Below are 72089 nucleotides of genomic sequence, written 5' to 3' on the forward strand. Positions count from 1 at the left end.
AAGGCTGAACCAAGATCAGACAAAAAGCGCCTATCTGGTATCAACCACTTATAATAAAAGTAAGGGATTTAAAAGAAAGAAGAAAAAAGGAGCTGCAGGTACAGCGCCACAAAAGAAACAACAAAAGAAATCAGATGATCAGGGAAAGAATAGTTGTTTCTTTTGTAGAGCTGAAGGGCATAAAAAGAAGCATGCACCAACTATCACGCTTGGCATGCTAAGAAAGGTATGCTTCTTAATTTGGTTTGTTCTGAGATTAATTTAACTTCGGTACCCAAATATACATGGTGGTTAGATTCTGGTGCAACAACTCACATCAGTGTGTCTATGCAAGGTTGTCTGAATTGCCGAAAGCCTAATGATAATGAAAGATATATCTGCGTGGGGGATGGCAAAACAGTTCAAGTTGAGGCAATTGGAAGTTTTTAGATTATTGTTAAAGACCGAATTTTATTTGGATATTAATGAAACATTTGTTGTACCGTTTTTTCAACGGAATTTAATTTCTATTTCTGCTTTGGACAAATTTGGTTATTTTTGTTCATTTGGAAATGAAAATTGTGAATTGTTTCATGATTCAAAATTGGTTGGTTCTGGTTCTTTAATGCACTACGATAATCTATATTTAATTGATACAATTGTCTCATTTAATGAATCTCTACATTTGAGTACTAGAGGAATAAAGAGAAAATTAACCAATGAGAATTCAGTTGCATTATGGCACAAGAGATTGGGATATATCTCCAAACGGAGAATGGAAAGACTTGTGTCAAATGAAATTCTCGACTCCTTGAATTTTACAGATTTTGATAATTGTATTAATTGTATAAATGGGAACAAACCAATAAAAGGAGATTTGAAACCAATAGACCCTTCGACGTCTTAGAACTCATATATACAGATATTTGTGGACCATTTTCAACATATGCTTGGAATGGTCAATAATATTTTATAATGTTCATAGACGATTTTTCAAAATATGTCTACATATATCTCATTTCAGAAAAGTCACAATCAATAGACATGTTCAAAAATTTTAAGGCTGAAGTTGATAATCAACTCAACAAAAGAATTAAAAGCGTTAGATCTGACCGTAGTGGTGAGTACTATGGTAGATATGATGATTCAGGTAAACAACATCCAGGACCATTTGCTAAATACTTAGAAGAATGCGGTATTGTCCCACAGTACACTATGTCGGGCTCACCCACTATGAATGGTATAGCTGAAAGAAGAAATAGAACGTTTAAAGACATGGTAAGGAGTATGATATGTCATTCTACCTTACCAAAATCACTCTGAGGAGAAGCACTTAAGACTGCAGCATATATCCTTAATAGAGTTTCAACTAAAACAACTATCGAAACCCCTTATGAGTTTTGGACAGGGAAAAAACCCAGTTTAAAGTATTTACATATTTGGGGATGTCCAATTGAGGCAAGGCCTTATAGGCCAAATGAAGAGAAACTGGACTCAAGAACTATTAGTTGTTATTTTATTGGATATTCTGAAAGATCCAGAGGTTACAAGTTTTATGATCCCACAACTAAATCAATTTTTGAGATAGAAAATGCCCGGTTCTTTGAGGATGTCGAGTTTGGAGGAGAAAATACAGTAAGGGACATTGTTTTTAAAGAGAAATATATTAATATTTCCACAGGTGTCATTGATTTTGTTCAGGATCCTATTTTCGAATTTGATCATGACATGACAAATCAAGACAATGTCGAAGAAGAAACTGTTATAGAAGAACAAACTCTTCCTCTTCAAGAACCAGTGCCATTAAGAAGATCCACTAGAAAAATGAGAAGTACAGTGTCAGATGATTATATTGTTTTTCTCCAAGAATATGAGGATAACTCTGGATTAATGGAAGATGATCCAATCAACTTCTGTCAAGCCATGGAAAGTTCAAATTCTTAAAAGTGGATCGATACCATTAATGAGGAGATTAAATCCATGAAAGACAATGATGTTTGGGATCTTGTCTCATTGCCAGAAGGAGCGAAACCCATTGATTGTAAATAAGTATTTAAAATCAAAAGGGATTCGAAAGACAATATGGAAAGATACAAAGCGTGCTTTGTCGCTAAGCGATTTACACAAAAAGAAGGTATTGACTATAAAGAAACCTTCTCTCCGGTCTTTTCAAAGGACTCTTTTAGAATTAACATGGCATTAGTGGCGCATTTCGATCTTGAATTATATCAGATAGATGTAAAGACAGTGTTTCTCAATGATAACATTGATAAGACAATTTATATGGTGCAATCAGAAAACTTTGTATCAAGAAATCCAAAAAATATGGTTTACAAATTTAAAAAATCCATCTATGGGTTCAAACAAGCATCTCGACAATGATATTTCAAAATTTCATCAAGTGATCATCTTATTTAGTTTTGAGATCAATTTAGTAGATGATTGCATATACCATAAGTTCTATGGGAGCAAGTATATTTTTCTGGTACTGTATGTTGATGACATTTTGCTTGCCAGCAACGATATTGGTCTATTGCATGAAATCAAAAAATTTCTAACTAAAAATTTTGAGATGAAAGATTTTGGTGATGCATCTTTTGTGTTATGCATACAAATACACCGGGATCAATTTCGGGGTATTTTAGAGTTATCACAAAAGGGTTATATCGAAAAAGTTCTTAAAAGGTATGACATACAAAATTGTAAACCAGGTGACACCCCCGTGCCTAAAGGAAACAAATTTAGTCTTGAACAGTGTCCTAAGAATGCTTTTGAAGAAAAAGAGACGCAAAAGATTCCTTATGCGTCAGCAGTAGGGAGTCTAATGTATGTTCAAGTATGTACGTGTCCAGATATTGCGTACATTACTAGAATGTTAGGTAGATATTTAAGCAATTTTGGATTAGATCATTGGAAAGCAACCAAAAGGGTCTTACGGAATTTACAGAAAATAAAATATTACATGTTCACGTATCGGAAGTCAGATGAGTTAGAGATCATTGGATATACTGATTTCGATTATGTTGGATGCCAAGATACTATGAAGTCAACGTCAGGCTATATCCACTTGTTGACTGGAGGTACCATATCCTAGAAGGGAGCTAAACAGTCCCTCATAACATCTTTTACTATGGCTGTAGAGTTTATACCTTGTTATAAGACATTCAATCAAGGAATTTGGCTGCGAAATTTTATCACATGATTACTTGTAGTGGATAGTATTGAAAGACCACTCAAATTATTTTGTGACAATAAATCAGTAGTTCCATATTCCAATAATAACAGGAGTTCGACGAAATCTAAACATATAGATATCAAGTTCCTGACTGTTAAAAAAAGAGTACAGAGTGGACAGTTATCGATAGAGCATATCGGAACAAATTCCATGATTGCGGATCCGCTTACTAAGGGATTGCCACCCAAAATGTTTCATGAGCATACTGCTCGTATGGGTGTCATGTTGATAAATGGTGTACAGTTTTAGTGGGAGTTTGATATTTTAAATGCTCTTATGATACTTTTCGATTATTAATGATTTAAAGATACTTTATGTATAAATAAAGTTTAGATTTATTTATACTCTGATTTTGGTGTGATTTGATCTCATAAAAATTTAAGGTGGACCAGTTGGAAATAGGCATGTTTTGATCACATTACATGAAATTTTCATGCTACACATCCACATCATGATTCATGTCATTCAATTGTATCGATATATGTGACCATTGATGGGTCGAGTTAGGAAATTGTAACAAAGGCCGCTTTGATCCTATATTGGTGTGATTGATGGATCGAATTGGCTACAGATACATTTTAGCAATGACAGTAAAGTTAAACTCATACGGTTAATTGTGAAACATAATTATAAGCTTACACATAGACTCCAAGTGAAAGATTGTTGGATCCTTAATCCAGCGTTTGACTTATATGTGAATAATTATGGGTTGCAAACTGTCAAAGAAGGTAAAGTCCAATTAAAGTGATCAAATATGGTTTGGACTTAATGTATCTAATAGTTATAGGTAACATTCCTATTACCCTTTGGAACCCTATTTTAGTCCATCATAGAAATAGGATCTCTTAAGTCTTTACACATTAAAGGCAGGATTATGGTCCCCAAGTCACACGTATTATTGTATTTATCGTATTTTCTAACACCACAAAGTAGTTCTTTCCTGATATTCCATCTTCAGGAAAGATACTAGAGAGATACTAAAGGGCTCTCTCAAGGATCGGCTAATACATGTTGACCTAGAAGGCCATCCCGATACTCTTGGAGATTCATATATCAGTTTGTCGATATGAATCCAGGTACGCTTCCGCAATTTTATCAGTAATTTATTTCTTAATAATCGCCATATAGATTTTGGGTTTAATAGGTGATGGTTTCCACCTAAGGTTAAATTTAGATAACCACCCTAACATTATTTCCTCCAATTCTGATCTTTCTTCATACGTACCCAGTGTGTGAAAAATTTTAAACTTTTCACCATTAATAAATTCTCTCTTCATGGTAACTCAAAACTATGTATGTATGTTCACAAATATATTTCTTTTGTGCTTGAATTTCTTGGCCTCCCTGGCTTCAGTCTCAATCAAACTCCATTATGGAATTAATTACAATCAATGTGGTCAAAATAGTAGGCAGAAGCAACTCTAATATCAAGCTTTTTAAATACCAAATCATATTTTAGCATCAATACCAAATAATATTTTAGCTGCTGCAACTTTGCCTAAAGAAGTATTGGAGTTCGTTCAGAAAATCTTTGCTCGCTTCTTATAGGGCTCTTCGGCTAAAGATTTTAAATATCATTGGATCAAATGGAAGGACCTGTGTGCGCCAGTAGAGGAAAGTGGGATTGGGATTCGTTCATTGCAATATGTGTTTGCAGCTTTTTCCATCAAACTATGGTGAAATTTTCGGTGTAAGAAGTCTCTCTGGGTTGATTTCCTTCATGGTAAGTATTGTAAGGGATTACATCCTTGCATTGTTATAGCCTCTTTAGTTTCTTCATTGACTTGGAAGCGCATATTACATGCTCGAGATGTAGCAAAGGAATACATTGCTTGGCAGCTTAGAAATGGAAGTGCAGATTTTTGGTATGATAACTGGCTGCTGGCCAAATCTCCATATAAGAAGGTCGAGGTGGTTGGTTCTCATAAAGTCATGGAGTTCATTACTGGCTACAGATGTATTGTGTTGTTTTGGAGTTCATGGTCCTTCGTGGTGTGGGTGCTGTAATTTTCTAGCAGTGGAGTCATTAGATCATTTATTCTCTACTGGTGAACTTGTAGCTCAAATTTGGAGTTTCTTTGGATCTCCTTTGGGTATTTTTTCAAATGAGAGTGCGTTGAGAGTTACATTGATGAGTTGGTGGCTATCTCCTGCAAAATCTGATTTAGCATTATGTTCTTTGAAAGTTACTCTAGTTTGTATATGCTGGAATTTATGGAAAGCTAGGAACTCCTTTAGTTATGAGGGTAAAAGGTTACCTTGGGAGGTTGTTGCAAGCCAAACCTAGGATGATGTGAAGGATATACTTAGTTGTAAGTTTGGTTCATTACTGCAGTCTTCTCATTCTTGGCAGGAGTTTTCTTCTTATATTCTGCGTTTTCAAAAGCCGATTAAATTAAGATGGTTCGTTGGATTCCACCTATACCTTCCTTTAAATTGAATACAAAAAGGTGCTCTAAGGGTAATCCTGGGGCCTCTGCTAGAGCAGGAGTGCTACAAAATCAATAAGGAAGATTTATTTTGACTTTTTCCTGTAACTTTAGGCTATGCATGGGTTTACAGTCAGAAGCTAAGGTGCTTTTTTTTGGCATCCATCTTTGCATTGCTAGAGAGTTCTCTAACTTTTATATAGAAGTAGATTCATAAGTGCTAGTGAACATGTTTCAAGGAAAATTTGCATGTCCATGGCGGGTTCAAAGGGAAATAGCTACATTAAAAATTTTGATTGCTTCTTGTTCATCAATTTACCATTGTTATAGAGAAGCGAATAGGACCGCTAATATTTTGTCTAACTTGGGGCTCACTGTTAACTCGGATCATATTTTTTTGGAGTTTGAGTCATTGCCTAAAGCAGCGTGGGGTGAACTTAAGTTTGAAAGGCTTGGTCTTCCAATCTTTAGATATTCATAATATTGTGTGACGAAGGTTGGAACAAGACCTATCTTCAGCTTTGATTCTTTCTCTCTTTGCTCAAATGATTTTTATATTAGACAAATTAGGCCTTATTCCAAATCACTGCACAATACAAACAATCTCGACAAAGTCCCAGTTTTAGACCTATATTCCATTAGGGTCAATTTTTTCTAATTTCAAGCAACAAACGAGTATCCCAAGACCAATCCTTGTAGTCCAATTTTTCAATATACGAATACTCTACCACAACTTTTGTATCCTTCTATGGCATAGATTCCTCTATCACAAACTCTACACAACTTCCAGGCACCGCAAACACCTTAGGATCAAACTCTTGAACCTAGATATTTGAAAACACCTGTTAGCACAAAACATTATTCTTCAAAATTGTTAATATCATATCAAAATTTGTCAAACAAAGATACAAGAAGACACTCAATATATATATATGTGTGTGTGTGTATGTATGTATATGTATATATATATATGATGAGATTTTACCATGCATCAAATTTTAATAAAATCTAAATACCCCATTTTCTACAAGCATACAAATCGTTTAACAAATACAAGGATATTAGGTATCGATTCCACAGGAAAGATTGTTAATTACCAATGATTTTTAACTCCTTTATTATTTAGACTACCACAAATGCAAATGTAAGGATCGAAGACAACCTAAGAGGGGGTGAATTAGGTTGATTATAAAACTAATCAAGTTATGTGCACTTTTTGTTCAATATGAAATTTACCCTCTTTTCTAAATAATCACATAATGATTCAATCAGTCAATGAACAAAATCACTTGAGAGAAGTATAAGAGATAAGCAATTTAAGGATCGCAACATAACAATAAATAAATGAGAAGAAAGGAATTGCAAACCAATTGACTACCAAGCTCCTCTTGAACTTAAAGATCAATTCAAACAAGCTTCTTCAAGTTGATGAAATACAACTAATCTTTGTGTACAAATGAAGGATCACTTCCTCCTTACCCTAAGCAACACTTGGTTAAGTTATGAAGTTTTACTATCATTCGGACAACCCTCACAGAGCTACACTATTGAACTATTCACTCACAAATGAAAAGCGTATAATGAATTTCACACCACCAAGGCTACAAATCTTCCTTGGAGAGTGTTTTCTCACTAAAACTACTCTATATCTTTTGTGTCTTCAGTGTGCAAAAATTATTTCAAGTTTCTGACCATGCACTATTTATATAAGACTAAGAAAGTGCTTCATTAATGATTCCAACGGATAGAAAGTAGCTGAACAGTTAACTAGCCGTTGGGAGTATCGGACGTCTGGTCCATCTGAATTTTGCGTCCGACAATAGGCAGTGAGCTTGAGAGGAATTCTTTAATTCTATCGGACGTCCGGTGAGTGACAGCCCCACCTCCCCCTAGGGAGAACCAAAGGGTTCGGCGGACAGCCAGCCCAGCTCTCGCCGGGACTCGGTCGTTCACCACAGTCCTCACTTAAAAACTGAATAAATCACAAGAATAAATAGGGCAACGATCCAAAACTTAAAGCGAAACTTATATACATTATCATCCCCAAACGGGAGTGTAAAGATCGAATATACAAAGGTTCTCAATCCTTCATACGTCCAGCCCGTGCCAAGCACTAGGCGAGAACCACTACAAAAGAAACAAAAGAACTAGATTGGCTAGTCTATGCTCTCATTCTGCTCGCCGTCCCCTGTTAAGGAAAACAAAACTAAATGGGTGAGCTAAAAGCTCAGTGAGGTTCCGAATAGATAATCAGACAATCAATTCAATACATTAAACATGGAGTATCAATAATTCAAGAAACATTTACAATGGAAAGCGATAGTAACATTCATTAAAAGGATACGGGCCCACATGGAGCTATTTGTTTGTTCGTTCGTTCCCCTGACATTTCCCCTTATTCCTCCAATCGTTTAAAAATACATTTTTGTAAGTAGAATCCCTCGTTCATCCTTTTGTTCGTTCATCCCTTTTTCGGACGTTGACCGGACTCCACTCATCCGGACGTTGGCCCGACTACAAGGTAATACTCGAGTATACCAATTCACCCAGGGTCACCATATCGCCCGACCGAGTCCGCTTCTGGCTCGAGTCGATCGGTAACGAAGGGCAGGGCCCAATTCAGCCAAACGGCTTACATTCATGCGCAACTAGCATTTAATCATTAATCATTGAAACTTTCACATTTATTTAGGTCGAGTGCGATAAAGTACACACTCGCCTAGAAAACTCGTTTTAACAATCATTGAAAGCACTTAACACATTATCAATCAATAATAACAAGCCAATAAGTCAAGGAATATAGCAAACAAGGAACACTCACCTAGTTATGCAAAATAACGTGCAAAATATCGTTCCGGATATTACCCTTAATCACCAGTGAAACCTAAGATTGAACAAGAGAACACATTACAGTTTATCGAGCAAAACATTTAAGGGGAAACGAAGGAACCTGACTAATTAGGAGTAAAGCGTGTAAAGATGATTTTCAAGTAAAAAGAGGGTTGTTTGGACCCAAGGATGAAAATAACTAGGGTTTCAAAATCAATCGCAAAACCAAGCTCAAAAGGCTTATAGAATTCCAACGGAAAACATTTGACTAACGACAAATCAAAAGACAAATAGATAGGCTAAGAAAATATTCTTTCGGAATCGTAAAGAATCGTTTGTATGACTAAAAGTCACTATATATTCAAGTAGAGGTTATATAACAAGGGTTGTGATGAAAATCATATGGAAAAGGAAGACTCTTAAAACCGTACTTGAAAGTAGTTCACTTGTGGCCGATAAAACTCTAACTCATACTTCTATATTTTGGGTACGGAGTAAGTAAACATTTGGCGTTTCAAATCGAAGAGGTATCATGTTTTGGAATGGTAAAACGGTCATAGTATTTGCCAAACGAAAATATACAAATTCAAATAGAAACTTAGTCCTTGAGTGAAAATTTGGGCAGCACGCCCTTTGTGTTTACCTAATTTTCCAGCCATTTTGGTTTCATTAATTCCTCAAATCAGTCCCAACATCTCGTACAAAAATAATCTCATTTCCAAAAGCCGTTCACTAGGCTTACAGTCATTCAAGTCATTTAGCTAGGAAAATGACCGGAAAGGAAAGTCAAGCCCTAAAATATTCTAATAAGCACAATAAGACTCGATTACAAGTCATAAACCAATGCCAAATACTACCGAAATAGGGTTCCATAAGCATATACAAGCATTAGGGGAAACCAGAAAATCCGGAAATGAATTTTAGCTTTGCCCTGAAAAAAAATAGTTTTTGACCTCATTTTGCGGTAATGGCACCAAAGGCACTACAATTATCGGATGAAGGTAAAAGACCCACAGTTTCGAAGCTAAGAGATAGGGCTACAATATTACAGAAGGTCACTCAACCCAGTTTCGAGTGTAACCAGGTCAAAAATGCAAGATACTACACCAGAATCACAAAAATAGATTCACAGAACGCATTCTAGCGGAAACATCATAAATCAGGCTATCCAAGTCCAAATCCAGAAATTCTAAAACCAGATGAAAGATAAGAAATAGGGCTACATTTCATCAGAAGGCCTCAACAACCAATTCGGAAGCATTCCTAACCAAAATAACCAATTACAGAAGCAATTCTTCAATTCGGGTGAAACCAGAACAGCAAGGGTAATTTCGACTTTTCTCAAGCTACACTACTCCGATTGACCTGAAATTTTGCAGGAACCTCTAAAATATTATTCCCTACAACTTTCATGTTTTAAACCAAGGCCAATTAGGCCTCTATCTATGAGCTACAAATTCGGGCAGAATGAAGAACATCAAACCCTAATTTTTTCAATTTTCTTCCAAAACAGCAATTGATTGCAATTAACCACTTTTTCCACCTCATAGAGTCCTTAAACATCATTTCCAATCATCATATATAACCACACAATCATGTTCATATTAAAACAGAAAAATCCCCAAAAATTATAAAACTTCATCAATTCAACCACAAATCAAGAAATAATCCATAAATTTGCATCTCCTACTACCACTAAGCATGATTTAAGCATCAATAAAGGGAGGAGAGTGGTTCTTCACAACTCACCTTAGAAACAAGAGAGAGAGAGCAATTAGTCCTCTTAGTTTTCCAAATAACTCCACACAACACTTCACTATCACTCCCTTAAGTGGTTTTATGGAGCAAAATCAAGGTTGGATGGTTGAGTAAGTTGATTGAAGCAAGATTGAAGCCAAAATCTTGAAGAGTTTTCTTTCTTTTGTTGCTCAAGGAGCTCGGCCAAGATGAAGAGAAAATGGTGAATTTTTGGTTATTTTTTTGATTTATTTGGTCAATGGTAAGAAAAGGAATAGTAGTCTTACTTAAGGACCAATCCCATGGTGACACTTGTCACCTCCATTAATGCAAGTCTATCACTTTGTTTCCTCTCACACCAATCCAAATTGCAACCTCTACTTATCTCTTAACACCCGGTAAATTAATTCCAGTATCAAAAACTTAACCTAGTTGGCCGAATTTTTTCGAACTTTTCGCACTAGTGGGTCCCACGTCCGGTATACGCTCTTAATTTCTCAAAAACTATTTGATACTAGAAAAATCATTTAAAAACTATATTTACTCATACAATTTATCTAGAAAATTTTCCGGATACAGAAAGTGCAGAAAACAAGCCATTGAATATAATAAAACCCTAAAATGGAAAAATTACGGGCTCTCACACGGTGTCTCGGGTATTTGTGTTCGAAAGAAGATGATCATTTTGAGAAATCTTTTTTAGTTCTTTCGGACGTCTGGCACCTACAATGCTTTGCGTCTGAAGTTTCGTAAACTCTATCGGACAGCCGGTGTTCTGATGCTTTGCGTCCGAATGAGGTCAGTGAGCTTAGAAGGAATGTCTTAATTCCTTCGAACGTCCGGTGGTGGAGTTCTTCATGCGTCCGAAGTTGCGCAATGATTATGGAACGTCCGATCCAGTCTTCACGAGTGCCCGACAGTTTTCAGCACTCTTTGTTTCTTTCAATTGTACTTAATCTTTGAACTTGATTTGCTTCATTGCTGAAAAGATCTTTGAGGAGATATTAGTAACATCCATTTGTTTTGTAAACATCAAAAGCTAGGGACTAAGATTAACAGCAAGAGAAGAAATCTACACTACGAACATGAAATAAAAGTAATAAAAATAACAATAGAAAGCTTCTAGGGCTATGAAATTCCTCACTACTCTTGTAAGTAAAATTACCGGTTAATTGAATGTAATTATCTTGGCAAGTTATGGCATAATTTTCTAATGTATGTGATACCTACTCTCATACTGAATCAACTATACTTGTAGATAAGTCATACCTATTCTCGTAATTATGAAATTAACTACAAGTTCATTTTTCTATAAAATTACATGGAATAAGCTACTAAAGTCACAAAAAAGTGCGTCTACTCTCATGTGTGTATTCTCTAGATTTAGCACTTCTTTGAACTAGTGTCAGCTCCCAATTCTCATTGTAAATTTAACACCTTAAAATTATTATAATTAATGACCAGTTAATCATCATTAGACAAGCAAGAATGCTAAATAATTTGTTTAAAATAATATCATCAAATAACCTATTAAATAGCATTAACAAGATATAGAAAATTCATCCATAACTCTAGGCATAAACTTTAGCAACACATGATAAAATCCAAACTTGTATTATAACTAAACATGAAATCAAATGCAAAAGAGAAAATGATAGGAGAGAGGTCCCTTTGTCACATGAGCTCCAATTCTCCATCTTTACTCCTCAATTCTTCATTCAGATCTAGCTACAAATACAAGTTGGATAAACTACACTAACTATACTATACTAATGAATTAAGAAAAACTAGTGAAAGCTACATTTTGGTAGTGTCGCTAGCCTTCCAAAGTTTTGAAAATATGCCTTCAAACCCCCTATGTATAGAGGAATTCAAGCTTCAAATGAGTTGTTAAAGTTGATGTAAAATACTTCTTGAGATTCCCAAAATATTCTTCTACAAATCTCCATGCTCTTCTTTACAGTTGCAACCGAAATTCTGGAGCAAGTGGTTGTGCAAGTTGCACACATGTTTACAGAATATGCACCCAAAATCACACCAAAAAAAAATCAAATAAACACACTTAAAATATGTAAAATAAACAATTATCAAACTCTCTCACACTTGAATCATTACTTGTCCTCAGGCAATAAGAATACAAACCAATAATGATTCAAACATTTGAAATAACATATGTGCACCTTTGAATTCAATTTCTCAAAACAAGATAAATAATCATTATAGAATCATTCATTACACCTCAAGTACTTATAATATCGAGTAAAGGAAAGATAATTAAACCATAATTTGAAAACATCAACTCAACTTCTTATCCTCACCCAATTTCACAAGTCAAGTAATTCGCAAGGTCAATAAAATGCTTTCTAAACCTATGATCATCTTTTTCTCAAAATCAAAAGAGGGATTTATTCATATAATATGTCAAACATTCACTCAAGTTGTGAAAATGTCTTTTGATGCGAAGATCGACATTTTTAGATGAAAATTCCCAAGTATTCAACACTTCACAAATTTGAGTTGCTTTGCATACTCTTAATTCAAGTACTGTTTTATGCGAAAGTCAACATTGTAGATAAAAACTCCTAATTACTAAGCATAAGAACCATTGGAGTAGAACAACTCTTATTCTCTTCTTTTCTTTTTTCTTCTTTCTATTTTTCAGTTTTTTTCCAAAGTAAAGATAATAATCATTCTCTCAAAAGAATAATCATAAGAAAAGTAATGTAATTATTGACCATATTTATCACTCAACCATGAAAAATTAAGTAAAGAGAAGAAACTTCTTCATACATGCAAAATTTAGGCATAATTTTCTTCACTTTATAAGATATACTTTCCTAAAAATGTAAAAATTCTAATTACATAACCGCTATTTTCAAGTTAAATGAGAAATGAAATTTTTAAGCCACATATATTTATCTCAAAAGTAAAAAGAATTTGAATTATTAATTGTGTAGAACACATTGCCCTTTGGATTTAATTGAAATTTTTTGAAAATTTTTGGGGCAATTTTTGATAAGATTTTGAAAAAATTTTGGCAGAATTTCCTCTTATAATTGAACGAAACTCCTTGCCAGCATGCCCAATTTTGAAAACTTTCAAACCACAATAACATTTCCAAGAACCAGTCCAATATTTTCAACCAACAAATCAATCACATACAATGCATATAATCTCAATTCTTCCCCCGACGCTGAAAATACATATTGTCCTATATGTGTAAAAAGGGAAACCAAGAGAAAAAAAAAAGAATACTCCCATATTGATATGATTGAAGAGTGCAAATATGAAGTTTCACAATCCAATATGAATTTTATGATCCATTTGCCGTAATTCTACAAAAAGGAAATTTCATGAGTTCCATTTGTAACCATTAGTAAAAGAAACCTAAAAAATGGAAATAAAAACAAACTTCTAAGGTTCAAGAAATGCAAAATTAATAACACAGGTATTAATAAATATAAAATGGTGATCCATAACTCTATAACTTTTGTTTTGATGTTGTACTTATATAAAATTGATAAGAAACTTCTCAAGGTACAATGAAGCTTTTCACTTTGTGACAGCCCCACCTCCCCCTAAGGCGTACCATAGGGTTCGGCGGACCGCCTGCCCAACTCTCACCGGGACTCAGTCGTTCACGTCAATTCTCAATCGAAACCAGAATAAACCCACAAGACTAAACATAACAACGATCCAAAACTTAAAGCAAAACTTATATACATTGCTATCTCAAAAGGGAAATACAAACATCGAATATACAAAGGTTCTCAATTCACCATACATCCAGCCCGTGCCGAGCACTAGGGCGAGAACCATTACAAAACCAAAGAAACCAGTCTAGGCTAGACTCTACCGAGCTCTCGTCCTTACTCGTCATCCCCTGTTAAGGAAAACAAAACTAAAGGAATGAACTAAAAGCTCAGTGAGGTTCCAAACACATAGGCAACAAGAAGTTCAATGCATTCATTACATATAACCAATAATTCAAGATACAAATACAGAATAAAGCGATAAACACATTCATTAAAAGGATATGGGCTCACAGGAAGCCATATATTCGTTCGTTCGTTCATTCTCCTGTCATTCCCCTTATTCCTCCGGTCATTTAAATAAAATACATTTTTGGTAAATAAAACCCTCGTTCATTCTTTCGTTTCGTTCACCCCCTCCTGGAAATTGGCCAGGTTCCACCAGACTATAAGGTAATACTCGAGTATACCAAATTCACCCAGGGTCACCATATCGCCCGACCGAGTCCGCTTCTGGCTCGAGTCGATCGGTAACGAAGGGCAGGGCCCAATTCAGCCAAAAGGCTTACATCATGCGCAACTAATGTAGCAATCATTAAATCATTGAAAATTTCACGTTTCATTTAGGTCGAGCGCGGTAAAGTACACGCGCGCCTAGAAAACTCATTTTGGAAATCCTTGAAAGCACTTAACACATTATCAAACAAGAACACAAGTCATGAAGTCAAGAAAAATATAGCAAACAAGGAACACTCACCAATTTACGCAAAACAACGTGCAAATATCCTTCCGGATATTACCTCAGTCACCGAGAAAACCTAAGAGTAAATGAGAAAGAATATTACAATCTATCTAGCACAAACAATTAGGTGAAATCGAAGAAACCCAACAATTGATGAATAAAATGTATAGAAATGACTTTAAAGTGAAACGAGGGCATTTGGACCGGTGGACGGAAATAGCTAGGGTTTCATAAACTAAACGCAAAACCAAACAAAAAGGGGTATAAAATTTCCAACGGAAAACACTTGAACCAAAGACATGTCGGAATCCAACTATATAGACTAAGAAATATTGTTTTCGGGATTGTTTATGTGGTTCAAAATCATCTCATATTCAAGTAGATATTATAGACTAAATGTCTTAATGAAATTCATGTAAAAGGGAGGACAAAATACCCAAGAAAACCCTAAACCACTCCTTTTTATTTGGGTAAGAGTAAGTAAACATTTGGAGTTTCCAATTGAAGAAGGATCATGTTTTAAGATGGAAAAACGGTCATAGTATGTGCCAAACGAAAATATACAAGTTCAAGTAGAAACTTAGCCCTCGAGCGAAAATTTGGGCAGCACGCCCTTTGTATTTACCTATTTCCCAGCCATTTATGGCTTCATTATTTTTCTCAATCAATCCCAACATTACACACAACATAAATAGCCACTCAATAGGCTCAATGTCATATGATTACCAAATCAAGCTAGGACATGTGCGGAAATGACGTTTAGGTTGGAAAACAAAAGGCAGATTTGCTGTTGCTTAGCGGAACTAACACAACTGAAGCTACACTAGTCGGATTGAGGTACAATGTACACCGTTTTGAAGCTAAGAGAAAGGGATACAATGTTGAAGAAGGCCACTCAGTCCATTTTGCAATGTATCTAGGTCAAATTTACTAAAACAACCCCAGATTTTCCAGTTCGCAGTTCAACTAGCAGTCCGGATTCATTCAATCATATCTCAGCACATACAACTCCAATTCAAGTGATTCCAAAGCCATTTGAAAGCTAAGATACAAGGCTATAAGTATTAAAAAGATATTGACAACCAAATCAGTAGTATTCCTGGTCAATACAACCAATTACAAAAGCTGATTAGCATGTTCGGATAGAAACAGGGAAGTAGGGGTATTTTGGTCTTTTTACAGGCTACATTGCTCCGATTGAGCTGAAATTTTGTAGAAATCTATAAAATATCATTCTCTACAACTTTTATGTTTTGTACCAAGCCTAATTCGGCCTCTAACATAGGGTACTGAAACCGGACAGAACTGAAGCATACAATTCCAGAAATCCGGAATTTTGGGATTTCAAGGGCAATCTCTTCATTTTCTTGATTCAATCACTACCACAACCTCTTATACAAGCCTATATACATCATATACCACTCCTACAACAAGTATAAGAAGGAAATCAGTCAAACCCTAGCTTACATACATCACCCCAAAATCATCACAACAACTTGTATAGCTACTAATCTAACCAAAACATGAGTTATATAACAACTTAAACAAAAATAAACGAACCAAAGCCATGGGTCAGACCTTATACCTCAACAAAAGGGCTTGCAAGAGTAATACTTCACCTCCTCTTGAAATTTTTTGTTCCCTTAGCTTCCCAAGTTCACAACTCATAAGTTAATCGGTTTAGAATCTTGTTTCTTTCACTCAAATGGTGCAAATCAAGATGATAGAAGGTTGTTTCTCTCTTGCTCTCTCTCTCTCCCTTGCTCGGCCAAAAAAACAGAAAGAATTAAGGAAAATAAGCTTAAATGAAGGATAAAAGAACAAAAAAAACAATTAGTCAAAGAGCCATAGGGTGGTGACACTTGTCACCACCAAAGCCATGCAAATTTCTCTTTCTTTCCCTTGCATTTTTTGCCACAAATTTTTGGCCATATGGATGAGTATGAGGGGGGATATTTTGCAAAAATATCAGGGGTATGTGGTGGTAAGGAAGTGGCGGGTTCAATCGGTAGTGATCGATACCTGTCGGTTTGACGCGATTTCTCTTAAATCGCGTATATTAGGATTTTTAACTTATAATCACTAAATTATTATTATCACTTCTAATCATATAGTATTCCCTCATCCAAAAGTCATTTTTACCTATCAAATTTGATCCTCACTCCGTACCGAATAATCATACTACGGGAAAACGTGAAACCCTAATTCGCTCTTAACTTGGAAACGAAAAGTGAAACCCTACTTTCTAGGTTCATTTGCACCTATTGAGGAATGATTGGGTATTAGGGCCATAATAAATGAATAATTTCCAAATAAAAGGCATTTTTAAGAAAAACGTGAGGAATTTTACAATTCCAGTGATTAAAATTAGGGTTTCAATTAAAATATGAGTGATTTAAGAAAACCGGTTAGTCACAAGTAAATTAGGGTTTTTGATTAAAATTTTAGGGTTTCTAGTCTTTTAAAACAAAATAAGGTTTTAAATCAAACCCAAAGAAATACACTTTAGTATTTTCTTTACAAACAACCTCCTAATTTTCGGGGTATCACACACTTTACATATTTTGTCCTTTCACCCTAAATACCTACTTTTTAAATTATAAAGCATACATCCTCCTTTAGGTATTTACAAGATCACCATATCATAACCATTTAGGAGCAAAGTCAAAACATGGATAATATATTATGCACATATACAATTTCAACCCTAAAATTCCACATAAATAGTTAAATTCTTTAAATATTCAAAATTCATCATCCAATCATACTCTATAAAAAGATTGAGCAATAATTTGATTCATTATAACACCAAAACTTCCATTTAAATGCATCATTTTTCAAACTAGATAAACTAGCCATTCTCTAAATATCAAATTCAAATTTTTCAAAATGGCACCATATAATGAATGTATATATGTAAGTATCACAAACAAGTCACATTTTGACTATTTGAATCATCCAATTATGCTTAACAACATTCCAAGGCCAATTACCACATTGATCGTCATACAAGAATATACATAAATTGAAACATTGCATAGATCATCATATTTCCACATTTAATCATGTAAACATGCTTAAAAATGCTAAATAAGTATAATGGAACCCATAAACGTCAACAAAGAACATCACAAATTCATCATTCAAAGTGTGTCAATAAACTCAAAAAAATATGTGAATGGTGAAATTTAAAATACCAAGTTAAATTTAAGATACTTACCTCAAATTAGTAAAGTGATGTTTGGTGATGCAAATGATGCAAAACTTCTCAAAAATTTCACCCAAATTGGTCCCCAAATGATTAATCTTTAAATGTGAAGACCCTAAAATGCTTGAGCTAAATCCACAAAATTTTGTGCTTTCGGATGTTTTTGATCCATGAGTTTAGTTCTGTAAGCTGTTTGAGGTGTTTGCATGGTGATTTTAATCAAGAAAAATGGATGAAAATGAAGTTTGGTGAAGAGTGTGCGTGTTAGTGTGTGAATAGAGGAATAAGAAGAATGAAGTTTGAGGCTGCATTTTCTCTTTAAAAACCGAGTACTTCAAATACGCGGGCTGAAAACACGAGCTGAGGTTGCATTTTCGAGCCTACGCTTTCTAGCAAAACTTGCTGATTCAAATACGTAGGTTCATGAATACTCGGGCAATGGTCGCATTTTCAAGCCTATGTTTTTAGAAAGAAAACAAGCAAAATATGCGGACTAAAACATAGGCTAAGCCGCATTTTAAGGTCACATTATCTTTGATTCTAATGATGTCGCGCCCCATTTTTTACAAGAAAAATAAATAAATAAATGGTTTAAAAAGTGGATTTTTGATTTTGAAAAATGAATAGAAAGCACGGGTCTAAATGGGACTTGAAAATGCGACGTTTTGACCCAAAATATAGTTTTAAAAGGGTTTATTGAATGAAAAATGGAGTCGCCACTTGGTATAGGGTTAAGGTGTACCAAGTCACCTAAAAATGAAATGTTAAAGAAAAAATGGAAAAAACCCTTTTTAAACGACTCCAAGTCTACGTAAATCAAAGAAAAAGGTTCGGGAGTCACATTTGACGAAGGGGAAGGCAAGGATAAAAATCCAAGGCAACCCTTCGACCTAGCCAAGGCTAGTTGCGTGATTTAGTCAAGGATTTTCTTATTTTCACCAAAAGATTTATCGCATTTGGATGTACTATATGAATGCAAACCCTAGACCTAGGAGGGCATTGGGGGCAAAATTTCTCTTCAAAGCTTGAGTGGTGCCAATCACATTGATTGTGATGCCCAATGCGGATTCTTTGGAGGGGTCACGAATAATGCAAAAATATGAGACTCTAAGAAGAGGAAAAGAATAAAATAATTATAGAAATATACATGTCTTAAAGGAATGCATCATGTCGGGTACGGCGGGCTAATGTTCGTGACTCAATTTTCCCTTTAATAGAGGGAATACGAGCGTGCTAAGGCTAGCAAAGCCAAACTCGTCCATATCCCATATCCAAAGGGGGTTCCTAATCTAATCGAGCAAATGCACTACCCTAATCCTATTTCTAGAATGAAATGCAATTCTAATGTCATGTATCATGCATAGGGGTATATATATGTATAGGGAAATTAGGGATAAGGGTTATACGTATAAGGGGAATATCATACAAAATGATAAAAGGCCCTAAAAAGTGAAAATATGCATGAGATGGAGTGATTTTATCATGCAATCATGATCTAACGCGCGAGGGGCTCCTAAGGGTCTAGCATTGGACTAGCCCACATCTACGCTCTCTCGCAAGCATTGGACTTGCAAGAGCTCGAGTGGACAACCATGACTAGCATTGGACTAGCCACGGTTACGTGCATTTGCATCCATCATACACATATATAAGTAACGTGCATTATTAAAGCAAGTAGACATGTGAGCACGTAATTCACATAACACATAAGCATGCATATCTAGATGCCAAAACCTAAGAAAGCGATTAAACACATAGCACCTAAGCATGCAAAACACATAAGGCAATTAAGGCTCTAACTATTACATTTTTAGAGGGGAAGACCTACTACAATCTAAAAGGGGGGATAAGAAGGAATAAAATAATTAAATCCCTAACTATTACAATTTTGGCATTCGAGTGCCTTCCAAATGATAAAATTAAAGCAAAAACTAAGCAACTAAAGAAATGAATAAGGTGAAAATGAAATAAACATTTAAGGTCATGCAATTGCACACATAAGACACGTATACGCACGTAGGGTCAAATAAAGTCAAAAATAGAGGATAGAGTGTACCTCCCTCGCAATGGTAATCAAATGAAGGAAAAATGGCTTCAAAACAATAAAAAGGTCAAGGTACCACTTTAATTAAGAAAAATTAAAAGAAATGTGCAAAACAAAGCTCACTTGATCATAAAGCCCTTAAAGTCATGACTTAAGTGCAATCGAAACAAAGCATAGTAATTAATTGAAACAAACAAGCAATGAACTTGTAAAATTAAAACTACCAAGGACCATATTGAGGAGATTATTCAATTGATTGGGTCGTAGCAGCATGAGTTAAAAGCCAAGGGGTCAAAGTGAAATTATTGAATTACTTCATGCAAAACCCATGCAAAGTACCATGAAACGTTTTTTGCAATGAAAATATTGAAGCATCTGATGAAGGCTTGTATGCAGATTCAGCCGCCGCTTTCTTTTCACTTAATTAGTTCAAGCAATCAACATTTCAATACTTCAAACAACTAGTGCAACACAATCACTAAGCATTCATCTTATTTCCCATCAAGAAATCCTTCTTTTTAAACACCAAAGTCATGCAAATCAGATTTGAAGAAAACTTCTGCAACGGAAAGTGCAAGCCTGCTGCATTTTTGCTTCCAAACTCAGATTTCAGATTCAAATACACAAGGCTTGATCCCAAACTTTCTCAATCCAACATCCAAACTTTACACTAAACAACACAAAACATAACTTTGACATCCAAACAAGCAAAAAACATAGAAGGGAATCATACAAATACTGGAGAACTTTATGCAAAAAGGTTCGGCAGCAAGCTTTGCGGCACTACAAAGACTTAGACAACAAAAGAACGTGCCTAAATCTGGGAAAATTATGAGATTTTGCTGCAACAATCCGAAAAGGAAAGGAAACCCGCATGTACTGCTGCAACAAATTAAAGATTTTGAACTTTTTGCAGCAGGTTTTGTGCACCATCCTTCCCCAAAAATCCAAGACTTAACCATTATGAGAAGTTAAAAGGCAGCCACAAACTCAAACAACAATTCAGGACACTAGCTTTTTTTTAACAAGATAAACCTGAACCTCAGCCCCCCACAAAAACGACATTAAACCAAGCCCAACCACAGATCTGTACATGCCCAAAAAAATCTGAATAGATATCAATCAAAGTTGGAAACTTTCAGCCATTTCCTTTCGGCTAAGACCCAACCATACAGGAGCTGACTCATTAACCCAACATCAGATTCATCGTTACCCAAACAAGAGACATCAAACCCAAGCAAAAGCCATCAATCAACGCTGAAGCAAAAAAAAGAAAAAGAAACAGAACCAGAAGACAAGCAACGGAATGCAAGTCATAACTAGAGGAAACAGCTTTTAGCTATAAAAGATGAAAACAATACCTGGAGCGCGGGATGGAATGTGGAATGACCAAGAAAAACTCAGATGATCTTCCCAAGGAGTAAACGTTGCGGATGGCTCCGTCACCTTCCCTTTCTGCAATTTTCCTGCTGCAACTCTGCAGTTCAACTCACGCAAAGTTGAAGATCCTAACGCTGAATATGTGGATCCCGTGAGCGTTGAAGATGATCGTTCTCCACAGAAATCGAAAGGGACTTGCTACTGGCTCAGATGAAAGCAACGCAAAATCTGGAATTTTTCTGGTTTTCCCGTAGCTTCCTTTGCTCAGATTCTCCCTTTTCTCTCCCGAAATTTTTCAAATCTCCCTCTTGCTCTTGGCTTTTCCCTCTACCACCGTACTCTCGTTTTTCTCTCTCTCTCTTCCCTCCAGAAATTTTCCCTTGCCGTTCTCTCCTTTTCTTGCTCAACCAGCCGTCCTTCCAAAAAACTCCTCTCTGCCTCTCAAAAGCTGCGTTTCCTTTTCTATTTATATCAAACACCCCACTCTCAAACCCTCACCTCAAAGGTGAGGATGAGAGTGGAGGTTTTCTGGGCATCCTAGAGCCCTCCGATCCATTGGGAGCCAAGCCAACCAGAAACAAGCTCCCGTGAGAATGATTTCATGCCGCATGCATGTGCGGCCCCTCTTTTTTTTTTTTTTTTAACACTTAATTAAATAAAATAACAATTTAAACAAACTTAAATAAAATGTACAAATTAATAACCAAAAGATAAAAAAGAAAAGCTAAGATTTTCCTCTTTTCCCTCTTTTTCTTCTTTTTTCTCTTTTTTTTTCAATAAAAGAAATAAAACATATTTTTCCCTAATTTTCTCTTTTTTGGCAAAAATTTATGCTAAAAAGTCTTATAATAAAAAAGAAAAAACAAATAGCTAAAAGAGTAAAAATGAATACAAAATAAAAATGATAAATAATAATAATCTAAAAAACTAAAGTGCTATACAAATTCTAAAAGTCTAAGAACTAGAAATCATGGAATTAAGAGAATTATTACTAAAAATAAAAATAAAGTTAGGATAAAAATTATTTTAAAATTTGGTGTCTACAGATGAAGATGCACTAATATGCGGGATTAAAATGCATGCTCAGGTGGCATTTTAAGGCCGCATATTCATTTCTCTGCACTTTTTATGCAGAAATCTGCATTTTTTCAAAAAATATGCTCATGACCCCGATTTTCCAAAGTGCGATCTAGATCGTTCTATTGGTGAAATAACCAATTTACACATCAAAAGTGATTTAAACATACATTCCAACCCACTATAACATATCAAAAACAACAATCAGTCAAATTGAGGGGTCGAGTTCTTTAATTTTCCTTAGTCTCATTGACCTCAAAAAGTGACTTTTACCTTCTTTCTTGAACCCTACAAAACAAATATAATAAACATACTTTGAAACATATAACAAACATGAAAACACTCTCAAATGAAATAAATTAACACAAAATATTGGATTGCCTCCTAATAAGCGTTTCTTTATAGTCATTAGCTTGACTATTTCACCTCATTTTTCAAGGAGACTTTGTTAATGAATAATCCATCATTTTAGGTCATGGTGGATCCACAAAAATTGGCTTAATAACCAAAACCACATAATCAAATGATACGAGAGATGGAAGAGGCTTACATATCTCAAGTGTTGTATAGATATTACCTTGTAGTAACACTACTTGATAATTGTCCAAAGAAACATCCATATATCCTTCTTGGGCGATGATATCCTTAAAACTTACTTCTTCAAAACACTCCTCGAGAGAGGTTAAATGTGAATCATTCATGCTCATCTCTTGAGCTTCAACATTAGTTCCAAAGACACAAAATCATGTGAAATGGACATTTTTTCATTGAAACACAAATTAGATTCATCATTTTGATCAAAATGCAATCCACTTTCACATACAACATAAGAATTAGAGTTGATTTGCATATAATTAGAAGAAATAACTTCACACAAATCACACAATTGGTCTTGAATTCTACCTATGTGAAAAGCTAATTCATCTAATCTATTCTCAACCTTATCAAAATGGTCGAAAGTCGTATTAGCTAGCCTTTCAATGCTAATTCCCAAGACAAAGATGCATTAGCTAACCTTAATAGCTAACTCCTAAGATGGCTTTGATTCAAGTTGGACAATTTTGGATTGGTAATTATAAAAACATAGATAATCATTATATTCACATTGATTATCCAAACTATAAACATAAGAATTACCCCAATTAGGGCAATATTGATTAAAACAAGGATTGAAATGCTTAAATTTGTCATAATTGTGACGGCCCCGCTTCTCCCAAGGGCGAACCAGAGGGTTCGGCGGGCCGCCTGCCCAGCTCTCGCCGGGACTCAGTCGTTCACTACAATCCTCAAATGAATTACAAGAATAAACCTCAAATATTACAATATAAATCTCCAATATACATCAAATTCTCCAAAAATTACATGTCATAAGCGAAGCGGAAACAATTCCCAACTATACATAAAATGATTCCAAATCCAAACTGTACAAGATATAAGCCATCCAGCCACGTGAATAAGTACTACAAGCCTTCCTTCGCCTTGAGCCCTGTGGAGTGAAAAAAATCATTTTGGGATGAGCTAGAAGCTCAGCGAGTAACCAGGAAAATCATTAAACAAATATATTTCACAATGTTGCATTTCGATGATTTCGATGATGTCATGATTCAGAAATCAAATGTCCGTTTAGTGCTCTCGTGAGCCAGTGAAATCATAGCACTTGAACACCCAACGCTCAAATAGATCATTTAACATTAACATTGAGAGGGAGCCCCTTTTTGAGCTCCAGATAAACATGAACATGAACCATAAACAAGGTGGAGACGTTGGTGTCCAGCACAAGACTTTTCCAGAACTCATTGAAGCCAAATCATGTCATGAATCCACATGCAAGCACGCATGATATGCAATCGAGTAAATAATGCAGGAAACGGTTCATAAATAACTTTAGAAATAGTTTGAGGTCACTCACCTCCATGGCTAAGAAATCATCCATCATATAACATTGCCTTACTCAAATCCGAGCCTTAGATCACAAACCCAATGCAAACAAGTTCTTTCAAAGTTCGGACAGCACTTCCCCTGAATTTCCTAATTTTTCCAGCCATCATGGCTTCATTATTTCCTCATTCCAACCCCAAAGGTACACACACAATAACAAGTTCATCCAATAGCCATTCAGCAAGCTCCAAGTAGTACTAGTACAAGTCAAGCAAGGGAAAAGTCCGGAAATGAAAGTTAAGCTCAAAACCAGAAAAACAGTTTTGGACGTCATTTTGCGGTAATGGTACCAAAGGTGCTACGATTGTCGGATGAAGGTGTAAGACCCACCGTTTCGAAGCTAAGAGATAGGGATACAATGTTACAGAAGGTCACTCAACTCAGTTTCGAGTGTAACCAGGTCAAAAATGCAAGATACTATACCAGAATCACAAAAACAGATTCACAGAACGCATTCTAGCGGAAACATCATAACTCAGGCTCTCCAAGTCCAAATCCAGAAATTCCAAAACCAGCTGAAATCTAAGAAACAGGGTTACATTTCATCAGAAGACCTCAACAACCAATTCGGAAGAAATTCCAGCCAAAACAACCAATTACAGGCGCAATTCTTGCATTCGGGTAAAACCAGAACAGCAATAGTAATTTCGACTTTTCTCATTCTACACTACTCCGATTGACCTGAAATTTTGTAGGCCCTCTAAAATGTCATTCCCTACAACTTTCATGTTTTAAGCCAAGGCCAATTCGGCCTCTAACTAGGAGCTAAAAATTCGGGCAGAATGTTCCTTCACAAAACCTAATTTTCTGAAATTTCTTCCAAAACAGAAATTGGTTGCAATTAATCACTTTTTCCACCTTCTAGAATCATTATATACCATTTCCAATCATCATAGATAGCCACACAATCATGCTTATATTAAAACAGAAAAATCCCCAAAAATAATAAAACTTCATCACTTCAACCACAAATCAAGAAATAATCCATAAAAGTGAATCTTATACCACCACCAATCATGAATTGAACATCATTAGAGGAAGGAGAGGGGTCCTTCACAACTCACCTTAGCAATACAAGAGATAGAGCAACTAGCCACCTTATCTTTCCAAACAACTCCACAAAACACCTCAAGACCACTTAGCAAAGAGATTTTATGGAATGATTTGGAGTTTTATTGGTTGGATTTGAAGATTGAGCAAGAAATAGAAGGAAGAAATTGATAGCTTTTCTTTCTTTTCCTTTGAGAGAGAGCCGGCTATGAAGCTTTAGAAATAAGGATGATTTTTGGCATTTTTTTGATTTATTTGGTAAAGTAGTGAATATTGTAGTCAAAGTCCAAGACTTAATCTTATGGTGACACTTGTCACCTTTTGGTTCAAAACTTATCTTTTTGTCTCTCTAATACAAATATCTTAACACCTTGTACAATAATATCACTTAATACAAAATTCCAACAAGTTGTCAAAAATATAATGCATTTACCGCACAAGCGGGTCCCACGTTCAAAATACGCTCTTAATTTCTAAAAAACTTACCGATACTAGAAAAATCATTTTAAAACAATCTTTGCTCATAAACTTTATCTGGGAAATTTTTCTAATAAAGAAAATATAGAAAATGCGGGCGATTAAATAAAATAAACCGTAGAAATTTCTTTCGGGGCGTCACAATAATAATCCATATTTTGTACTTATCTACGTGTATGAGTAGTATGATAACTTTCACACAAGTCACAAATCACATGATTAGAATTGAAAGTACTAACATTCCTCTATCATTCAAGCATATTTGTAACGGTATCCAATTGAACTTTTAATATTATAAAATTAATCTTGGCCATCTTCAAAAGACATATTTTCGACCATCCTTTAGTTTCCTCCATAGTTGCAGTTTTGACAATTGTAGTCCATTGTCGAACTTCTTTCTCTCAAGTTTTTATCAACTTTTGTTTACCGTCCTCTTTATAACCTAAAATTGCTTTCAGACAATCTCAAAAGCAAAATTAGTCAAGAAGAATAGTTTAAAAGACACAAACAAAACAAGATACTAAAAACAAAATTTGAAGACTCAAAAAAACACTAAAAATGACAAATAAGACACTAGACATGACAAATACAAGAAAAGCAAGTAAAAAATGTCTAAACTAATAAAGTCATTTTTAGCACCGATATTGAATCAAATCTTCCCCAACAACGGTGCCAAAAACTTGACGACGTTCTACCATGCACCAACTTTTAATAAAATCTAAATACCCCATTTTTTGCAAGTATATAGATCGTTTATCGAGTATAGAGATATTAGGTATCGATCCCACAGGAAAGATTGTCAATTACCAATTGTTTTTTAACTCCTTTGTTATTTAGACCATCACAAATGCAAGATATTAAATCTACACTACAAAGATGAAATAAAAGCAATAAAAATAACAATAGAAAACTCCTTGGGTTATGGAATTTCTCACTACTCTTGCGAGTGAAATTACCGGTTAATTGAATGTGATTATCTTAACTAGTTATGGCGTAATTTCCTAATGTATGTGAAACCTACTCTTGTAGTGAATCAACTATACTTGTAATTAAGTCATACCTACTCTCGTGGTTATGAAATTAATTACAAACCACTAAAGCCACTAAGGTGTACCTACTCCATGAAATTATATGAAACAAGCCACTAAAACCACAAAGGTGCAGCTCTACTCTCTTGAGTGTACTCCTTAGGTTTAGCACTTCTTTGTACTAGTGTCAACTCCCAATTCTCATTATAAATTTTACACCTTAAAATTATCACAATTAATGACTAGTTAATCATGATTAAACAAGCAAGAGTGCTAAATAAATTGCTCAAAATAATATCATCAAATAATCAATTAAACATCACTAACAAGATATAGAAAGTTCATCCATAACTCTAGGTATAAACCATGGCAATACATGATAAAATTCAAACTTATATTATAACTAAATATAAAATCAAATGCAAAAGAGAAAGTGATATGAGAGAGGCCACCCTTGTCACAGGAGCACCAACTCTCCATTTTTGCTCCTTAATTCTTCATCCAAGTCTAACTACAAGTACAAGATGGATAATCTACGGTAACTATACTATATTAATGAACTAAGAAAAACTAGCAAAAACTACATTTTGGTAGTGTCTCTAGCCTTTTAAAGTTATGAAAATATGTCTTCAAACCCCCTATTTATAGAGCAATTCAAGCTCCAAATAAGTTGTTCAAGTTGAAGTAAAATATTTCTTGAGATTTCCAAAATATTTTTCTACAAGTCTCCATACTTTTCTTTACAGTTGCAACCAAAATTCTTGCTAGAATTGAGTTGTAAAAAGTTGTGAAAAATCAGAGCAAGTGGCTGTGCAAGTTGTACACACGTTTACAGAACACGTGCCCTTAATTCGCACCCTTAAGGTCACATATTGTGGGTGCATATTGCCTCCCCTGTATTTTTTTTGTTCCAACTAAAATGAGGAGATAAAATGTGGGTTCCCTAGCATATTGAGGTAGTGTTTCTTGCTCAGAAAATTGCATTTGTTCATTTTATCATATTCAAATCATTCTCGAATCACATCTAATGCTATTGCATGAATTCTTCTTAATCCAAAATGATCCTTAATCTCCAAATCCTATAAATGCAACAACTTTTGCACATTAAACTGCTCAAATGCAGGCTATAAAATGAAGCTTGTAAAAATAGAGGCTTAAAGAGCAAATTTCATTCTTAAAAACCCTAAAATCACTCCAAAAATAATCAAATAAACACACTTAAAATATGCAAAATAAATAATTATCAATATATATATATATATATAAATAGGCAAACTCTCATAGCCGTGAGACTCTAGCTGATGTGATGAATCATACAACGAAACTAATAGGAAGGTACAGGAGGAAACAAAAACTTATTCAACGAATCTGATTTTTCTTGACTACAAACGTAGGACTTTAAGTCCTTAAATAGATAAATAAAACTAGATAACCTACTTCAATACTAATGTCTAAACACAACTAAACTATAGTTCCTAAATCAACTATGAAATCAATTTAAATCTAGTTACCAAATAAAAAATATAATTTTAAAACTAATAAAATTATAAATAGCTTTTTTTTTCTCAACATTGATTACGTACAGTTGTATTTCTATTCATGTATATGTATATATGTATCCAGGTAGATGTATGTATGTATGTACACATACACATACATACACACACACACAAATATATATTCTTTTCCTATTTCATTTCTCACATTTCACCAAAATATTCCTTTTATCCCTCACTTTTAAAATGAAACAAATTCATCCTTGACATTTTAAAATTGAATTTATGACATCCCTAAACTCAACTTTTAATAAAAATCAAGCCATCCAATAACCAATTATAAAATTCAGGGATGGAATTGATAGATCATTCGTCAACTCCATCACATTCACCTGATATTTATTGAGCCAGAAAAGGAAAAAAATATAAAAATTTAACATAAAAAGGCCACTTTTGTCTTGAAATAGTAGGGTTTCTTTTTTGGGTAAATATTTTCATGCATCGTTAATATATACGCTTGCGAGTTAGATGTATACCATACATACAAAGTTTGGTGTTTAAATTTAATTTGAAATAATATGGCAGGTATCTAGATTTGTCAGTATATACGATGACAGTGTAGGAAACATTAATCCTTCTTTTCTATATTGTTAGCTTTTAATTTTTCCTTTTCGGATTCATTAGATTTCACATAAATGTCAAGTTGAGTTAACCAAGTGATCTATCAATTATACCCTCAAAATTTGTAATTAGGTTGTTGGGTGATTGGATTAAGATTCAAAGTTAACTTCAAGGATGTAATAGCTTCACCTTTTAAATGTCAATGATGAATTTTCTTTGTTTAAAAAGTGAGGGAAAAAAAGAATTTTTTTGTGAAATGTAAGGGATGAAACTGGTCATTTTCTCATATATATATATATATATATATTCACTCCTACCCATATTTTTCGTCGCTTTTCAATATCCCAACATTTTAGGAATAGTGAATTAGTTGTGATGTTAGTGCTTTTATTTTCAAACTTGCTGTAGAAAATTTAAAATTTCGAATTTAAATATAGAAAGACATATAAATAAAGACTCATGATTCTAAATATTCTAGTTTTGATGATTGATAAAATAAATGATGAAGCGGCTAGTGGCTTAGTTAGTTATATGATGGAAAACATTCAAAGGAACAAAAGTGCATCATTGAAAGAAAGGAAGAAAAATAAGAAAAATTGAGTTAGTACTGTAATGGATATTGTAGTGGTGGTTACTGTAGCGAACGGCCCGCTTTCTTAATAGCTATTTTTTTATCATTGGAAATAAGTTCATCTATAAAAGGTCAAAACTTTAACATTTTGCCACAAGAAATGAAGAAACATTGCTAAGAGTTTATAAGCCAATTTCTTTCTTCTATTCTTCAAAATCGCGAGTAAACTTGAGTATATTTCATTCTTGAGTTTCTATTGTAAAATTCACACTATTGAGGTTGCTAATGAGCTTTCATATTATATATATATATATATATATATATATATAACCTTATTTTTCGTCCCTTTTCGAGATTTCAACTTTTTAAAGATAGTGAATTGATTGTGATGTTAGTGTTTTTATTTTCAAACTTGCTCTGGAAAATTTAAAAATTTGAATTTAAATATAACATGCCATATAACTAAAGACTCATGGTTCTTAATATTCTAGTTTTGATGATTGACACAATAAATGATGAAATGGCTAGTGGTTTAAGTTAGTTACATAATAGAAAACATTCAAAGGATCAAAAGTGTATCGTTGAAAAAAGGAAGAAAATTGAATTAGTACTGTAATGGGTACTGTAGCCAACAGCCTGTTTTCTTAACAGCTATATATTTTTTCATTGGAAACAGGTAAAGGTCAAAAACTTCAGCTTTTAGCCATAAGAAATGAAGAAACATTGCTAAGAGTTTATAAGTCAATTTCTTTCATCTATTCTTCAAAATCAAGAATTTAAACTTGAATATATTTCATTCTTGAGTTTGTATTGTAAAATTCACACCATTGAGGGGCTGACAAGCTTTCATTTGTATCATCCACACTACTAGAGTGTTGGTTCTTGTTGTACCTCAAGTTATTTGGGTGTTTATGTGAGGTTTCTGATAGAAATGAAGTAAAACCTTAGAAAAGGTGATTCTCACTAATAATACATTGAGGTTACTCTAAGAAGGAGTAAAAATCCTTGTTCCAAGAGTTGATGAATTCAAGGAGGAAGGTTGATCCTCAAGTATATATGGGTTTGTCATTTCACCCGTTGAAAGGAGGACAAGAGTGGAGAAACACTATAACTTAAAAGAAACTCGGGAGTGGACATAGGGACCAAGGAGGGTGCCAAAAACATTATAAATTTCTTACGTTTGATTTCTCTTTCTCTACTCTCTTTATCTTAATTATTGTTCTAATTTGATTAATTTGATTTTTTCTTGTTATTTAATCTTATAGATTATCTGCAAATGTTCATCTTCTACTCCACTTAGATTAGGTTGCTCTAGGGCCAACAAGTTATATCAAACCTCAGTCTCATAGAAATTGAATTCAACTTGTTTAGGAGTAAAGATCATGACAACTAATAATGCTTTATTTTTGAAGGGCCAATCTATTATTAGACTATCTATATTTAGTGGCTCAAATTTTAATAGTTGGAAAAAAAAGAATGGAAATTGTCTTACAATCTATTGATATTGAACGTTGGTATTTTGTTGTTGATGGTGCTTATGAAACTAAAATAGTTAATGCTATGACAAGTTTGAGTAGATTAAAAACTAGGCAAGAATTAAATGAAAAGGATAGAATATATCTTTCTTTGAATGCTAAAGCTGTGAATGTGATATATAATGCTTTAGATACTAATGAACCGAGTAGGGTAAAAGGTTATAAATTGGCTATAGAAATTTGGAGTAAATTGAATAAAATACATGAGAGTAACCTAAATATCAAAGAACAAAAGAATCATTGATTGTTGCTAAATATGAATTTTTTAAATGAAATATCATGAAAATAAGAATAAAATGTATTATAAATTCAATGATATTACTAAAGATTTGGAAGGATTTGGTAAAGAATATTCCTTGGATGAAAATATAAAAAGATCTTGGGTACTTCAAACAATGATTAAGAAAGTAAAGTTACGGCTATTGAAGAAAGTTTAAGAATTTAAATAAATTGCTTATTGAACAATTGATATGTTTTCTAACATCGTAGGAGTTGAAACTCAATTTTAAGGTACCAAGTGAAGAAGAGGCAAAAGTAAAGAGACGCGTGACCCTCAAAGCCACTCAAAAGAAAAGTGATGATGAAAGAGTTAAATGGGTATAATCAAGTATTAGAAATCTTCAATTCATGTGGAATGATTGTAATTCTAATGGTGAGATAAAAGAGAAGGATGATCTGAGACAAATGGCTTTCACGGCTATTATTGGTGATAATAAGGTAAACTCCTTTTATGATTCATGCGATGACATAGATTATGATTATAACGATGAAACCTTTGTCTTACAAGTTTATGATGAATTGCAAAAAGCTCATGCTAAAAATGAAGAATTGAAATTGAAATTGACAAAGTTGTTAGAACAGAACAAGAAATTAGAATTGAAAATAATGATTTTATGAAAAGCAAGATTACTTTGGATTCCAAAGTAAATAAAATTGAGAAGCTAAGCAAGAAGTTAGATAAAAAGATAAAAGCTTATGATAAAATGAACAAGTTGCTATGAAAACAATAATTGATGACTTGAGTGCATGTCTTGAGAAATTCACTAAAAGAAAAGATAACCTAGAAAAGTTGTTGGATAATCAAACAATGGCAAATGATAAAAGTGGCATTGGATATGTACCAATGAATAATAATAGATATGGAAATTACATTATTAAAGCCACTTCCCCTAATACTCCTCATGTTATTGCAATTATTATTGTCAAAATAGACATTTTTCTTATAACTGTCATGTTAAAAGGGATGTACAAAATGGTTTTAAAGGTATATAGGTGATTAAGAAATCTATTAATATTCAAGGATCCAAAAAACTATGGGTACCAAATGCTATATCTTATAATTGATATAGGCGAAGAAGACGATAAGAGAATCCAAGCGAATCCTGGGTAATAAATTCTCAAGAAGCATATGCATGGCATGCTCATAAGATGCAAAGAGTGAATGGACATATTAATAAAGAAAGATCAAACACTTTATGAATGTAATACCATATCCTTACAACCGGTTAATTTATTATTGATGATATATGGCTTATTGGATGTATTGGTCTATACTAAAAATATGGGAAATTATTTCTTTAAAAAATTCAACACTTAGAAAATTTATATAAACATATAGGCTTTTTCTAAGGGGAGACATACTTGATCTTATTCACCTTATTTTGGGAGAACGGATAGGATATAGAAATTTTGTGCTAAAATAATATTAATCTTTATCAACATAAATTAATTAGTCTCATTTTTTAGCAAATGTACTTAATTTTTTCTTATATTCTAGTCATGCTGAAAAGAGGAATTCATTATGCATATTCTCAAGGGGAGTTTATTGCTTTACGTGTTTAGTTGTTTATCTTCTATCACATTTCATCATTTTATTTGTCACCATAAAAAAGGGGAATATTGACCTCATGATGCTTAATCTTCTAGTTTTCATTATTAATAAAACAAATGATGATGTAGCTAAAGGTTTAAATTAGTTATATGATGGAAAACAATCAAAGGAACAAAAGTACATCATTGGAAAAAAGAAAAAATCAAAAAATTGAATCAGTACTGTAGCAGTGGCACTATAGCTAAATGCCTAATTTTTTTAGCAGCCATTTTTTTTTTTTACCATTGGGAGTAATTTTTTATCATCTATAAAAGGTCAAAACTTCAACTTTCAGTCACAAGAAATAAAGAAACATTGCTAAGAGTTTACAAGTGAATTTCTTTCATCTAATTTTCAAAATAAAAAATTTAAACTTGAATATTTTTAATTTTTGAGCTTCTATTATAAAATTGACACCATTGAGAGTGTTAGTGAAATTTTATTTGTGTCATCTACACTACTAGAATGTTAATTCTTGTTATACCTCAAGTTATCTGAGTGTTTATGTGAGGTTTTTCATTAATGAAAAGTAAAACATTGGAGAAGGTAATCCTCACTTGTAATATATTAAGAGTACTCTACGGAAGAGTTAAAAACCTTGGCTTAAAAGTTGGTGAAATCAAGGAGAAAGGTTAACCTTCAAATATATGTAGGTTTGTCTCCTCGCCTGTTGGAAGGAGGGCAATACTGGAGAAACATCGAAACTTAAAAAAACTTGGGAGTAGAGGTAACCACCAAGGAAGGTGGTCGAACCGCTATAAATATCTTGCATTTGATTTCTCTTTCCCAAATTTTTTTTTTTAAAAAATCTTTGTGTAACCTCAATGATCCCTTAATAAGTCAATATGTAACGATGTAAATTAAAAAGAAAACAGAAAAGAGAAAATCAAGATCATGTGTAGACTTCCGAAATCGAACACTTACTTTATAGAAGCCCAACAACAAAGATATTGTCCAATCATATACATGTGCCTGCCATAGCATGCTACAAAAATGAAGAGTCAGACTGACGATTTTTGAGTTTTCCAATGTTATTAGCGTGCGCTTCGCCCAATTACTGGTACGCAATGTTCTTCCAAATTTGTCTTTGTGCGAATGAGTGAACGCGTTCTCTAGTACCCAGAATGTGACGGATAAATCGATCGTAACAATAACGCGGTTGAAAAAGACCAAGGGCCGTTTGGGATTCAGTAGCTTATTGATGCACTTCTCTAATAGAACTTTTAATAAAAGTACTAATTAACTACTTAAATATTTTTAAATTATTGTTTAAAAATATAATTTAATAAATACTTATTATATTAAATAATGTGTAATTTAAAAATTTTTAAAAGTATTTATCTCTTTATTTGGTTCATAATATAGGATAAAATGATTAAATTTAATGTTTTATTTCAAAATCACAAAAGCTACTATAAAAGTATCAAATTTGAGGTTTTGCTAAAAATGCTTTTAACACTAAAAACTCTACTACTAATTTTATGGAATGATATTCATCAAATACTTTAAAAGTACTTTTAATACCTAAATGTGATTTTTTTTTTCTAAAAGTACTGCAACCCCAAATGGGGTCTAAGAAGTTGCGTTCAAGGTTCTAAACTTTTTTGTTTTGTTAATAGCATTTGTCTTTTAAGCCAGCAAGGATGCTCCAAAACGTTGCCTAGTCAAAGTAAAAAATTAGCAACTTGAGGACTTTTCTTTTATTTTTTCATTTTTTTCAAGCACCGGTAAGAGTACAACAATTTATGTGGCAGTGTAGAATTGATTGTGGTAATGTAGAATTGAACACAGTGAGACGAGTATTTCAATCCTATATCATCCTATAAACCAAATGAATTGTTAGATTCAAATCCAAAACACAAAACATGGTGGCGGATAATTAATACGTACTCAGAAGATAATTTTTTTTTTTAAACAATATGTACTCAGAAGATGTACACTTCAAATTGCATTACTTACATCAATTGATGTCCATTGGATCCTAAAATCAACTATTCACCTTCTTTGTCTAATCCTTTTTTTTTTTTTGTGGTTTCAGTGTCAATTAGGTAAACCATCAACGTACAACATATATCTCTTCTAAACTACATACAGAAAATTCTTGTGTGGCCTCAATTTAAGTGGATTTGTCATACCACTGGTGGCTGCTAATGACCAATACATGAAAAAGTATCACGTAACTATTGATGCATATGCACCCATCATTGTCCAAGTTGTGCATTATTAGAAATTAGATTACTTCCTTGATATCATATCTTCTAGCATGGAAGCAAATTTGAGTTCCAAAAGACTGATTCTTGGAACCTGTTTCTTTCTTAAATTAAAGAAATGTATTAATTAATATGGCCTCCATGATAAGTACTAGGAAGAGGATGTCTATTAATTATCATCTCTATAAATTTGGATTATCTTGCCAACTAAGCACTTGTTTCTTTTAAGTGTCATTCATGGATGCAGCATAAACTGGATAACTAAGCAGTGGTCTTCCTAATTAATCATGTGATTTGACAATCACTATTTAAATATGTCAAACATTATTGAGTGATAAACTGTAGGATCAGATAAACCTTATGGCTCAAGTTTGTTTCTAACCTTCCAAATAACAAATTTAAAATCCCAAACACTAATTTAATTACTTATAATTATATCGTAAGGGAAAGGGAAAGAGAAAGAGACATTGCTTTGACACGATAAATATAGTGCAACATAAGTGAAAGCGTAATCACCCCCTACCTTACTCGTTTTAGCTTATTTTACGTGCATATTCCATAATAGTAGGAATGAAACACCTTATCTATGCGAAAATTTATAAATAAAAGATTGAAATTATAGGTAATTATACCTCTAAAAAACCTAAGAACGTGGTTGTTATTGGTAAATATGATTGTGGGAAATTTTTTTTTGGGATATGGTGATGTCATCTCACCTTCATTGTAGGGGTAAAATTACAAGTTGAAAATGTGGCCAAAAAAAATTTAACACCAAATTCCTTCTCTAACTTGATAAATGTAGCAAAAATATATAGTAAGCATAGAGTTATAAATTTAGTAAGTATAGAGATATAATTATATGCCGCAAGCAGGAATCTAATTATATAAGCTTTTATATATCTTTAAATATGTGAGCTTGTGTAAGATCTAATTAATTGAACGGTTGAAATACATCCACAAATAAATCAAGTTCACAATAACTACACGGTTGGAAAAAGTACACACTGAAAACAGTAGTAAATCAAATCCACAATTCAAATATTGTTACTAGATTAGTTCAAGAAAATGCAAATTTATATAGAAGAGTTTCTAGAAACAATTTAAACAAGTGCAGCACTCATTGAACCAACCATTACAGTGGGAAAATCTTGGAGAAAGTTTCAAGCCAATTAATGTCATTGATGGTTGTCTCCCACTGGAGTTATTAGACCAGTTGAATTTCATACTGAAAATTCAAAACAGAGTTGAAAAATGTTTAATTTCACGATGAATGATAGCTTTTAACATAAGATATTTATAAGGTGTCAAATTTAGTTCAATATCCAACAATGATTTCTAGTTGGCACTACGCTTGATTTAATGAAGTTAGACTTCTGAGAGCAACCCAACTGAATTCACATCTAAAAAATCCTAGTTCAGCATTGATTTCTTGCATTATAAAGTTAGTTTTTAGGTTTTTTTTTTTTTATTGGGCAATATAATTTTGGCGTTGGATAACTATCGGACCACGGATTTGGAAATGGGTTAGTTCCACTTTACACCCTTCATTTATATCCGAATCTCACTTTGAACCATACACCTCAAAACAAGATACTTTAGTCCCTAAAATATTAAATCTGTCATATTTAAGTAAAATCATTGACAAGAGTGGGATAAATTTTAAAATTAAATATATTTAATTTTATATTTTAGGAATTAAAGTGAAATAGATTTTATATTTTAGATGTTAAAGTGTGACAGTTTTTATAGTTTAGGGCGTAAATTCTCATTTCAAAGTTTATGAACCAAAGTGAGAATTCAGATATAGTTAAAAGGTGGAAGGTTAGCCACTTTGAAAATTGGTGGGAAAAATTTGTGCATGGAATTGCTTATAGAAATTACTTTTACACTTACGGATATTTTTTGGAGGAACAATACCTTATTTTCTTAAGGACCAATTTTAAAATTTTTTTACATTTTTGTAAAGGAAAAATATAAATTTTGGGATCTTTAAATTTTGAGATCTTGAGGGCTAAGTGGCTCCGCCACTGGCCTCAATGCATGACCTATACGACCTCCCTAAAAAGACCAATTCTCATAAGACCAAGTAAAACTATTAAGAAATGCTGTTCCTAGACTCTTGACCAAATTTTAGTCTCCATTTACTCACATCTAATTGGAGAGTATATAATGCATCCTGGCAGGTAAATTCTTTTGCCTACGAATTTCTGCCGTATATCATTCAAAAAATTTATTTAGTCTAAAATAAAATGTCTGTAAACATACTTCCTTAAATTTCCAAAGTTTATGTTGCTCTTGAGTCTTGTACATATTAGTGCAAAAGAATTCTAGGCAAAGTGCAAAAACAAGTTTACCATTGATTATAGCACTTTTTGTCATGTAAAACTTGTGACATAAAAAAATGGTTAAAAAACGTGTTTAAATGACAATAAATATAAAATTTTAGACATAATGGTTTCCAAAAAAGAGCTACACGCATGCGATTATTTGTTCCATGGCTAGACTAATTTTCTCAAAGAATTCTTAGCCAAAATCTGGATAGTGCAAATCCTCATACACAACTACTTTTGATGTTTGTACTTGTAATTTCTTAAATAACTCAGGAACGCTTGGCATAGTTTATCTCCATAGGCTTCAAAACAAATTTGGGGACTCTAAAATATGGTGTTGTATTTACATCTTGAAACCAAATTAATGAGACCAAATTTTCACGTAGTTTTGGCAGAAACCATCGAAGTACGATTCTTCTCACCTAATTGCTTTTAATGGTTTGTTTGGATTGAGTTTTATTTCCCCAAATTTATTTGCTTACATCATCATTACAATTTTTAATACACCTTTTTACCTTTCTAATTACCTTTTTATTTCACATACATCACATCACAAAAAATGTTACAGTAAAAATATCTCTAATAATTCACAATCCAAACAGACCTATGTGGATAAACAATTCAAGCCATGAAATTTTAAGCCACTCTATTTTAAAGGATTGTAAACATCAACCAGCTGTACATGCAAGGGATATCCAGCCATCACTTCCTCCTAACTCCCATCAATGTTAGAAAATTGGCACGGTTCCATATAAAGTTGAATTTCTATCGCGTCATTGCATTAGCTGTCTGGCCCCTACTAGAATACCTAAGCCAAGTCAACACAAATACCGTACAAAACACATGCAATTTATTTCAATTCAGCCCTCCACACACGCAAAAGTTTCAATTACGATGTCACTAATACACTTTCTTTAATTTCGCGCTCTAAATACCGATATTGTTCCATTCGAGGCTAAAGTAGGTTGAAGTTGCATTTAACTGGTATAATTTTTTGGATGTTGGTCCTCTTATCAGGGTAAAAATGGCAGCCTCTTATAGATTATGAGGATAGCAATTGGATAATTGTGGATGTTTGAGGAAACAATTAAATGGATTCACACTTTGAAGCATAATAATGGTGCAATCTTAATTTTCTAAAGACTGCTATTAGAACTTTGATGTTTGTAGACATGATTGGTAAAATTACATACTATTAGGGCCAAAATGCAATTTACCAAACCACTTACTCACGAAATGCTTGATTTCCCACCAACGCTCAACACCAATTGTTATTCGTACCATTGAAACTTCGCTTCCACCAGCTATATATAGTCTATGACCATTCATTACTTTAGCTCAGTTTTAATCACAAAACAAAACTTTTGACTTTACTATTGTATCGTGTGACCTCAAAGTTATCATCCATGGCTTATGCTCTTTCTGTTAAAGCTTCCCTAGTCCTCAGTTTCTTTGTAGTAGCTTTTGCTGGAAATTTTTACCAAGATTTTGATATCACGTTTGGTGATGGACGTGCACAAATACTTCAAAATGGGAAACTTCTCACTTTATCACTTGATAAAACTTCTGGCTCAGGATTTAGGTCTAAGAACCAATATCTATTCGGAAAGATTGACATCCAGATGAAGCTTGTGCCCGGAAATTCAGCTGGCACTGTCACTACATACTATGTAAGTTAATCTTTTTAATTCATATCTATACACATATACATAGATATTCTTGTTTTATATGATAAGTTATTAGTAAAAAGAACCTATTCATATAGAAAATTTTTAGCAAAGTAACTCAATCATTTGAAATTTCAATTACTAGCTTCTACTAATATTCTTAAAGTATGAGATTAATAGCCTTTGTGTGCTAATATTAATATACTCTAATACTCCAACAAAAAAAAAAAAAAAAACCAACAACAAGTACATGTCACGTGCCATGCATGGTCAAAGTTAATGTCAGACTAGTTTACTTGTGAAGTCAGGATAGGGATGGTCATCATATATTATCCCAGCCCTCTTTAAATGTTGTGTGCTCTTCTTTGCTCATATTTTATCATCAGCTAAAGAAATTTTTGTGTCAATAATACAGTTATCTTCAATAGGGAGCAATCATGATGAGATTGACTTTGAGTTTCTTGGTAATTTAAGCGGAGAGCCTTATATTCTCCACACCAATGTATACACACAAGGAAAGGGAGGCAGAGAACAGCAATTTTATCTTTGGTTCGACCCCACCAAGGGCTTCCACACCTATACCATCCTATGGAACCCTCGAAGCATTATGTAAAGTCTCCTGTCTCATTCTCTCACATCCATTTTCAGAAGAGTTTTGGAAAAATATAAAAATGGATATGAAGCTTCATCAAAAAGATTTCTTGAATTATTCTCCAAATACATTTTTCAATTAGTTTTATTTTTTTAAATACCATTTTATTCAAAAAGTTCTATGTTATTCCTGTTCCAAATATGATTCTAGAAAACGCAATCCAAATAGAAACGGTTTCAGAGAAAAAGGTACGTGTGACAAAAACTTTTTTTTTTGTTTTTATAGAAAATTTTCCTAGCATTTATGGAAAATCGCAAACTACTTGGAATGATTAGTACCATCAAACCAAAAATGTTTCAGAATGTCATGCATGGTTAAATTGAAGATACAACCAAAAGGTTACCGTTACTGTTTCGAATTCTTTAAAGAGTTTTTCTAATGAATGTCCATTGAACAATTCTTTATTGTATGTTTTCTTGTTTTTAGCTTTTCTGTCGATGGGACTCCAATAAGGCAATTCAAGAACTTGGAATCTAGTGGCATCCCGTACCCAAAAGACCAGCCAATGTGGATGTATTCTAGCTTGTGGGATGCAGAAGATTGGGCTACTAGAGGGGGTTTGGTGAAGACTGATTGGAGCCAAGCCCCATTCATAGCTTCCTATCAAAATTATAATGCTCAAGCTTGCATATGGTCTTCAGGTTCCTCTACTTCTTCTTGCAGCAATAGTAATTCATCTGCAAATTCCTGGCTAACTGAATCCTTGGACAGTTCTGGTTTGGAACGAATTAATTGGGTGCAAAAGAACTACATGATTTACAACTATTGCACAGACAAAAACCGCTTTCCTCAAGGATTTCCTCACGAGTGCTCACTCTAGTCTGATTTTTGTTCTTTTTTGTTTTTTTTTTTATTTGTAAACTTTGTTCTTGGAATTCCATATTGTGTAAAATTGATAATAAACGTCCCTGAAATGTTGTCATCCAGGAAAAAAACGAAAAAGAGAAAAAATTTATGTGGTTGCAAAAAATAGCTTGAAAAAGAAAAAGGCAAACAAGTTCAGTCATTTGGATTGCATTACATTATAATTTTCTATCTTGAAATATCATGGACAGAATGCGATCAAATAATGTATTTTCTTTCATTGTTTACTTCCGTATGGATTATCAAGAAACAATTAACTTTTTTTTTTGATAAAGAAACAATTAACTTAGTTATGGTGTTATTACTGCAAAAACTCTCGAAATGAATATAATAAAGTCACCTCGGATTTGGAAAAAATTCTTTGTTTCTTTCCTTTTTCTTTTTCTTTTTCTTTTTTAATATGTGGAAAAGGGGACGTAGAATCTTAATTTATCATGTCCTTCTCAAAAGATTCAAATCTTTCCCATTTTGTTTTAGCTACTCACTTGACATGTATGCATGATAGCAACATTTCAAAGCTCTCCAACAACTGGAAGAGTTTTGTTCTAGGAAACAACGTTCAATTAAAATATACGGTTCAGGTGTTTTTGTTACTTGTAAAAATAGTTTATGGGGAAAAAAAAGTTGTTCTGCTACAAGCTAACAAAAGGATTCCGTGTTCTGCACGGATAGATGCAACAAGAAACCCCAAAATATAATTAAACTAGAACAAAGAAAGATGTAAAGTTGAAGGTGTGCCATGACCTTGTTATTTTCAGCTTCTCAATTGAGGGAACATCAATAAGTCAATTCAAGAAATTGGAATCTAGTGGCAATGCTCATCTAGAAGGACCCTCCAATTTGGAAGATTTCTAGTTTGCGTGGTATGGATGATTGGGTTAGAATTGAAGAGATGGTCTAATTAAGATTTGATTGGATCCAAGCCCCATTTACAGCTTCTAATTTTTACCAGAATTTTGGTTCTGGCCCCTTATAGTTTTGAACTAGTTGCAATTTCGTTCTTTAAGTATCAGTTTTTACACATGGGCTGTTATCTTTTTACACGTAGAAGGTGTGCCATGACCTTGTTATTTTCAGCTTCTCAATTGAGGGAACATCAATAAGTCAATTCAAGAAATTGGAATCTAGTGGCAATGCTCATCTAGAAGGACCCTCCAATTTGGAAGATTTCTAGTTTGCGTGGTATGGATGATTGGGTTAGAATTGAAGAGATGGTCTAATTAAGATTTGATTGGATCCAAGCCCCATTTACAGCTTCTAATTTTTACCAGAATTTTGGCTCTGGCCCCTTATAGTTTTGAACTAGTTGCAATTTCGTTCTTTAAGTATCAGTTTTTACACATGGGCTGTTATCTTTTTACACGTAGAGGATAAGCCCCTTCAATATGTTAACTTCAATATTTGATCCCTTCCAAATCTAAATTGATGCTATTAAAATACAACCATCTATAGCTGATACATAAAAAAAGACCAAACTTTTTCATAGCCACTTAAAAACTTTTTTAATAATTTTAATCTATAGTATCCATGTTCTCTTTTTCTTCTAACCTTGTTCTTTTCCTTCTATTTAAACTTTTCTCCTTATTCCTCTTCATTTACTTTCATTTCCTTTTTCTCCCTTCTCTTATGCCATTTGCTGTGCTATTATTATTTGTATAATTAAAATAAAAATTTGATACTCTTTAATTAAATCTTTTTTTTTGTTGTAGTTTGTTCATCTGTTAGTTCTCACTAATATATAAATATATTCCAAACTCCATACCATAACAAAATATATTTTTCTTAGATTGAAAAGAACATTTAATCTAAAAAATAAATTATTAAAAATATGGGTAAATTACCTTTTACCCCTTGTAGTTTGGTGCTTTACTAGACAATCCCCCATGGTTTAAAAGCCTAAGGTAAAATACACTAAGTCCCCTTGTGGTTTGGGGTATAGTCATAAAGCCTCGTCATTGTTTAAAAACCCTCCAAAGAGCCTCTCGTAGTTTGGACTAATTTGGGTAACAAACGGAAATTATCCAATTTGACAAAAAATATATATATAATTCCTATATTAACTCTGGTTTCAAACTATACTAAAAGTTAGTTTAGGGTTTAATTAAGATTTCAAAAACTTTCTTGCTTCATTTAAGAAAAAATCAAAATTTAGGAGTTCATTCAACAAATTCTAAACTTTTTTTGTCTTCTCCAACAGCGATGATGTTAAGATTTCAGACCCCATTGCCTTTCTTTTTGTTCTTTTTTCCCCTTTTTTCTGCTTTCATTTCCCTTCCATTTTCTTCTCCTTTTCTTCACTCTAGCCAATGTCACCTTGCCACTTCTGTTCACCACCATTGTCGCCGTCACTATGGTTGCCATGGTCACCAGCTTCATCGTCATCTTCAGCACCATTGGGTCTCAGATTTCATCTAAATTCATGAAATTTCATGCCTCTTCATGTGAAATTGGTGACAAATAATCATTACATGGCTCCTAAGGATTGTCCTAGTACCAATTTCATAACATTTTGGTGGTGATTTCATAAAACAAAGAGGGTTAAACCCATTTTTATTTTAACATCCTTTTACTACTTTTGGCCCACTTTTCGCCAAATCGGATACCAAAATTGAGATATGCGCAACAAATAGAGTTTGAGATAATATTTTGGTGAATTTTCAACAATAAATTGTAGTGACTAATGGTGGTGGTAGAAGCAGCGGTGGCACACCTCCATCTCTGCTGCTGATTTGCTACACTAGTAGGTGGAAGAGAAAGGGAAAATCAATAGAGAAGAAAAGAAGAAAAAAGAAAAGAAAATAAGAAAATAAGGTTAACAAAGGTTGGTGTTGACTTTGCTTCAGTTTTGCGTTTGCTTTTCTGCTCCAAATAGTTGAGGAGAAAGAAGAAAAAAGGACGAAGAAGGAAAAAAAGGCAAAAAAGAAGACCAGGAAAAAGAAAAGAAAAGAAAATATAAAATTGCCACAGTACCTTTGATATATTGTTATCACACTCACTTGTCAAGTGTGTGCAATTCACATCCTGTCAAATTGGATGATTTTCACTCATTCCCCAAATTAGTCCAAACTACAAGGGGGCTTTTTGGGCGTTTTCAAACAATGAGAAAGCTTTATGAATATAACCCAAACCACAGGAGGGCATAGTATATTTTACCCAAAAACCTATATATAACTCCTCATGATTTGACTTAAAGTGTCATCATTAGTTTTTTCATTAAAACTAACAGTCAATAGTAAAAAGTCAAAATCAAACTAAGAAATTGACAAATTCATCTTTTCACTACTTTTTTCTTTATATTTCTTTCTTTTTCTTTTGGAAGAGAAGAGATGATATTGAAAACTTATATTTTGTTGTACAAAATCTTAATTTTTTAGAAATAAAAAAGAGATGGAAGGCAAATAAAAAGTAAATAATAGTGACACTTAGTTATTGAAAGGGTAAGTTTATCAATTTATTAGTTTGACTTTGACTTTTTACTATTGACCATTAATTTTAACGCAAACACTAGCAGTGACACTTTAACCTATACCATGAGAGGGGTTATATATAGGTTTTTAACATAGTTATTAAAACCAACCTGGGCATCACCCCGACAAGAGGACCGGGTTGGGTGGTCAGTGGTTCAACTGATGGATCACGGTTGAACCGTTAGGTCATACTATATAATATAAATAAATCAACATATAAATTATAATATAAGTACAGAAATTCTTAAATGTTAACAAGTCATAATCTATTTATGTTTTATAGTTTATACACATAAGTCATACCCCTATGTATTTCTTAGTTCATGAATTCATATTGATATTATATACAAACATAAATGATAAATCTAAGTGTCAAAGAGAGAAATAAACCTTAATTTCTAACTCTCTTTTCAATTTTTCTCATCTAATTGTCAAAAAGACGATAATGCCTATGTTGGTGTGGCTGGTCAAATTAAAAAATTGGATAAAAAATAATTTCAAAAAAATTTCCAAAACCTATTGGGATCATCAAAAACCGTCCGGATCAAACGGTTTAAAATGAGTCATCTACAACTCTGGTCCAAATACTGAACCGGGCCGGTTCCATGGCTGGTTCATTGGTTTGACCGGTTCAACCACCGGGTCGGGTCAGGTTTTATAACTATGGTTTTTAAACCATAAGGGGTTAAGTGGTAAAACATCAAATCACAAGGGGGTAAAACGTAATTTACCCTTAAACACATATAAACTAAATAGAGCTCATAATTAATCATATAATAATTAAAAAATAACAAATATATGTATCAATGGTTATTTTTATCTACTCTTGTATTTGCTATTAATAATTGATTGATCCTTATATTTTAATCATCTATTAATCTATTTGTTTTTATTTTTAATGATTGATTAACTGTAAGCTCTAGAATTTGTTTATGTGCACTTAAGTAACTTAGTTACTCAATTAAATATGCATAGCAAAGCAAGAAACATCTGTTGGAATGCCAGGTTTTATACTATTAGGTCAACCAATCAAATTTTGATATGGCAGCATCACTAGTAACGCAGAACGTGAAGTGTTTGCAAATTGCCTACTAGATGGAGAGTTGATTGCTTGAAGGCCTTGGGGAGTGAGGATTGAAAGACGCTCAAATTTTCTCATGTGCAAGTGCATAGGTTGTATATGATTATAAGGAGGATTCAAGTGTCGATTCACAGGGAGGATTAACTAATTATCAATATTTATCGAGTTCTCCTCTATTTAGACTATCACAAATGCAAGTAAATAAAATTACGTTATGAACATATAATAAAAGATAATGAAAATGATAAGCTAAAGTTTCTAGGATTTAGATTTTCCTCCCTATCTTTGTTAGTGAAACGACCTGGTTAATTGAGTTTTATTTCTTTCTAAGTAATGACGTAATTTCTTAATGTGTATGATATTCATTTTTTTCCAGTGTGCACACTATATCTATAACCAATTCATACCTATTTTTGTGATTATAAATTAGTTACAAGTTCATTAAATTTTGTAAAAATTACTTGATTGAAATCACAAAGGTATGCCTCTACTTCCATAAATCTACAACCTAGGTTTAGTACTTTTGCAAATTAGTATTAAATTCCAACTTTCATTGATTATTCAGCAGCTTAGATTATCACAATTAATGACTAGTTAATTGTAATTGAGAAAACCAAAAATACTAAATAACTTGTGCAAAATATAACATCAATTAACCAAGCAAATACCAAATAACAAAGTATAGAAGGGTCGTCCAAATTCTAGGAATAAAACTTACCAAAACATGATGAAATTAAAGAAAACTATTAGAAAATTGTTTAAAATTCTAGAATTTTTTTGTACTTTACTTTCAAAATAATAACTTTACGTCTCATAAAAATTAAGTTGATAAAATTTAATTTCAACCTAGATTTTCAACCACTTTTTATCCTGAATTCGTTACGTAACTCACAAATGGCTGCTTTTGACGAGTGCGGGGTATGCATAAAACAATTAAACTATGAGGATTTGAAAATTTGCTTATATTTTCTTATAAGTCTCTTTTATTTTGAATAAGTTAATGTATAATTTCTTTAATACTAATTACTTCCCTTAATAGATGCAATAAATAATAGAGTCGAGAGTTTTACTTTTACTTTTTGAGACGGCCCCGCCTCCCCCTAGTGCGAACCCAAAGGTTTGGTGGACCGCCTGCCCAACTCTCGTCAGGACTCACGCACTCACTCGAACCGAATCAAGATTTTCAAGCCAACAATTTTTTAAAACCAAGAAAGTACTTGAATAACAACAGTCACAATCCTTAGGTAATAACGTAAACTATTACAACCACAATATTTGAAATACAAATGAAATTTACACTTTCAAATGTCCAAAAATCGCTCAGGGAATTACACTAGCTCTACACAAAAGCTGGCTAGTCTAGCACCTCTAATTTTTCATTTCAAATTCCTGTTATGGAATAACAAACTAAAAGGAATGAACGGACGCTCAGTGAGGCCAAGAAATCAAGCAAGCAAGTAAAGTAAGTACCATAATTCAACTTGAGTAGCACATGTACAGAATAACAACAATATTTTCACGTAAAATCACAAAAGGACTAAAACACGTTCATTAAGAGGATACAGGAGTTCTCAGGAGCTAATCCGCAAGCTTGCTGTTAATCTCAGTCTGTAGCTTTTGATGATTACAAAACAAATGGATGTTACTAATGATCTCTCAGTAGACCTTTTCAGAAATGGAGCAAAACATGTTCAAAAATTAAGCACAAAGGATGCTGAAGCTGCTGTCGGACGCATAAGAAGACTGGATCAGACGTCCGACAACCATTGCACAACTTCAGACGCATGAAGAAATCCACCCTCAGACGTCCGACGATATTAAGTCATTCCTTCTAAACTCACTGACCTCGATCGGACGCACATCATCAGAGCACCGAACGTCCGACAAATATTGCGACATTGCGGACGTAAAACTTTGGAGGCATCGGATATCCGAAAGAATTGAAGAAGAATTCTCAGTTTCACTTCCTACTTTCGGACGCATACACTGAAGGCACCGGACATCCGAAACAATTCAAGAAAATTTCTTGAGCTCACTGCCCACGTTCGGACGCAAGAAATTAGTCTACCGGACATTCGACACTGACAACGGCTAGTTGACTCTTCAACTGCCTTCTACCCGTTGGGAGCATTAATTGAAGAACTTTTTGGTCTTATATAAATAGAACAAAGTTAACTATTTCAAAATAATTTTACACATTGAGACTACATCAGATCAAGAGTGATTTTAGTAGGAAAATAATCTTCAAAGAAGATTTATAATTTTAGTTGTGTAAATTTTGATAAACTTTTCTAGTGTGATTCAATTATTTCAATAGTGTAACTTTGTGAGGGTTATCCGAGTGATAGTAAAACTTCCTTGCTTGACCAAGTGTGGCTTGGGGCAAGGAGGAAGTGATCCTTCTTTTGTACACAACGATTGGTTGCAAGTTGATCAACTTGAAGAAGTTTGCTCACTAAAGTGATATTCAAACTCAAGAGAAGTTTGGTACTTGGTTCGATATTCTTTCTCTTTTACTTACTGTCTTGCTATATAAATTGTTCATCTCTTCTACTCACAAGTACTTGTGCTTTCTTATTAATTGCTCCATTGTGTGGTTTTTTAGAAAAAGAGGGCAAGTACTCAAAAAGTGACTCAAATCTTGGCCAGTTTTTAAAACTACCTAATTCACCCCCTCTTAGATTGTTTTCGATCCTTACAATTGGTATCAGACCTTGGTCTCCTAGAGATTAAGCTCAATCGATTTTGGAGGAAAAATGATAACTAACAATGCCATGTTCTTTAAAGGACAATCCGTCACTAGACCCCCAATGTTCAATAGATCAAATTATGTGAGTTGGATGGAAAGAATGATTATTTTATTATAATCTATTGATATCGAGTTGTGGTTTATTGTCAATGAAGGTCCTTATGATACCTCTATAGTTGATGAAGTCACTCATAGACCAAGACCAAGACCAAAAACAAGAAATGAATTGACTAGTGATGATAGAACCCACCTCAATTTGAATGCCAAGACTATGAATGTGTCATACAGTACTCTAGATTTAAATGAGTCTATTAGAGTCAAAAGCTGTAGATCTGCAAAAGAGATTTGGGATAAATTTAAAGAAATCCATGAAGGGAGTGGAAATGTAAGAGAACAAAAGAAATCAATACTAGTTACTAAGTATGAATCTTTTAAGATAGAACCTCATGAAAACATTGATAAGATGTATTGTAGATTCAATGATCTCATTAAGGACTTAGAAGTGCTGGAAAAGGAATATTCTCTACGCGAGAAAAACAGGAAAATTTTGAATGCTTTATCCAAGGATTGGGAGAGTAAAATAACTGCCATTGAAGAAGCTAGAGATCTAAATTCCATGCCTATTGAATCACTTATTAATTCTCTAACCTCTTATGAGTTGAAACTCAAGTCCAAGGTGCAAGAGGAAGAAGATGCAAAGGTGAGAAAGAGTATTGCTCTAAAAGCCTCGCAAGATGAAGATGACTCAGCTTCCTTGGATGAAGAAGATATGGAAGTTGATGACAGTGATATTGCACTCATCACAAGAAGGTTCAAAAGAATTCTCAACAAAAGAAGATTCAGAAAATGAGGACCTAGCAATCCATTCTCAAATCAGTTCAACAATTCAAAAAACAAAGGGACGCAAGAGTTCAATAAAAAGCAAACTGACAAATGCTTTGAGTGCGGCTAACCTGGATATTATGTGAGCGAGTGTCCAATGAAGAAAAAGAAGGAAGGAAAAATTGAACGAAAACCAAAGTTTAACAACTTTCAGATCACTTGGAATGACTGCAACTCAGAAGGTGAAGTCGAAGAAGAAGAGGAATCTGCCCAAATGACTTTCATGGCCATTGGTGATGATGAGGTAACTACTTGTAACTCTCAACTTGACAGTGATGATGAATCTGATGATGATATTAATTCATTTATGGAAAGACTGCATAATAACTTGAAAGAATCCTATGCTGAAAACAAGGAACTAAAAAAAAGATCAATTTTCTGATTCAAGACAATGCAAACCTTTTTTGACAAAACAAGAGTCTGAAAAATGAAAATGAAAACCTGAAAAGGATTGGAAATGATTTACATGCTGAACTTGATAGAAAAATAAACTTCTGTGACATGTTAAAAAATGAACAAGGGAGTTTGAAAAGAAGAATGGATGATCTTAATCAATTGCTTCAACATAAGAAACAAAACTGTTTTCAAAGGAATGATACAAAACCTCATTTTGACATTCATGAGAAAAGGTTGAATTCTAGTGCAAATCAGATTTTACCATTTATAAGAGAAGGCAAATCAGATTTGTTAAAGCTGTCCATGCGAGTAATTCACTGACTATGTGCAGCTTTTGTTATCAAATTGGTCACATGAAAAGTAATTGTTATATAAGGAAAAATATGAGAAATGACATGAAATGCATGTGGATAGTTAGACATAATGCTAACTCTCAAGGACCTAAAAAGTAAAGGGTACCAAATATTATCTTATGAACTCTTGTGTAGGTGAACTTGGTTGAATATTATTAAGGAATCAAAATGGTTCATAGATAGTAGATGCTCAAGGCATATGACTGGTGATCCATCACAATTTATTAAGCTCAAACCGAAATCAAGTGGAAAAGTAACATTTGGAGATGACAACAAAGCTAAAACAATTGGAGTGGAAGATGTTGGTAAGAATGGTCAAACTTTTGTTCACAATGTTCTTTTAATTGACAATCTGAGCTATAACTTGTTAAGTGTTAGTCAATTATGTGATAGAAATCTGTTTGTGTTATTCAAAAAGTATGAATGTCTTGTTCTTGACTCAAAATTTAATCCTATTTTCAAAGAAAAAAGAGTTAATGATATTTACATAGTCGTTCTTGAAAATGTTGATTCTGCTAAATTTAAATGTCTTAAAGTTGCAAATGAAAATCCTTGGTTGTGGCATAGAAGGCTTTGTCATTTCAATATGGATTTGCTAAAAGAAATTTCCAAAAAGGATCTTGTTAGAGGTTTGCTAAAAATTAAGTTTGAAAAGGACAAAATCTGTGATGCTTGTCAATTTGAAAAGCAAGTTAAAGTTTCTTTCAAACCCAAGAAATGTGTTTCTACCACAAAATCTTTAAAACTTTTACATCTTGATTTATTTGGTCTTACACAAACTGCCAGCTTAGGTGGCAAAAGATATTACTTTGTTGTTATTGATGATTATTCTAAATACACTTGGGTGATGTTTCTTGCACACAAAGATGATGCTTTCAAAAACTTTGTTTCATTATTTGTAAAGGTTCAAAATCTGATTGGGTTGAAAATCATCAAGATCAGAAGTGACAATGACTCAGAATTTCATTTTTGTGGCTTTCTAGAATTTTGTGGTAACAATGGAATTACACATGAATTTTCTATTGTAAGAGTTCCTCAATAAAATGGTGTTGTTGAAAAGAACATAACACTTCAAGAGGCTGCTAGAACCATGTTGAGTGAATGCAACTTGCCAAAATATTTTTGGACAGAAACCATAAATACAGCTTGCTTTACTATGAATAGAGTTCTTTTAAGACCAATCTTGAACAAAATCTCTTACGAGTTGATGTTTGAAAAAAGGTCTATTGTTGGTTACTTCAAAGTTTTTGGTTGCAAATGTTTCATTTTAAACATCAAGGAAAATCTTGGCAAGTTTGACAAAAAATCTGATGAAAGAATTTTCTTGGGGTACTGTGAAAATAAGAGGTTTTAGAGTCTATAATCGAAGGACTCTGGTTATAGAGGAAACTATACATGTTAATTTTGATGAATCTAATGGTAATATTTTCAAAAGTCGTGGTGAAGATGATGATGCAGGTGTTCAAGAAGAACTAAAGAAGCTCACAATCAATGACCAAGACATTGTTTCACCAGAAAATGATTCAAAGGAAGATGATTCTCAAGATAGTCCAACACTGGAAGACAATGACAGGGATGTTAGTACACCTAACGATCTTCCAAGAATTTGGAAATTTGTTCAAAATCATCCTAAAGACCTCATCATTGGTGATCCATCCGAGAAGGTCAGAACTCGTTCCATCTCTAAACAATTGATGGATAATTTTGCATTAGTCTCTCATTTTGAACCCAAAAATATTGTTGATGCCTTGAAAGATGAGAATTGGATTTTAATTATGGAAGATGAGGTAAATCAATTTGAAAGAAACAAGGTTTGGACATTAGTTGAAAGACCTCAAGATCATCCTATCATTGGCACAAAATGAATTTTTAGAAACAAAATGAATGATAAAGGTGAGGTAGTAAGGAACGAGGCCAAACTTGTAGTTAAGGGATATGCTCAAGAAGAAGAAATAGATTTTGATAAAACATTTGCACCCGTGGTTAGGCTAGAATCAATTCGAATGTTTTTGCCTTTGCATGTTTCAAGAATTTCAAACTATTTCAAATAGATGTTAAAAGTGTTTTCTTAAATGGTTTTATTGATAAAAAAGTATATGTTGATCAACCTCTCGGTTTTGAAAATGAGATTTATCCAAATCATGTGTTTAAACTCTCAAAAGCCTTGTATGGATTAAAACAAGTTCCAAGAGCATGGTATGAGTGTTTAAGTGATTTCTTGGTTGAAAATGATTTTAAAAGAGATATTGTAGATACCACTCTTTTCACTAAATATAATTCAAGTGATCTATTAATTGTGCAAATATACGTGGATGATATTATATTTGGTGCTACTAATGAGAGCTTGTGTAAGGACTTTTCCACGATTATGCAAAAGGAGTTTGAGATGAGCATGATGGGAGAATTGAATTTCTTTTTTGGACTCCAAGTGGTTCAAACCCGAGAAGGAACGTTCATTAATCAAGAAAAATACACTAAGGAGCTGCTCAAAAGATTTGGAATGGAAGATTCAAACCAAGTTGGAACACCTATGTGCGCATCTACCAAACACGTGCACTTTGGTATTACTCGAGTAAACCGGAATCGAGAGTCTCTCATACTACAAGATTCCAAAACATTTCCCCAAGGCATATCAATTGGCACGACCAAGCCCTCGCCGGCTCGATTCAATCAACTACCAATGGGGTTGAGCTCATTGATAACAATTGTAGTCGTTGGATACTCGTCCAAACGACACCAAGTCATGTATTTTCATTTCAAGTAACACTTCGTGTAACATTTCAATCACATGATAGCAAGGATATAAGGCACATAGTGAGAGTGATAAAGTACACTTTCACTTCAAGCAATTAACATTCAAAGCACCAAGTTCAAGTATCAAAGCCATATATTAACATACAAGTGAGTAGTACACTCACCAAACTCGCAAATGTGGTTTCATGCACTTCCATCAAAAGAACGTTGTGCACCACGGTCACGCCCTAAAACATGCAAACAAATACAATGAGACTCGATAACGAGTCATAAACCAAGGCCAAACATGACCCAATAGGATTCCATAAGCATATACAAACATTAAAGGAAACCAGAAAATTCGGAAATGCAATTAGCTTTGGCCCTGAAAAAAACAGTTTTTGTCCTCGTTTTGCGGTAATGGCACCAATTTCACTACGATTATCGGATGAAGGTGTACGACCCACCGATTCGAAGCTAAAAGACAGGGCTACAACATCACAGAAGGTCACTCAACAAATTTTTGAGTGCAAACAGGTCAAAAAGCAAGATACTACATCAAAACCGTAAAAACAGATTCCCAAAACGCATTCTAGCGGAAACATCATAACTCAGGCTATCCAAGTCCAAATCCAGAAATTCCAAAACCAGATGAAACCTAAGAAACAGCGATAAATTTCATCAGAAGACCTCAACAATCAATTCTAAAGAAAGTCCTGCCAAAACAACCAATTACAGGGGCAATTCTTACATTCGGGTAAAACCAGAATAGCAATAGTAATTTCGACTTTTCTCATTCTACACAACTCCGATTGACCTGAAATTTTGTAGGCACCTCTAAAATGTCATTCCCTAAAACTTTCATGTTTTAATCCAAGGCCAATTCGGCCTCTATCTAGGAGCTCAAAATTCGGGCAGAATGCTCCCACAAGAACCCTAATTTTCTGAAATTTCTTCCAAACCAGAAATTGGTTGCAATTAATCACTTTTTCCACCTCCTAGAGTCATTATATACCATTGCCAATCATCATATATAGCCACACAATCATGCTTATATTAAAACAGAAAAATCCCCAAAAATAATAAAACTTCATCACTTCAACCACAAATCAAGAATTAATCCATAAACTTGCATCTCATACTACCACTAAGCATGATTTAAGCATCAATTAAGGGAGGAGGGTGGTTCTTCACAACTCACCTTAAAAACAAGAGAGAGAGAGCAATTGGTCACCTTAACTTGCCAAATAACTTTACACAACAACTCACAAACACTACTAGAAGAGGTTTTATGGAGAAATTGCAAGTTTCAATGGTTGGTTTTGATGATTTGGAGCAAGCGTGAAGAGTTTTCTTCCTTGTGCTTTGAGAAAGAGAGAAAGAAAGAGAGAAAGAGAGGGCCGGCCACCATGGAGGATTTTTTTGATGATTTTTGGTCATTTTTGGTTTCTTTAAGTCAAATGGTAAGACCATGAATAGTGGTCTTAAGGTATGAAGCAATCACATGGTGACACTTGTCACCTTTTATTAAATACCTACCTAACTTGTCTCTCTCATATCAATCCAAATTGCAACCTCTACTTATCTCTTAACACCCGGTAAATTAATTCCAGTATCCAAAACTTAACCTAGTTGGCCGAATTTTTCCAAACTTTTCGCACTAGTGGGTCACACGTCCGGTATACGCTCTTAATTTCTCAAAACCTATTCGATACTAGAAAAAGCATCTAAAAATTATATCTGCTCCTTAAAATTATCTAGAAATTTTCCTAAGCACGAAAATGCAGAAAACAAGACATGAAAGATTCTAAAACCTGGGAAATGGAAAAGTACGGGTTCTCACACTCTCTCCCCCTTAAAAGAATTTCGCCCTCGAAATTTCTCACCTTAACTCACGAAAAGGTTAGGGTATTTCTTTCGCATTTCTTCTTCCACTTCCCAGGTAGCTTCCTCTACCCCATGGTTTCTCCACAGTATCTTCACCAATGGAATCTGCTTGTTTTTTAGCTCTTTGACTTTCCGGTCAAGCACTTGGACAGGTTTTTCTTCGTAAGCAAGCGATTCATCCACGTCGATCTCCTCTGGTTGTAAGACATGGGAGGGGTCAGGATAGTACTTCTTGAGCATCGAGACGTGGAAAACGTCGTTAATTCGAGAGAGACTTGACGGCAGTTCTAGTCTATACGCTACCGCACCTATCCTCTGCAAGATCTTATAAGGTCCGACAAACCTCGGTTGAAGCTTCTTTCCTTTGCCTGCCATGACACTCCGTAAAGGGGTGACTTTAAGAAATACATGGTCTCCAACCTCGAACTCCAAATCTTTCCTTCTATTGTCTGCGTAGCTCTTTTGTCGGCTTTGAGCTGTTTGGAGTCGTTGCCGTATCAACTTGACCTTTTCTCGAGCTTCCTCCATCCAAGGAATAGTTGCTGGATCCAGTGTCTTCCTCTCGCCAACTTCATCCCAATAAATTGGTGATCGGCATTTTCGTCCATATAGTGCTTCATATGGAGCCATTTGAATCGATGAATGGTAGCTATTGTTGTATGCAAACTCTACTAAGGTCATGTGTTGACCCCAGTTGCCTCCAAAATCCAGAATGCAAGTTCGTAGCATGTCCTCGAGAGTTTGAATGGTTCGTTCCGATTGTCCATCCGTCTGAGGGTGATAGGTTGTGCTCAAGTTGAGTTTCGTCCCTAGAGTCTCCTGGAACTTTTGCCAAAACCGAGATACGAAACGTGGATCTCGATCAGAGACGATGCTCACCGGAACACCGTGTAGCTTTACAATCTCGTCCATGTACAGTTGAGCCAACTTATCCATGGAATACTTCATGTTCACCGGCAAGAAATGGGCCGACTTGGTTAATCGATCGACGATCACCCAAACGGCATCGTGTCCTCGCTGCGTTCGCGGCAAACCTGAAACGAAGTCCATGGTGATGTTTTCCCACTTCCATTCAGGTATCTCAAGGGGTTGTAACAAGCCCGATTGTTTTTGATGCTCTGCTTTAACTTGTTGGCAAACGAGACATTTTTGCACGTACAGAGCAATTTCCTTCTTCGTATTGTCCCACCAATAATTTCCTTTCAGGTCTTGATACATCTTACTACTACCCGGATGGATTGTATACTTGGATCGATGGGCTTCCTCTAGAATCTCCGTTTTCAATGATTCATCCTTCGGCACCACTATTCGGTTTCGGTATTTAAAAATATCCTCAGGTCCAAAATTGAAATCAGCAGTTTCTCCTTTTTTCACTTTCTCTCCCCACTTCCGTACCATCTGATCCTCCTTTTGAGCTTCTTTAATTCTCTCCAAGAGAGTGGAAGTCACTTGAATATTGCCAAAAATCACCTTATGGCTCCCAGGGCAGGGTTTCCATTCACACACGGAGTCTAACAATTCCCACTCTTTGATCATTAGACTCGCGACCTGAGCTTTGCGACTTAGGGCATCAGCCACCACGTTCGCCTTTCCTGGATGGTAGTTGATGGTACAGTCGTAATCTTCTAGAAATTCCATCCACCGTCGCTGCCTCATGTTTAATTCGTTCTGTGAGAAAAGATACCTCAGGCTTTTATCATTGGAGTAAACCTCGAAAGTTAGTCCATATAAGCAGTGCCTCCACTTCTTCAGAGCAAAAACAACTGCAGCTAGCTCCAGATCGTGGGTCGGGTAATTTTGCTCGTGGGGTTTTAACTTCCTCGAGGCAAAAGAGATCACATTTCGGTTTTGCATTAATACACAACCCAGGCCTTCTCGGAATGCATCAGTGTACACAGCATATCCGTCCACCCCGTTTGGTAAGACTAGAACTGGAGCCATGGTCAATCTTTTCTTTAATTCTTGAAAACTTGTCTCACTTCGGGCGTTCCATAAGAACCGACCATGTTTCTTCGTCAAATCGGTTAGAGGACCGGCTAGTTTGGAGAAGTCCTTGATAAAATGCCGGTAATATCCAGCCAGTCCTAGAAAGCTGCGGACCTCAGTGGGAGTTTCTGGCCTCTTCCAATTAGTCACAGCCTCTACTTTTGCCCGGTCGACTGAAATACCCTCTTGAGAAATTACGTGCCCCAGAAAAGTAATTTTCCACAACCAAAATTCGCACTTGCTGAACTTGGCATACAGTTGATGGTCTCTCAGGGTTTGCAAGACAGTCTCCAAGTGTTGCTCATGCTCTTTACGGGTCTTGGAATAGACCAGGATGTCATCGATGAAGACCACTACAAATCGATCCAGGTAGGGCTTAAAAACCCCATGTATTAGGTCCATGAAGGCGGCAGGAGCATTGGTTAGTCCAAAGGGCATCTCTGCGAACTCGTAATGCCCATATCTCGAGTTGAAGGCGGTCTTCGGAATATCCTCCTTCCTGATTAGTAACTGGTAGTACCCTTGGCGGAGGTCCAGTTTCGAGAAAACCACCGCTCCTTGCAACTGATCAAATAACTCATCGATATGGGGCAGTGGATACTTATTTTTAATTGTAATATTATTCAGGCCCCGATAATCAATACACATCCTCAAACCACCATCTTTTTTCTTCACAAGTACAGGAGCTCCCCAAGGAGACCCACTCTCTTGAATGAATCCCCGCTCCAGAAGGTCCTGTAATTGCAACTTTAGCTCCTTGAGCTCGGCAGGAGCCATTCGGTATGGTGTTTTTGAGATAGGTGAGGAACCGGGTAGCAGGTCTATTTTGAATTCAATTTCTCTTTCCGGAGGTAAGGCTACTAATTCATCAGGAAACACGTCCGGAATTTCCTTCACTATGGGCACATCCTCCACTTTCAACTTATCTGTGGGGGTGTTAATCAAAAAGGCCAAAAATCCTTGCGCCCCTCGACTTAGTAATTTCCTAGCTCGAATGCCCGAAATCAAAGCAGATGAGGCTAACAACCCCTTATATCCAACCTAAAGGTCGCCTCACCAGGAATGCGGAATTCGACCACTTTTGTTTTACAATCCAGTTGGGCATTGTACCTGGCTAGCCAATCCATACCCAATATCACATCATAGCCCTTAATGACCAAGCTTATCAAGTCCCCTAGCAATTTCTTTTCTCCTACCCACACTTCACAATTCCTATAAACCATACTAGTAACCAACCGTTGATTCCCCGTAGGTGTACTAACTTCTAGGTCGTATGGTAAACTAGCAGGTTTTATATCGATGCAACACATGAAATCAGGGTTAACAAAGGAATGAGTGGCACCAGGATCAATTGAAACTTTGGCAAAACGGTGGAAAATAGGGATCGTACCTTATACGACCTCTGAGGAATCTGGGACCTATCGAGGTTCTAAGGAATAGACTCGAGCTGGCACCTTAAGTTTCACCTCATTCCCCTTATTCGGTCCCGTATTGGTCTTTGGCGTGGTTTGAGTTCCCCTTCCGTCTTATGTTATGAGTGGGCAGGTAGCAAGCTGGTGGTCTGCGCTTCCGCAACGCAGACATTTACCTCCCTTCTTCCAACAATTGTCTTCAGAGTGATTTGGCTTTCCGCAGTACCCGCAAGGTCCACGAGACGCCGAACCTGAGCCCTTCTGGAAGTTTTCACCTTGGCCTCTCCCGGCTGGGCCGCCCCTAGACTGAGCCCCTCTGCCGGAACCTGACTGTCGCCCACCTCCAGCTCCGCGTCCAAACTTGGAGGGAGTACCTTTGTCCCCTTGTCCAGAACTGCTTCCAGGAAAGCCCCGCTTTTTCGCCTGGAAGTTTCGGACCTGCAATCGAGCACTCTCTACCCTTTGGGCCTTTTCTACGACCTCGCTAAAAGCATTGATTTGAGCCACTGCGAGGTCCTTTTGGATTTCGACGTTCAAGCCCTAAATGAAACGCCTAATTCACCGTTGCTTTGTCATGATCAACTCAGGCGCGAATTTGGACAAACGGGTGAACTGGCTCTCGTATTCAGCCACCGATTGAGTTCATTGGTGGAGTCGGATGAACTCATCTTCCTTCCTCTCCTGAACTAGAGGAGGAAAGAATTTCGCGTTAAATTCCCTGATAAAATTCACCCAAGTCCTGGGCGTTTGTTCCCGTTCCCATTTTTGGCGTATGACGTTCCACCAGGAACGGGCCGCCTCTTCTAACTGGAATACGGCAAAAGTCACCTGCCGTTCATCGGTATAGTGCAAGGCCGCAAAAATATCGACCATCTTCTCGAGCCATCGCTCGGCAACATCCGGATCTGGCCCCCCAATAAACTTGGGTGGAGCAAACTTTTGAAAGCGTTCGAGAGCTCTGTCTTCGCTCTCGACATGGTTGCCAGGATTTCCAGGGTTTCCAGGATTAGGGTTTGGATTCTGGCCTTGTTGCTGCACCACTTGTGCCAGCAAGTTAGTCATTTGCTGCATAGCGGCAGCGATTTGCACATTGGGGTCAGGGTTAGGTCCAGTAGAGGTTTCCCCAGTACCCCTATCCGGTGTGGGTTGTCTATGTCCGCGCCCACGTCCCCGTCCACTACGTGTTCCTTCCATAACTTTACTTGGTCTAGACAATGGTACTAAACCAATATAAAACAATGCATGTAAGTAAACTCAAAACTTTTCAAACAAATATATACATTCCAAACAAGGCAAACAACACACATATATACAATCAGTCAAGTCAAGTTCAGTCAAGTCAAGTACAAGCATGGACAATCCCCAAGGGAATGGCCTCATCAAAAGAAATATACACGTAGCTAATCTAGCCGTACAAAACGATTAGCTAAGGCCCTTCTCTCTATCCGTCCTATATACTAAACCAAAACTAACCAAAACAACTCTAGGAGTCATACCTAGACCGATGACGAGCTATGAGACCCACCCGACGGAGTGGATCCAACCCCAGCCTCAGGACCCGCGCATGAGTCCTCGTCACTCACGCCCTCAACCACATCAGCGCAAAGATTCAGGATCGATGCAGCTTGAACCTTCACCTTGCGAGCTCGCTTACTCTCGCGCTCTTGGACCTACTTCAGCTGAGCGCAGAGGTCATCAACCCTATCCTCTGCATCAAGTACGTCATACTTCAGGCCCTCAACGCGCTTGGCCTGTCTCTCATTGGCCGCCCTAAGTTGGGTCACCTCGGCCTCCAGTCGAGCATTCTCTCCGGCCAACTCCTTACGCTCCTTGTCCAGAGCAAACACCAGAGCGTTAGGATAGGCATACTTATGTTTACACTCACAGCGTCGGAGCCGATTAGACGGACTCCAACGTACGACGGCACCTCCTGGCCGTATCTGGTAGGGTATCACGGGGAGCGCTACACGAGGTCGCTCGCCTGCAGGGTCACCACTCGGTCTACTAGATCCGTCCATCCTACACCAAAAGAGCAATTAACCATAAATAATCTTAAAGGCCATAAACAATAAACCCTCAAATCAAGCATTACTATAACACCCAGGCTAATTCAAACCTAGGCTCTGATACCACCTGTGACAGCCCCACCTTCCCCTAAGGCGAACCAGAGGGGTTAGCGGACTGCCTGCCCAGCTCTCGCCAGGACTAACGGTGCAGTTTAGAGCGATCTATTGCGTTCCGGAACTTATAACGCGTGTAAACGAGTCAAAATGGAAAAATAACCCAAAATAAAAAAAAATGAAATCCGGAGTCGGTCATGAATAGTAACCGACCCGTCAGAATCCAACCAAATAGCAAGCAAACATTCACATCTTGAACTTGAGCAATTACAATCCAAAGTGACATACAAAAGTTCTTAAAAGTTAATATATACACGGTTTGCCAACTTGAAAGTGAAAACGGCCCTAAAGATACATTTAGGGTTTCACTTCATATACAAAACAAAAGAGATATACATCTAGTTCATTCGGCAACCATCTATCAAGATTCATTCCAAAAAGAGTCATATTCCTGTAAGGAAAACAAAAGGAACGGTGTGAGCTAATTGCCCAGTGAGATACTATCACTTACGCAACCAAGTGCATATAAGCATCAAGCTTTCATTCAATATAGTAAAAATAAGCAAAGGCACACGTCAAATATGATGATAAAAGGATACGGATGGCTCTCAAGAGCCCTTTCCTCGTTTGCATTTCTTGATCGGACGTCATTGACTCTCCGTCAATGTTCAAAAGTACCAACCGTAGACTCCACTTTACTTCCACTCCTTCCACCTAACATACCCCTACCGGGCCCGAAATCCAAACATGTGCACTTTGGTATTACTCGAGTAAATCGGAATCGAGAGTCTCTCATACTACAAGATTCCAAAACATTTCCCCAAGGCACATCAATTGGCACGACCAAGCCCTCGCCGGCTCGATTCAATCAACTACCAATGGGGTTGAGCTCATTGATAACAATTGTAGTCGTTGGATACTCGTCCAAATGACACCAAGTCATGTATTTTCATTTCAAGTAACACTTCGTGTAACATTTCAATCACATGATAGCAAGGATATAAGGCACATAGTGAGAGTGATAAAGTACACTTTCACTTCAAGCAATTAACATCCAAAGCACCAAGTTCAAGTATCAAAGCCATATATTAACATACAAGTGAGTAGTACACTCACCAAGCTCGCAAATGTGGTTTCATGCACTTCCGTCAAAAGAACGTTGTGCACCACGGTCACGCCCTAAAACATGCAAACAAATACAATGAGACTCGATAACGAGTCATAAACCAAGGCCAAACATGACCCAATAGGATTCCATAAGCATATACAAACATTAAAGGAAACCAGAAAATTCGGAAATGCAATTAGCTTTGGCCCTGAAAAAAATAGTTTTTGTCCTCGTTTTGCGGTAATGGCACCAATTTCACTACGATTATCGGATGAATGTGTACGACCAACCGATTCGAAGCTAAAAGATAGGGCTACAACATCACAGAAGGTCACTCAACCCATTTTTGAGTGAAAACAGGTCAAAAAGCAAGATACTACATCAAAACCGTAAAAACAGATTCCCAAAACGCATTCTAGCGGAAACATCATAACTCCGGCTATCCAAGTCCAAATCCAGAAATTCCAAAACCAGATGAAACCGAAGAAACAGGGTTAAATTTCATCAGAAGGCCTTAACAACCAATTCTATAGAAATTCCTGCCAAAACAACCAATTACAGGCGCAATTCTTACATTCGGGTAAAACCAGAAGAGCAATAGTAATTTCGACTTTTCTCATTCTACACAACTCCGATTGACCTGAAATTTTGTAGGCACCTCTAAAATATCATTCCCTACAACTTTCATGTTTTAAGACAAGGCCAATTCGGCCTCTATCTAGGAGCTAAAAATTCGGGCAGAATGCTCCCACAAGAACCCTAATTTTCTGAAATTTCTTCCAAACCAGAAATTGGTTGCAATTAATCACTTTTTCCACCTCCTAGAGTCATTATATACCATTTCCAATCATCATAGATAGCCACACAATCATGCTTATATTAAAACAGAAAAATCCCCAAAAATAATAAAACTTCATCACTTCAACCACAAATCAAGAATTAATCCATAAACTTGCATCTCATACTACCACTAAGCATGATTTAAGCATCAATTAAGGGAGGAGGGTGGTTCTTCACAACTCACCTTAAAAACAAGAGAGAGAGAGCAATTGGTCACCTTAACTTGCCAAATAACTTCACACAACAACTCACAAACACTACTTGAAGAGGTTTTATGGAGAAATTGCAAGTTTCAATGGTTGGTTTTGATGATTTGGAGCAAGCTTGAAGAGTTTTCTTCCTTGTGCTTTGAGAAAGAGAGAAAGAAAGAGAGAAAGAGAGGGCCGGCCACCATGGAGGATTTTTTTGATGATTTTTGGTTTATTTAAGTCAAATGGTAAGACCATGAATAGTGGTCTTAAGGTATGAAGCAATCACATGGTGACACTTGTCACCTTTTATTAAATACCTACCTAACTTGTCTCTCTCATATCAATCCAAATTGCAACATCTACTTATCTCTTAACACCCGGTAAATTAATTCCAGTATCCAAAACTTAACCTAGTTGGCCGAATTTTTCCGAACTTTTCGCACTAGTGTGTCCCACGTCCGGTATACGCTCTTAATTTCTCAAAACCTATTCGATACTAGAAAAAGCATCTAAAAATTATATCTGCTCCTTAAAATTATCTAGAAATTTTCCTAAGCACGAAAATGCAGAAAACAAGACATGAAAGATTCTAAAACCTGGGAAATGGAAAAGTACGGGTTCTCACACTCTCTCCCCCTTAAAAGAATTTCGCCCTCGAAATTTCTCACCTTAACTCACGAAAAGGTTAGGGTATTTCGTTCGCATTTCTTCTTCCACTTCCCAGGTAGCTTCCTCTACCCCATGGTTTCTCCACAGTATCTTCACCAATGGAATCTGCTTGTTTCTTAGCTCTTTGACTTTCCGGTCAAGCACTTGGACAGGTTTTTCTTCGTAAGCAAGCGATTCGTCCACGTCGATCTCCTCTGGTTGTAAGACATGGGAGGGGTCAGGATAGTACTTCTTGAGCATCGAGACGTGGAAAACTTCGTGAATTCGAGAGAGACTTGACGGCAGTTCTAGTCTATACGCTACCGCACCTATCATCTGCAAGATCTTATAAGGTCCGACAAACCTCGGTTGAAGCTTCTTTCCTTTGCCTGCCGTGACACTCCGTAAAGGGGTGACTTTAAGAAATACATGGTCTCCAACCTCGAACTCCAAATCTTTCCTTCTATTGTCTGCGTAGCTCTTTTGTCGGCTTTGAGCTGTTTGGAGTCGTTGCCGTATCAACTTGACCTTTTCTCGAGCTTCCTCCATCCAAGGAATAGTTGCTGGATCCAGTGTCTTCCTCTCGCCAACTTCATCTCAATAAATTGGTGATCGGCATTTTCGTCCATATAATGCTTCATATGGAGCCATTTGAATCGATGAATGGTAGCTATTGTTGTATGCAAACTCTACTAAGGTCATGTGTTGACCCCAGTTGCCTCCAAAATCCAGAATGCAAGTTCGTAGCATGTCCTCGAGAGTTTGAATGGTTCGTTCCGATTGTCCATCCGTCTGAGGGTGATAGGTTGTGCTCAAGTTGAGTTTCGTCCCTAGAGTCTCCTGGAACTTTTGCCAAAACCGAGATACGAAACGTGGATCTCGATCAGAGACGATGCTCACCGGAACACCGTGTAGCTTTACAATCTCGTCCATGTACAGTTGAGCCAACTTATCCATGGAATACTTCATGTTCACCGGCAAAGAAATGGGCCGACTTGGTTAATCGATCGACGATCACCCAAACGGCATCGTGTCCTCGCTGCGTTCGCGGCAAACCTGAAACGAAGTCCATGGTGATGTTTTCCCACTTCCATTCAGGTATCTCAAGGGGTTGTAACAAGCCCGATGGTTTTTGATGCTCTGCTTTAACTTGTTGGCAAATGAGACATTTTTGCACGTACAGAGCAATTTCCTTCTTCATATTGTCCCACCAATAATTTCCTTTCAAGTCTTGATACATCTTACTACTATCCGGATGGATTGTATACTTGGATCGATGGGCTTCCTCTAGAATCTCCGTTTTCAACGATTCATCCTTCGGCACCACTATTCGGTTTCGGTATTTTAAAATATCCTCAGGTCCAAAATTGAAATCAGCAGTTTCTCCTTTTTTCACTTTCTCTCCCCACTTCCGTACCATCTGATCCTCCTTTTGAGCTTCTTTAATTCTCTCCAAGAGAGTGGAAGTCACTTGAATATTGCCAAAAATCACCTTATGGCTCCCAGGGCAGGGTTTCCATTCACACATGAAGTCTAACAATTCCCACTCTTTGATCATTAGACTCGCGACCTGAGCTTTGCGACTTAGGGCATCAGCCACCACGTTCGCCTTTCCTGGATGGTAGTTGATGGTACAGTCGTAATCTTCTAGAAATTCCATCCACCGTCGCTGCCTCATGTTTAATTCGTTCTATGAGAAAAGATACCTCAGGCTTTTATGATCGGAGTAAACCTCGAAAGTTACTCCATATAAGTAGTGCCTCCACTTCTTCAGAGCAAAAACAACTGCAGCTAGCTCCAGATCGAGGGTCGGGTAATTTTGCTCGTGGGGTTTTAACTTCCTCGAGGCAAAAGAGATTACATTTCGGTTTTGCATTAATACACAACCCAGGCCTTCTCGGGATGCATCAGTGTACACAGCATATCCGTCCACCCCGTTTGGTAAGACTAGAACTGGAGCCATGGTTAATCTTTTCTTTAATTCTTGAAAACTTGTCTCACTTCGGGCGTTTCATAAGAACCGACCATGTTTCTTCGTCAAATCGGTTAGAGGACCGGCTAGTTTGGAGAAGTCCTTGATAAAACGCCGGTAATATCCAGCCAGTCCTAGAAAGCTGCGGACCTCAGTGGGAGTTTCTGGCCTCTTCCAATTAGTCACAGCCTCTACTTTTGTCGGGTCGACTGAAATACACTCTTGAGAAATTACGTGCCCCAGAAAAGTAATTTTCTCCAGCCAAAATTCGCACTTGCTGAACTTGGCATACAATTGATGGTCTCTCAGGGTTTGTAAGACAGTCTCCAAGTGTTGCTCATGCTCTTTACGGGTCTTGGAATAGACCAGGATGTCATCGATGAAGACCACTACAAATCGATCCAGGTAGGGCTTAAAAACCCTATGCATTAGGTCCATGAAGGCGGCAGCAGCATTGGTTAGTCCAAAGGGCATCCCTGCGAACTCGTAATGCCCATATCTCGAGTTGAAGGCGGTCTTCGGAATATCCTCCTTCCTGATTAGTAACTGGTAGTACCCTTGGCGGAGGTCCAGTTTCGAGAAAACCACCGCTCCTTGCAACTGATCAAATAACTCATCGATATGGGGCAGTGGATACTTATTTTTAATTGTAATATTATTCAGGCCCCGATAATCAATACACATCCTCAAACCACCATCTTTTTTCTCCACAAACAGTACAGGAGCTCCCCAAGGAGACCCACTCTCTTGAATGAATCCCCGCTCCAGAAGGTCCTGTAATTGAAACTTTAGCTCCTTGAGCTCGGCAGGAGCCATTCGGTATGGTGTTTTTGAGATACGTGAGGATTCCCGGTAGCAGGTCTATTTTGAATTCAATTTCTCTTTCCGGAGGTAAGGCTACTAATTCATCAGGAAACACGTCCTGAAATTCTTTCACTATGGGCACATCCTCAACTTTCAACTTATCTGTGGGGGTGTTAATCAAAAAGGCCAAAAATCCTTGCGCCCCTCGACTTAGTAATTTCCTAGCGCGAATGCCCGAAATCAAAGCAGATGAGGCTAACCGACCCCTTATATCCAACCTTAAGGTCGCCTCACCAGGAATGCGGAATTCGACCACTTTTGTTTTACAATCCAGTTGGGCATTGTACCTGGCTAGCCAATCCATACCCAATATCACATCATAGCCCTTAATGACCAAGCTTATCAAGTCCCCTAGCAATTTCCTTTCTCCTACCCACACTTCACAATTCCTATAAACCATACTAGTAACCAACCGTTGATTCCCCGTAGGTGTACTAACTTCTAGGTCGTATGGTAAACTAGCAGGTTTTATATCGATGTCATACATGAAATCAGGGTTAACAAAGGAATGAGTGGCACCAGGATCAATTAAAACTTTGGCAAAACGGTGGAAAATAGGGATCGTACCTTCTACGACCTCTGAGGAATCTGGGACCTGTCGAGGTTCTAAGGAATAGACTCGAGGTGGCACCTTAGGTTTCGCCTCATTCCCCTTATTCGGTCCCGTATTGGTCTTTGGCGTGGTTTGAGTTCCCCTTCCGTCTTACGTTATGAGTGGGCAGGTAGCAAGCTGGTGGTCTGTGCTTCCGCAACGCAGACATTTACCTCCCTTCTTCCAGCAATTGTCTTCAGAGTGATTCGGCTTTCCGCAGTACCCGCAAGGTCCACGAGACGCCAAACCTGAGCCCTTCTGGAAGTTTTCACCTTGGCCTCTCCCGGCTGGGCCGCCCCTAGACTGAGCCCCTCTGCCGGAACCTGACTGTCGCCCACCTCCAGCTCCGCGTCCAAACTTGGAGGGAGTTCCTTTGTCCCATTGTCCAGAACTGCTTCCAGGAAAGCCCCGCTTTTTCGCCTGGAAGTTCCGGACCTGCAATCGAGCACTCTCTTCCCTTTGGGCCTTTTCTACGACCTCGCTAAAAGCATTGATTTGAGCCACTGCGAGGTCCTTTTGGATTTCGACGTTCAAGCCCTGAATGAAACGCCTATTTCGCCGTTGCTCCGTCATGATCAACTCAGGCGCGAATTTGGACAAATGGGTGAACTGGCTCTCGTATTCAGCCACCAATTGAGTTCCTTGGCGGAGTCGGATGAACTCATCTTCCTTTCTCTCCTGAACTAGAGGAGGAAAGAATTTCGCGTTAAATTCCCTGATAAAATTCACCCAAGTCCTGGGCATTTGTTCCCGTTCCCATTTTTGGCGTATGACATTCCACCAGGAACGGGCCGCCCCTTCTAACTGGAATACGGCAAAAGTCACCTGCCGTTCATCGGTGTAGTGCAAGGCCGCATAAATATCGACCATCTTCTCGAGCCATCGCTCGGCAATATCCGGATCTGGCCCCCCAATAAACTTGGGTGGAGCAAACTTTTGAAAGCGTTCGAGAGTTCTGTCTTCGCTCTAGACATGGTTGCCAGGGTTTCCAGGGTTTCCAGGATTAGGGTTTGGATTCTGGCCTTGTTGCTGCACCACTTGTGCCAGCAAGTTAGTCATTTGCTGCATAGTGACAGCCCCACCTTCCCCTAAGGCGAACCAGAGGGGTTAGCGGACTGCCTGCCCAGCTCTCGCCAGGACTAACGGTGCAGTTTAGAGCGATCTATTGCCTTCCGGAACTTATAACGCGTGTAAACGAGTCAAAATGGAAAAATAACCCAAAATAAAAAAAAATGAAATCCGGAGTCGGTCATGAATAGTAACCGACCCGTCAGAATCCAACCAAATAGCAAGCAAACATTCACATCTTGAACTTGAGCAATTACAATCCAAAGTGACATACAAAAGTTCTTAAAAGTTAATATATACACGGTTTGCCAACTTGAAAGTGAAAACGGCCCTAAAGATACATTTAGGGTTTCACTTCATATACAAAACAAAAGAGATATACATCTAGTTCATTCGGCAACCATCTATCAAGATTCATTCCAAAAAGAGTCATATTCCTGTAAGGAAAACAAAAGGAACGGTGTGAGCTAATTGCCCAGTGAGATACTATCACTTACGCAACCAAGTGCATATAAGCATCAAGCTTTCATTCAATATAGTAAAAATAAGCAAAGGCACACGTCAAATATGATGATAAAAGGATACGGATGGCTCTCAAGAGCCCTTTCCTCGTTTGCATTTCTTGATCGGACGTCATTGACTCTCCGTCAATGTTCAAAAGTACCAACCGTAGACTCCACTTTACTTCCACTCCTTCCACCTAACATACCCCTACCGGGCCCGAAATCCAAACATGTGCACTTTGGTATTACTCGAGTAAACCGGAATCGAGAGTCTCTCATACTACAAGATTCCAAAACATTTCCCCAAGGCACATCAATTGGCACGACCAAGCCCTCGCCGGCTCGATTCAATCTGTGAGGCCCCAGTTCGTACTACGTTGATATATTCATTAATTTGGCGGTAACGTTTGGTTTTGGGAGTATTTCGAAAACCCTAAGTAGGAATTGCGATTTAAACCCTAAGTTCCGGTTAAGATTGAAAACCCGTTTTTCTACATTTTCTTTATTAGAAAATTCCCTAGATAATTTTTATTGAGTAAATAGAGTTTTTAGATGATTTTTCTAGTATTAGTTAGTTTTGAGAAATTAAGAACGTATATCGGACGTGGGACCCACTAGTGCGAAAAGTTCGGAAAAATTCGGCCAATTAGGTTAAATTCCGGATACTGTGTAAAATTTATCGGGTGTTAAGAGATAAGTAGAGAGTGAGATATGATTGATGTGAGAGAGAAAAGAAAGGATAGGAATGCATTAATGGTGGTGACAAGTGTCACCATTTCATTGGAGAAGACTTAAGAATTACTATTCACTTTCTTGACTTTTTTGACCAAAAGATTAAATATCCAAAAATTGCTCAAAAATCACCATTTTCTTCCTTGTGTTGGCCGGCCCTTTCTTTCTCAAAGAAGAAGGAAATTCTTCAACTTTCAAGCTTCCAATTGGACCAAAATCCACCAAATCAAGAGTTTAAGTTAGTTTTACTCCATACAATCTTTCCTTTTGGTGATATTGGTTGGTTTATTGAAGCTTTTTGGAAGAGCTAAGGTGTCCATCATCTTCCTCTCTCTTGTTATTAGGTGAGTGATGCTTCAACCTTTCCCCTACACCTAATGATGGTTATATTATGCTTAGAAGTGGCTTGAGTGTTGGAAAATGTGATTTATTTCTTGATTTGAAGAGTTTTGGTGAAGTTTTCCATTTTATGATGAATTTTCTGGTTTCATATGATTTTGATGTTTTGGACTAGTATGATGGTTGGTAATAAGGGGCTTTGGCTCTAGTAGGTGTGGATTGTTGTTAAATGCAACCAATTTTGGAATTGGATTGAAATGTGAAAAGTTAGGGTTCTTGAACCCCTATTCTGTCCGAAATTTTAGGTCATAGCTAGAGGCCGAATTGGACTTTGCTCAAAACATGAAAGTTGTAGGTATTGATGAGTTTAGTGTGCCTACAAAATTTCAGGGCAATTGGACTAGTGTAGAGTGAGTTATGCCGTTTTTACTGTTGCTGTTTTTGGTGCACAGAATGTCCGAACTGCGATAGTAATTGCCTGTTTTGACTGAAATTGGTTTGGATTTTGAAGTTGGTGTCTTCTGAGGAAATGTATCTGGATGTCTTAGCTAACTTATGCCTTTGGAATTTCGGCATTTGGACCTGTGTAGGCTGAGATTGACGTATTACAGTTTTGTGTGTCTTGCAAACCTGTTTTGGTAATTCTGGTTTCGTATTTTGCATATTTGACCTAGTTGTGCTAGGATTTGGACTGAGTGGCCTTCTACATTGTTGTAGCCCTGTTTCATAGCTTCGAAACGGTGGGTCTTACACCCCCATCCGATAACCGTAGTGAATTTGGTGCCATTACCGCATATTGAGGTCAAATACGGTTTGTGATTCTGGTACGTTTTTGGAAAGTTTATGGCTGGAACTTTGGCTTCACATTTGACTGAGTTACAAGCTGTTTGGGCTTCCGACCAAAACACCAAACTTATAGCCCTATATCAGAGCTTTCTAACGCCCTTGGAATTTCATGAATCAGATTTATAAAACCTGAGATATAGCCGAGCAAACAAGGCCTGCCCGTGAAAATGACCAGAAATCTGTTTTGGTCCTGATGACCAATTTCCGTTCCGAATTTGGATTGCCGACCTTCATGAAAGTTGTTCCATTTGGAATGAACTATCTAACTGCCAATTTTCAGCTCTTTTGACCATGTGTAGCATAGAAAACAGTTTGCACTCAAAACTGACCATTTGTGCATTGGCCAGATTTCGTAAGTGATTGTGTTTGGTTCATTTGGGACTAAAGCCTCCAGTTTCAGTTCTGGATGTCTTCATAACAGTTGTTGTTCATCCTTTAAGCTTCGATATGGCGTCTCATACGCCTTAATCCGATATTCGAAGCTCAACTTATGGGTAAACTAGAAATGAGTATCAAATCTGCCGTTTCCGTTTCCGTCCGTCATATTTACGTGCGCGCGTGTCATTTTGCCGTTTTGCTTGTTTTGGATCTGTTAGTAGTCGTTTGTGATATTATGTGATAAAATCTTCTATTTCAGACCGTGGTGAGCTAGGCGGAGTCGGTGGGGCCCACTACTAGCGAAAACGCGTGAAGCGATTTTGTTCTTGTACTGCTTTTGGTATTTTGAGTAAGTATTCAGGCCAGTTTGATGTTTTTTCTTTGCTATGTGTTTGAGATATGTGAAAAGGGTACTTAGGCGAGGGTGTACTTTATCGCACTCGACCTAAACCCTAATTTGAATGTATAATTGTACTTGGCATATGTATATGAACCTTTTGGAACCAAAACCCTTGAGCTTGTGGCTCGGGGCGACTTTCGAATAAAGTTTGTAAAGTTTGCAAAGTTTGTGATTTTGAATAATTTTGTGAAGTTTGTGAGTTTGGGGCGAACTCTTGACCTGGTTGGACTATTCGAGCCGGTAAGGGCTTGGTCGAAGGCAGTCCAACTTTGTCTGAGGTCACCAAGTTTGTAGGTTCATGTTATGAACCAATTTTGTGAATCCGGTTCACCGAGAAGGTGACCAAGTTTGTGACCCGAGCTTGTGACTCAAGTTCAAGTTTGTGATTTCGTTCGCCCGGGCAAGTTTGTGAGGTGACTGGCCAGTGAGGGTGATAAGGTGTCGGTGGGTGTACAAGTGAAGTTCTACGGACTATTATTTGCAGTCGACGGAGTGTCGGCAGGAGATCACGCATGGCATATGAGTTGGCTTTGGAGCCACCTGTATCCTTATTATGTGATGTTACTTTTCTGCTTTTGCTTTACTCTTATTGTGTAACTGTTATGTGAAATTTATGCTTTCGCCCCTGTTTACTTACTAAGCATATAGCTTACCCCATTCCTTTTGTTTTCCTTAGCAGGGGCCGACGCGGGGACTTTTGGCTCGTATACTAGTATAGTTAGATTGGCTTGTAATAGTTGAACAGTTAGGATGTTTGTTTTTGTTATGGTGGTTTGACTCGATACTTTTGGAGAATGTAATTATAACTCTTTTGGGATTGTATATATTGTATTTAGTGCTCTTTCGAACTTTAGGTTTTGAGTCCTGGCGCGAGCTAGGCAGGTGGCCCGCCGATACCCTTGGGTTCGCCCTTGGGAGAAGTGGGGTCGTCACACAATCAACTACCAATGGGGTTGAGCTCATTGATAACAATTGTAGTCGTTGGATACTCGTCCAAATGACACCAAGTCATGTATTTTCATTTCAAGTAACACTTCGTGTAACATTTCAATCACATGATAGCAAGGATATAAGGCACATAGTGAGAGTGATAAAGTACACTTTCACTTCAAGCAATTAACATTCAAAGCACCAAGTTCAAGTATCAAAGCCATATATTAACATACAAGTGAGTAGTACACTCACCAAGCTCGCAAATGTGGTTTCATGCACTTCCGTCAAAAGAACGTTGTGCACCACGGTCACGCCCTAAAACATGCAAACAAATACAATGAGACTCGAAAACGAGTCATAAACCAAGGCCAAACATGACCCAATAGGATTCCATAAGCATATACAAACATTAAAGGAAACCAGAAAATTCGGAAATGCAATTAGCTTTGGCCCTGAAAAAAACAGTTTTTGTCCTCGTTATGCGGTAATGGCACCAATTTCACTACGATTATCGGATGAAGGTGTACGACCCATCGATTCGAAGCTAAAAGACAGGGTTACAACATCACAGAAGGTCACTCAATCAAGTTTTGAGTGCAAAAAGGTCAAAAAGCAAGATACTACATCAAAACCGTAAAAACAGATTCCCAAAACGCATTCTAGCGGAAACATCATAACTCGGGCTCTCCAAGTCCAAATCCAGAAATTCTAAAACCAGCTGAAAGCTAAGAAACAGGGATAAATTTCATTAGAAGGCCTCAACAACCAATTCGAAAGAAATTCCTGCCAAAACAACCAATTACAGGCGCAATTCTTACATTCGGGTAAAACCAGAACAGCAATAGTAATTTCGACTTTTCTCATTCTACACTACTCCGATTGACCTGA

At 36.1% G+C, this 72089-nt stretch overlaps 1 protein-coding gene across 1 annotated transcript; it reads left to right on the forward strand.

The window, feature by feature from the left end:
* The first annotated feature begins 38896 nt into the window (after positions 1 to 38896).
* Positions 38897 to 40863, forward strand: LOC113729209 (xyloglucan endotransglucosylase protein 7-like). Its single transcript, XM_027253531.2, has 3 exons — positions 38897 to 39208; positions 39621 to 39814; positions 40284 to 40863. The coding sequence occupies exons 1-3, from the start codon at positions 38945 to 38947 to the stop codon at positions 40675 to 40677; spliced, it is 852 nt and encodes a 283-aa protein (XP_027109332.2). The 5' UTR covers positions 38897 to 38944; the 3' UTR covers positions 40678 to 40863.
* The last annotated feature ends 31226 nt before the right edge of the window (positions 40864 to 72089 follow it).

Source organism: Coffea arabica, chromosome 2e, assembly GCF_036785885.1.
Source record: "Coffea arabica cultivar ET-39 chromosome 2e, Coffea Arabica ET-39 HiFi, whole genome shotgun sequence".
Lineage (NCBI taxonomy): Eukaryota > Viridiplantae > Streptophyta > Magnoliopsida > Gentianales > Rubiaceae > Coffea > Coffea arabica.

What these genes read in the sequence shown, in the direction of transcription:
- LOC113729209 (XM_027253531.2), top strand. Translation starts at nt 38,945, where the DNA reads ATGGCTTATGCTCTTTCTGTTAAAGCTTCCCTAGTCCTCAGTTTCTTT. An exon ending in GCACTGTCACTACATACTAT is followed by an intron (nt 39,209 to 39,620) that starts GTAAGTTAATCT and finishes TCAATAATACAG; the next exon opens with TTATCTTCAATAGGGAGCAA. An exon ending in TGGAACCCTCGAAGCATTAT is followed by an intron (nt 39,815 to 40,283) that starts GTAAAGTCTCCT and finishes TCTTGTTTTTAG; the next exon opens with CTTTTCTGTCGATGGGACTC.